We start from the raw sequence: 52201 nt of genomic DNA on the forward strand, positions 1-52201 counted from the left end.
GGCGGTGGGTGGGGATGCGGCTCCAAGAGGGGGTTTTCTCATAAAAATAGTGGTTGATTTTTGGGCTTTATCATCGTGGAGGTGACTTGGGCTGCTTCTGAGTCGGGAGAGGAAGGGGGTCCTCAGTCTGGGGTACTGATTTCTCTGCAAACTTCAACACAGTGAGTGGGGGATAGTCTCTGTGCTCCCAGGGCTGATTTCTCCCCTGAGTGACCCTCTCCCCACAGCAGGAACTTTTTCGGAGTGTCTGATATATGGGTGGGAGCTCGAGGAGGTCTTGTGAGGCGAAGGAGGGAGGGGGTCACAGGTTTGGGGACCAGAAAAACTTGACTTTGGATCTTGGCTCTGCTATTTAGAGGCTGGACAAGTCATTTTACTTCTCTGAGTTCCATTTTCCCCCATCTATATAGTAGAGAGAGATATTAATAAACATACCAACTGGATGGGAGGGTTAAAACAAGGTGATGTAACAAACTCCCCCGCACCTTGCTGGAGCGCCAAATGGGAATTCTCTTCCCCTCACCCAACCCCTCTTCCTTGCAGACCTTAGGGGTCCTTTGAGGCAGCAACAGGGCTGGGCAATTCCTCTCTGGCTTTCTTAAATCCAGAGCACATGTAAATCAAGCCTTTTCCTTGTGAAATTCCAGCACCCAGCTGGCTCGTGGGGGTGAAATGCTTGGCCCAGGCCACACAGCCCGCAAGCCCAGTTTGGACCCCAGATCCCTTCAGCTTTTTTCCAGCTGTCTCTCAAGCTCCCCCTCTGCTCCTCAAGCTCTGGCTCTTCCCAGTGGCTCACAGGAAAAAGCTGAGACCTCTCTGGTTAGCGCTGGAGAATGTGGCTGTCCTGAGGGATCCCCTCCAGCCCTGCAGAGGACACCTGGCTCTTTGATCACTTCGCACGGCCTCAGTCGACAGCCTGGCCTCCCTGGGCCCTTTCCTAGGGCCTCCGGCCAGGAGGACGAAAGCTAACGAGCCAGGTCTTCCTTCCCTTCCAGGCCACGCTCCGCTTGGGGCCCGTGGCCAGCGTGTGAGTGGCCTGCTTCCCGCTGGCACTGATCGCACAGTGGGCAGAGGGATGCCTCTCTGGGCCTCCGTTTCCCCATCTCTACAAAGAGGGGCTGGAACCGGCCCAGAGAAGCCAAGGGAGGCAGACCTGGCTCGGCCCATTCCGAGCACCAGGCTGGCAAATGGGGCCCGTGCGAGGGGCAAGGGGCGAGGGGCTGCAGGGGTGGGGAGACAGGCCAGACAGTGAGTCATTACATCAGTGCTCTGACTTGAAGTGCAGAGTCTGGGGAAAGGACAGGGCCTGAAAACCCAGGTGCTCAGTAGCCCAAGGCAGGCCAGGACACCTTGACTGTATTTTAGCTCCAGAACATCTGTCCCAGCCCAGAGCCCCTGGGTCCACCTTCCCTAGGACAGAGCTGGGCCAAGGAATAGCCCTAAGGCAGGATCTGGGCAGCGGGGGATGGTACATGAGGGAGAGCAGGGTATGGTGGCAGCAGCCCACCTGTGGCAGCTTCCTGAGTGGTATCCCGCCCACACTCTGTGCTCTCCCCACCTCTGAGCTGCTGCGGGCTTCACGGCCTACAGGTGCCCCCTCTCCGCCACTGCTGGCTCCCGGGGCCTGGGGTGAGGGTGCAGCTTCCCTAGGGAAGGCTGGAGCAGAGCGGGAGAAGTGGCCAGTGGGAGCCTCTCACACTGAGCCTGGGCAGATGCCCCAGAAGGTCGGTGGCAGCACCACTGCCCCCAGGGCTCTGAATTCTAACACCTCTCACAGGCGCTCAGCCCCGCCCAGCCCACGAGGACAGCTAACAGTTACTGAGCATTAAAGATGTGCCAGCAGCCCGTTCTCAGGACTATGTATCTATTCACCCATTTAAACCAAGGAGGTAGATGCTATTGTTATCCCTATTATTCGCAAGAGGAGGCTGAGGCACAGAGAGTCTAAGTCATTTGCCCAAGGTCATGTAGCTGGGATGAAACCGGACAGGTTGGCCCCAGTGTCTGGGCTCTCACCCAGGTGCTTCATTGCTCTTCTAGCAACAGGGCCCATCACTGGATCTTCGGGCCACGTTGGTGGAGGAGGGAGAAAAACTGTCCTTCCCACCTCCCAGAGAAGTAAGATCAGATGAGGTCCATAGAAGTCTTTTAAAGCCCAATTTACAGACAAATCTGTAAAACGGAAGACTTAATGATCTAACTGCCATGGGGGTGTTAGGGACAGGGCCCCGCCTGCCCCTCCCCCTGGCTTTCCCCCGCCCCAGTCCAAGGCGCACCAGCTCATTGTGAGGAGGGAAACAGAAGTGTTTTCTGAGGAGCTAAGAGCTTGCATTGAAGCTTATATACTTTACTCATATGAGATGCCCTATAGCGGTTAGGGCCCATGAACTCTGATTTTACCCATAATTATAACAAGCTTGGTCGTGTGGTCTTTTAACCTATAGATACAGCAAATAGTAGGGATCTACATTTGGTTAAATACTGGTGGGCCTGAACTGTTAGAGACAGTTTCACAGATAGCTGGTAGCCTGATAGCAAGAGGAGACAAAAAAATTATAAGAAGCAGACATAGTGGTTCAGAAGTGGTGGGAACATTCAGCATGGGAGCAGACCAGTACTGTCCCTCGGTAGGCCTATATTTGCAATTTTGCCAGTGTGGCCACACAGTATTTATTTATAACCTGCGTTTATCTTCAGCAGAGCATTCAGACGCAGACCGCTGTGGGAGTGAGGCAGGCGCGGGCCTAGCCACAGGGGAAGGGAAGGGATCATTTGATTTCTGTTATACACGCACAGTGATAAAGAACATCACGGCTTTGCAGGAAGTCTGTGGCTGAGCCTCAGCGCAGGGGCTGTCGGTGAGACAAGGTTGAGGACGAGAATACCAAGTGCTCGAGCTGAGGGGGCCTTAGAGCTCATATAACCTGACTCAGCACCGAGCGGCACAGAAGCCCCCAGAATGTGGGAATACCAACCCCCTTCCCCAGTACACACAGCTTTCCTTGCCAAACTGTATTGCAAGAAACACCTGTCTGCCTCCTCAGTATAGGGCTGGCGAGTGCGGTATGTGTTCAGTCAATGTTTATAGAATAAGTGAATGAACAGTAAATGCATCCACGGTCCTAATGCCTTCCTGAACCTATCTTCTCCTTCATTTTACTTTAGTTACATTCTGCAAATGTTTGTTGAGAAGGGTTCACTACCAGGTAGTCTAAGCTGGGCCTCCGATCCTCACCCTCACGTCCAATCAGATGAATGAGACTGTCTTGCCCTCAAGGAGGCCAGAATCCAGCGCTGGAGACTGAGTTTCTCTGATAACACGGCCAGGCGCGGGGCACACCTAGACGGGTGCTCCGAGCTGCGCTTTCCCCTCCTACCCCCTCATTGCCTCCCAGACCTATATGTCCAACCGCCTTTGCAAAGAAGTCACTGGATATTGCTTCAAGAGGGAAAATCTAGGTCTGGACCAGGTTTTATTAAGATCCACATCCTGTCCCACTTGGGGTTGTTAAAAGGAAAAGTAAGGGCCGCATATACTACCTCTCACTCCCTGCCCTTCCCTCCCTGCCGCCCCGGCTTTGGGCAGGAACCATCAATGGGGACAGAGAGAACAGGCCTGAACTTTTCCCTCTGACTTGAGGTCACATCTCTCCCCTTTGAGGCTGGGCTCCAGCTTCATCTGGAAACCTCTGTGCCAAGCTGGGAGGAGCTGAGCTCCCCAACAGAGGACAGAAGGAGGTACCACATCCTTGGGTGGGGGAATGACTCACCCAGGATGCACGGGGTGAGGGTGGGGAGAGGGGACTCAGGCCCCATGTGTCTGATCAGCTACTGTTGCCTCTTCCCCTTCCCAGTTCTGAGACTCTGAGGTTCCCCACTGAGGAGGAGACTGAGGTGGGGACGACCCTCTTTTCAACATAATTCTGTTTTGAATGTGTGTGGGCCTGGGTATGATTTCCTCATCTTCAAAACACCATTGTTAATGACTGCATGGTCCTCCAGCTGGTGGATTTGGTGGACATGCTGTGATTTATTTATCTAATCCCCTATTGTTGGACATTTAGGTTACTGCCAACTATTTAGTATTCTGGCCAGTGATGTACTGGGTAGACCTTTGTGTATCAAGGTTTTGCACTTGAGGACTACGTCTTTGGGTAGCTTCCCAGAAGAGGAGGCATTCCTGGGTGAGAGAGTGGGCCCAGTTCTCTAGCATTTGGCACTAGCAGTCACTTTGGGACCCCTCATAGTCCTCTGGCTGGGCAGGAGCCTTTTCGTCCAGGGAAGAGGGACCAGAGTGACCTGGAAGGGGCTGGGAGGACTGGGCCTGGAGGGGCTCTGCTGGGAACCTAAGCCCACTCAGGATTTGTGGGTGGACTTGCAGCAGGGCAGGGCCCTGTGGCCTTGAAGGCTGAGGGGGCCAGTGGCTGAGGAGGGGGGTCCTCCCGAGAAACAGGGGATTGTAGAGGCAGGAGGTGGGAGAGGGAGGCCTCTGGCTGTCCTTCCTTTGCTGCCACCTACTGCCTTCCCAATGTCTCCCTGGCCATGGCTGTCAGAAGGGATGAGGATGGACTCTCTTTCTGTGCTGGTTGCAAAGCTCTTCAAGGCATGGTGTTCTGTGTAAAAAGCATGGAGCCAAGTGATGTGTCTTGCATGCGACCTGTTGTGAAAAGTGGGGGAAATAAGCATTTATGTCGGCACAGGCTTGTATTAGCAATGAGAGTCTCTGGAAAGACACACAGAGAACTAATTAAAGTGATGACCTTGGGGGGAGTCAGAGAAAAGAGATTGATGGGTTACAGGGCTGGGTGGCAGTGAGCGTTGTCACTGTGTATCTTTTCATAGTTTTTAATTTTTGAACCATGCAAATGTATTACCTATCGAAAAATTAAATTACACAACTAAAAATGAAAAAGAGGATGTTTATTTCCTGTTCTGTGAAGATTTTTTTCTCTGAGTCCCAGCTACTTAAATCATCCCCAGAGGAGCGGCAACAGTGCCTGTTTGTTCAGTGCCTATTAGGCGCCAGGCACTGCGACAGTCATTCCATGTGTGTCCCCAAACCCACCCTGCAGGGAAGGGCTTGCCAACGTCCTCCCATCTGCAGAACGGAGGCATGGGCAGGTCAAGGGCCTAGTTCATGGTCCTATGTCCTGGACAGAGCAGGGGCACCCACCTAGCTCTGTCGGACCCCATCCCGTTCTGCCCCTGACTCCAAGGAGATTGACCAGTTCTTGGTTCAGTTGTAACTCCTGTTGGATATAAGCGTGGCTCCCTATATGTTAACACTGGTTTCCATGGTTTTGGAAGTAATGTGATTTTTCTCTCCATAATTTTCTGCGAGTGATCACAGATTACGTATTTCATTAAAAGGAAAATATTTAAAAACACAACTAAGCAATTTCTGTTTTCAAGGCCAAGATGGTGTTTTTAGGCGACATTTGTAGCTCGATAGCATGAACTCTTCCATGTACTCTGTGCACACTCTGTGGTGCGTGTGCCCCCTGGGACCTGAGAACTTGGTTCCTCAGCGCCCACTCCACAGGACGCAGTTGGCTGTCTAATGGCGATAGGTGACTGCAGAGGTCTGTGGTTGTGTTTGCCCTGCTGTTGCGATGCCTGCAAATGCTCTCCTGTAGGATTTCCTGGCGGCGGTGTCCTGGGCCAAGAACATAACCCACACCTTTGATTTTATTATTGGTGGAAAACAAGATCTGCTTCTCAAGACCCTCTTTTTGGTCCAATTCCCAGGAACTCATGGATTTTTCCTGGCTGCTCCTGGCACCTCCCCCCAGCTGGGGTTGCCAGCCCCTGGGATGGAGAGGGAGGGCCTTGCTTGGGTTTGGAAGGGTTGGTGAGGATTTGGGAGGTGGCAGGAGGGCAAAGCCTGCTCCAGGTGGAAGGAATGGCACAGGCAAAGGTGTGGAAGGGGGAGAGGGCACAGTGGGTTTGCAGGGTGGTTTTCTGGCCCAGAGGACTGCGTAAGGTGACTGGTAGGAAGGGAAGGCCCTTGCCGGCTTGTGAAAGGTCTTGACCAACCTTGAGTGAAGGCAAAGATGCTTTCTTCCTTTTTGCACCCTCTCCAGTGACGGATGTTTCCACTCATGCAAAGAGGCTTGGAGGCTGCAGGCTGTGGGTAGGATACCCGCCCACCTCGCCTAGAGCCTGGCTGACGCTGCAAACCACACGATGGAGGGAACATGTTGTGAAAACTGAAACTGCCTCACTTCCAGCTAGAGAGAGTGGTACCCTGTGCCCTGGGGGCTGCCCATGCTAGGGCTCCCTGCTGAGCTAGCTCCGGAAGGTCCCTCCCTCATGGGCTCAGTCACTCCCTGTCTTCCAGTCTCAGAAGGGGACTAGGCCTCTTTGAAGCTTCCACCCTCACTCGCTGAGGGGAACCTGGAGAACCCTTTCCCCTCTCTGAACTTCAGTTTCCTCATCTGTAGGATGTCAGAGTGATTCTCACCTAAGATAAAGGCTTTGAAGATGGAGAGGCTCAGGGGACCACATTCTTCTGCTCAGCATCGAGAGTTAGCAGACCAGGAACAGATCCCAAGGGATCCCCACTTATAATTGGATAGGCACCTACAGGGTGAGCCTCATGTGTGGATCCTCCCAGTCTCAGGATGCCTCCCCAACTCTGTTCACCATTGCATATTAAATTCCACCATTAGGGAGTCATTCCTATGGCTTCAGGCGACAAGATGCAATAGCCCCATGAGGTTGTTATTCTTATTCCTGCTTTATAGAGAAGACTGAGGCTTATAGAGGGGATGTGGGCCTGGGGATGCCACCCCGTTGGACTTTGGGGCTGCTGGGCTAGGCCTGGCTGCTACCTTCCCAGGCCAGTTCAGAAAGCCCTTGGCGTCAGTGAGAGTGTGTGGTGGTTTGACGAGACCTGGTACCCTGAGCAATGGGTGACAGAGGAGGCGGGTGAGTGACATCCCCTTCTGCTGGTGTTGACAGGCCACCCACTATTGGGCAACAGGAAGTGTCTGCTGGTGCTCCAGAGACTAGCAGCCCGGGTGGGGATGGGGCAGCCAGATGGGATCAGGGCTTCCCAACTGCAGAAATGGAAAAGCGGAAGCTGAGCTGTACTGGAGAGGAAAAGGGGGTGATGGGCTGAGTCAGGAGAATGCTTGACCTGTTCAAGGGACAAGGAGGCCTGTGTGGCTGGGGCAGAGTGATAGAGGTAGACAGTAGTTGGAGATAAGATCAGAAATGTGACAGGGATCAAAAATCCCAAGGCCCAGGCACTGCCACAGGTCAATTGCATGCAAATTTCAGGGTGGAGGAGCAGTATTTTTCAAAGTTCTCCAGTTTCCAAAGTACAGCCAAGGCTGAGAACCATTGATGTAGATAACTGTGGTGTTTCGGATGCATCGCTGTTGCTGACAATGAGCATATATCTGGCTTTTACCCTTTACGTGACCTCATCTGACTCACTTGTGAATGAGTAGAGGGTAGAGGGTTGTTTTTTTTTTTAACCTTATAACCTTATACAATTACTTTTTTTGTGGTCAGTATACGTAATGTAAAATTTACCATTTTAACCATTTTTAAGTGTGCAATTAAGTGGCATCAGTACATTCACAATGTTGTACAACCATCACCACTATCTATTTCCAGAACTTTTTCAAATTTCAAACAGAAATTCTGTACCCCTTAAATAATTCCTCCCTATATCCCTCTTCTCACCTCCTACTCTGCTTTCTGTCTCTATGAATTTGCCATGCTAGGGACCACATATGAGTAGAATCAGACAATATTTGTCCTATTTCATTTAGCATAATGTCTTTAAGGTTCATCCATGTTTTAGCATGTGTCAGAATTTCATTCCTTTTTATGGCTGAAAAATATTCCGTTCTACATATATACCTCATTTTGTTTATCCATTTATCTGTTATCGGGCACTTGGGTTGTTCCCTCATTTTGAATACTGTGAATAATGCCACTATGAACACAGGTGTACTAATACTGGTTTGAATGCCTGCTTTCAATTCTTTTGGGTATATACTTAGGAGTGGAGTTGCTGGATCATATGGTAATCCTATGTTTAACATGTTGAGTAACTGCTAAATTATTTTCCCCAGCAGCTGCTCCATTTACATTCCCATCAGCAATGCACGAAGGTTTCAAAACAAACAAAAAAACCCCCAAAAACAAAACAATGCACAAGGGTTCTGATTTCTCCACATCTTCACCAACACTTGTTATTTTCTGTGTGTTTTTTCCCCCAATCATAGCCATCCTAGTAGGCATGAAGTGGTATCTCTTTTTGGTGTTTTGGTGTTTTTTTTAAACTTTGCCTCTTTATTTTATTTTTTTAAAGTTTATTTATCTATATGGCCGTGCCACGCTGCATGCGGGATCTTAGTTCCCCTACCAGGGATTGAACCGTGCCCCTTGCAGTGGAAGCTCTGAGCCTTAACCACTGGACTGCCAGGGAAGTCCCTCATTGGTGTTTTGATTTGTATTTCCCTAATGACCAATGATGTTGAGCATATTTTTTTATATTTATTGGCCATCTGTATATCTTCTTTAGAGAAATGTTTATTCAAGTCCTTTGCCTACTTTTGAATTGGGTTATCTTTTTGTTGTTCAGTTTTAAGAGTTAGTTTTTGTATATGGTGTTGAGTCCAACTCCATTCTTTTGCATGTGCATATCCAGTTTCTCCAGCACCATTTGTTGAAAAGACTGTCTTTTCCACATTGAATGGTCTTGCCATCCTTGTTGAAAATCAGTTGACCATATATGTGAGCGCTTATTTCTGGCTCTCTGTTCCATTCCATTGGTCTGTATGTCCGTCCTTATGGCAGTACCACACTATATTAATTACTGTAGCTTTGTAGTAAGTTTTGAAATCAGGAATTGTGAGTCTTCCAACTTTGTTCTTTTTTTTTTTTTCAAAATTATCAGCTATTGAGGTCCTGAGTTGAGGTGTTTTTATTTTTTTAATTTTTAATTTTTTAAAATATAGTTGACTTACAATGTTGTATTAGTTTCAGGTATACAGCAAAGTGATTCAGTTATACATATTATATATTGATATATTCTTTTTCAGATTCTTTTCCATTATAGGTTATACAAAATATTGAGTGTAGTTCCCTGTGCTATACAGTAGGTCCTTGTTGGTTATCTATTTTATATATAGTAGTGTATATCTATCTGATAATCCCAAACTCCTAATTTATCCCTTCCCCCCTTTTCCCCTTTGGTAACCATAAGTTTGTTTTCTATGTCTGTAGATCTATTTCTGTTTTGTAAATAAGTTCATTTGTATTATTATTATTTTTTTTTAGATCCCAAATATAAGCGATATCATATGATATTTGTCTTTCTCTGTCTGGCTTACTTCACTTAGTATGATAATCTCTAGGTCCATCCATGTTGCTGCAAATGGCATTATTTCATTCTTTTTATGACTGAGTAGTATTCCATTATATATATGTACCATACCTTCTTTATCCATTCATCTGTCGATGGACAGTTAGGTTGCTTCCACATCCTGACTATTGTAAACAATGCTGCTATGAACATTGGGGTGCATGTTCTTTTTGAATTATGGTTTTCTCTGAATATATGTCCAGAAGTGGGATTGCAGGATCATATGGTAGCTCTATTTTTAGTTTTTAAGGAACCTCCATACTGTTCTCCACAGTGGCTGCAGCAATTTACATTCCCACCAACAGTGTAGGAGAGTTCCTTTTTCTCCACACTAGAGATGTTTTCATAGGTGAGGAAACTGAGGTTTGAGCCTTCCTGAGGTTGCCAACCTGGACTGGCCACCAGTCTATGACAAACCCCCTATAACTCTCCCAAACCTGGACGTACTTGGGGATGGTGGGCTCCTCCTTACAGATGCCCTACCTCTGGCCCCCTGAGAAGGCCCATGACTTCTGAGCTTCCTTGAGGCCCCACCAGCTCTCACTCTTCAAGGAGGATTGTCCCACAGGCTGGGGTCACCGACTTCTTCAGTGGATCATGAGAAGGCCCTGAGGGAATTGATGTCCACCCTGGCCTGGGCCTGCCTAGACCTGAGGGGCCTTTGAAAATCAGGACTTCTGACCCCCAACTGCCCAGATGGCAGCCACTGAAGCAGAAGGGGTCCTCTTCTTTGTCACCTCTTGAATGTTTTCCTTTCATTTGGACCAGCTCTGAGCCCACTCTCCCAGGCCTGGGGACCCCAGACTGCAGGCGGTAGGAAGGTCCAGGAGGTCAGCTGGGGTCAGTCCATGCAAGCAGGGTTGAGGTGGTAGGCAGGGGATCAACACAGAAGTCTGGATCAGTGTCTCTGGAGCTGTCGTGAATACTAACAGCTTGGGCTGTGGGGGTCTGCACAGTGTGGGGCAGCACCGTAGTAGGTGCTGTGCCGGTGTCTGCAGTTGTTCTCAGTCTGACCCAGAAGAGGATGGAAATTGACACTGGAACCAAAGGAACAGTGTGGCTAATTCCAGGGCCAGGGGAAGACCAGCGGCTGAGACTAGGTCTTGGGTCAGGGCGGGAGCTGCCATGAGCCCGCTGGAATTTTATTTTAGTCCTCAGATCACCCCCCAACCTTAGAGGGACTGCAGATTCATCGAGGGGAGGAGTTTGCACTCCAGGGTCCAAAGGTCTTGGTTTGAGTCCTACCAACGTATGAGTGCAAGTGAGGGGCTGAGTGGGAAAGGTAAGCAGTGAATGGTTCTAGAGAGCACAGGCTTCCCTCAGGCAGCCCCAGCGCCCCAGAACCCTGGAGGTGGCATCTTGCTCCACTTAGAGATGTGTTTTCCCACAGTGCTGCTCTATGCCGGATGCACACTGGTTGTGTTGGGCAGGGTGAAGCAATTTCCCAGTCTCCAACACAGAACCCTTGCTTGGAGGGCGCCGTCTTTGTCTCTCACACTGCCTTTAGAACCCAATGCCCTGCTTGGATTCCACTGCATTCACGGTGTGGCCCTGGTGAGTCCCTCCACTCTCTCAGCCTCTGGCTCCTTGTCTGTATTAAATCCATTATTGTGGTTAAAAGATAGACGTGGTGAAATGAATGTTAATGGCCTAGGGCAAGAAGCCCCGCATATAGACCCTCAGCAGGTACAGGAGCCCAGGAAGCCCCTGGGCTTGGAGGGCGTTGCAGCCAGAGCCCAGGGTCAGCTCTGAGGCCCAGAACCTACCAAGGCCGGCAGAGGAGGCTGAGGGACCTAATCCAGGGGCTGTGGGTGTCTATTCCTGCCTTTGGGGAAAGGTGTGAGGAGCGGGGATCCCCTGCAGCCCCAGGGGCCCATCTCTGTCCCTTGAGCAAGTCTCAAGCCCAGAGGAGGCTGCCAGCCCTCACCCTGAAGCCATTCACAGCTACCAAGCAAGACGCCCCACGTCAGCCCGGTGAGGGCTTGGAGTCCAGTGTGCGTTCCACTATACGCGTGAAAAAATTAAGGCTGAGAGATCGGAAGCAACCAGTCGATTGGATTCCAACCAGCTAGGATTCAAACCCAGCTCTCCTTTTTTTATTTCCTTTCTTGGTTTACTTTTACTTGATATGTACTAATCACCGTGGCCACCATTTTCCAGGAGCTCCTTAAGTGTCAGCGTGCCCTTTGTTGGGCTCCTACATATATTATATCATTTAGCCCTCAGAGCCCCAGGGAAAGTGGACAGTGTGTTCACACTCATTTTACAGAGGAGGGACTCTGTGCACAAGAGGTTAAGTAACTTGCTCAAGGTCACACCGTCTGTGTGCATGGGACTGGCCAGGACTAGGACGCAGTGCCTGGGGTCTTCCCACACCCCCTACCTGGACTTTCTCTTGTGGAGGTGTTCCCTGTGGGCCATCCTCTGGCAGGTGTAGGAGGTGTGGGAGGGGTGATAATTGGGGAAGGGGACGTGCAGAGACAGCGCCTGGGCCACAGACGCCGGTCCCCAGTTCCTGGCCGGTCACTTACAAGCTGGAGCCCGTGCAGCAAGGAGCCCTGTGCAGCTGGCCACGTGCAGGGGATGGTCAGGGCCTGTCCTTGCTGACGGGTCAGAGTCTCCTCCAGGGCTCAGCGTCTGGGGTGGCTCAGGTCCCTTCTTCCCTCCAACCACCTTCCCTACCTGCCCTCAGCCCTGGTCACTGCTGGATCCTACAAGCACCCCCACCCACCCGCGCCTAATCAGCTTGGCGGGGGGCACTACAGAGGAGCTGTGTGACCTGGGCAAGTCATTCACCTTGCTGAGCCTCCGTTGCTCACCTGTGACATGGGGCAGTAAGGGCACAGTCCTGACACTGCAGGCTTCTCTGGGAATTAGAGGCATGGAGAACACTGGCCTCTACCCGTCTACATCCCTCCCATCTTGTTCCCTTCCCCTGAACTTGGAACCTGGCCCTGGATCCTCGTTACCTCCGGGAGGGTCCCACCACTTGGTCTGCCTGACTCAGGGCTCCGCCTCAGCTGGCCTCAGGCTACCTCTTCAGACACCTGCTCCAGCCCCTCAGACCCCTCACTGCTGCTTTCTGCTGGGCTTGTAGCCGCTCACAGCTCTGAGCATCAAGCTTCCGGTCTCCTAAACCCGAGGGGCTCATCCCCACCTCCAGGCCTCTTCCGTGTTCACTCCCTGCCCCACCTGTTGTGCTAACTTCTACACGTTTTGGTTTCATAAAGCAGGAGGGAGAAGTGGGGGATCGAGCTGGGCCTTTAAGAGCAGAGGGGAAGTGAGAAGTACATCACAGAATGGGGGAGGGCAGTGCAGTAGAGGAGGCCCTTCCTGCTTGACGCTGCAAGAGGCCTATTTAAAAGAACAAAGTCTGAAGCGGCACACCCACACAATTGCTGTTTGAGCCTGGACAAGTTACGTAACCTCTCTCATCCTCGCATTCTCCCCGGTCGGTATTACTGAGATAAGAGGCCCCAGGTACGCACAGTTGGTCCCCTTCTGTTGCTTGTGTTGTTCCCCTGGTCCCCACACCCGGCTCTGTGGGATTCCTGAGAGCTCCTGAACATTCACAGGGCTCCAACAGGGCCCCCTGAAGGCTGCAGGTAACCATCAGTCCCCGGCCTCCAGATTCCCCAAATCTTGGGGCCCAGCTGGGCCCCAGGTCAAGGGCCTGGATGTCTCAGGGGCCCATCCAGCAGGGCTGCTTGAGTAAGGGGCCCTCTAAGGCCCAGGGGAGGCCTCAGACTGGGGCTCAGTGGAGAGCTAGAGCCCTCTGGAAACTAACCTCTGATCCCAAGCCCCTGTCAGCCCAGCTGAACCCCGAGTAACTCATCTAACCACACTCAATGTGCTTTTGTTCCTTAAAAGTAAGCTTTCTTGGCTCTCTCCCTTTGACACCTATCCTGGGCCATCTTAGAAAAGCTGTAAATCACCCCACATTTGTCTGCTTATGAATGGACCCCTCCAGTCTCTGAGTCAGGGGACACCTAGACCCAGAACACCTAGTTCAACACATCACCTGAGGCTCGAGTCCTCTCTGCGGGATTCCTAACCTGATTATAGACCCTGGCGATGGGGCATTCTCCATCCATCAGAGCGGCTCACCTGTGTTGCACATTTGGGGCCACTCGGGCTCTTGGAAAGCTCTTCTTTGTACTGATCTGGAGTTGGCCTCTCTGCTCCTGATGGCCCCACAAAGGTCTGCAAATGACCACATTCCCCAATGGCTCCTCAAGGGCTGAGACTAGGGAACTTCTCTTTACCCAACCCTCCTCCTGGGGTGCTCTGGGTAAGCAACCGGCTTGCTCACTAAAGTCTCTGGTCCATCCATCCATCCATCCATCCATCCATCCATCCATCCATCCAAGCCATACGTGGGTGTCTGGTCCTTTGCTTTCCCTCAGTTTAGCAGCCAATAATGGTGGAGATGCGGGGTACTAGCTGTGAGGCAGTGGAAAGAGCCCTGCTGCTACTCATTGACTTATCCTCTTTGAGCCTCAGTTTCCTTATCTGTACAATAGAGATAATAATACATTGTACAAAGTAGAGGGGACAAGTCTGTCTGGCTTATTTAAAGGTGCTGGATAACGAGTCATTGAATTGCAAACAAATGGTCTGGTGTTCTCCATGGGGCAGCTCAGGAGCTGTCATAAAGCCACGTCAGCTCGAGGGCCTCCCTAAGATGCTTCCTCAGCCTTTGTCCAGTGTATTTGCTGAGTGTTGCTGTGCAGACCTGGGCACCAGGACCCAGTAGGCAAACAGACCCACGTTCTGCCTTCAGGGGGCTGCCTTCTCCAGAGTTCAGTGCTTACTACCTCAGGTGTGCTGACAACCCCAGTGGTTTGGTTTTTCAGCCCACAGCAGACAAGCAACAGTGGACTAGTTGTTAATAAACCAGCCACGGTAGGCACCTTGGCCGCAGAAAACTGTTAAACTGCGGTGAAGGGAGAGGGCAAAGCAGCCTGGGCACCATGCGGCCTGTAACCGTGTTCAAAATCCCAGTCTGTGGCTTCTGGGGCTTCCTGAGATGAAGGGAGTAAGTCCAGTCTCCCTGTTCTGTCTCCTCTTCACTTGTAAAAGGTGATTTAAAAAAAAAAAGAAAGAAAGAAAAATGTTAGAAAAAATGTATAGGGCTACCCTGGTGGTCCAGTGGTTAAGATTTCACGCTTCCACTGGAGGGGGCGCAGGTTCAATCCCTGGTCGGGGAAGTTCTGCATGCCGTGCAGTGCAGTCAAAAAAAAAAAAAAAAAAAAAAAAAAAAATATATATATATATATATATGTATGTATAGAGAGAGAGAGAGAGAGAGAGGGAGAGCGCCTAGCAACCCAAGAGCACATCAGTTATTAGAAAGGTTTTTGACAAGCATGGCTAGCATTTTGCAGAATGGATTCTGAACTTGGTAGGGTGCAAGCAGGAAGCTTAATGTTTTTCCTTCCACCTTCCAAAGCCACTGGTAGCTCTCCCTTCCTCTACCCTGGGCACGTGTTAGAGCGTTTCTAGTCCTTTTCAGGTCTAACTCCCTCCATTTCCACCACATATCAAAATCTCACTCTTGTTCACTTGAAAGCTTCCCAGTCTCCCCACTTGGCCTGTGATTGGAAGCCGATGCTGGGGACAGAGAACAGGTCGTCTCTGCACTCGCCGTGTTCTGCCACCTCCACTGCCTGCTGCTTCTGTGTCTCCACAGATGGCGTGGGGCGCGGGCTTGGAAGCTCTAAGGGGGTGAAGTGTCTTATTTCCCTGGTGCTGTTGTAGCCGGTGCGGCGGGTAGCAAACGCACACAGGTCAGCTCTTCCTCTCCTGGCTGCCTCGGCGGGTTCTTTGGTGACCTGGCGTATCCCGCTTCATCCCCTGCAGCTGTCCACGTCTGACCCCTCCCAGCTACTCCCCACCGTCCACTCCGCGCAGCTTCTTTCGGGGGCTCTTCCCTCGCTGTCAGGCATTTCTCACTGGCAGAGGCTTACTACAGGCAGCTCTTCCCAGCCACCTTCCTGGCCTCCACTTGGTTCCCAGGAAACACATGGCGCCAGTTTCCAACTGCTCCCTCCCCAGGCCTCACTCCCCTCAGGCAGCTCCAGCCCACCCCGGACTTCAGACTTCTCTAGGTAAGATGCAGCCATGGTTGCCATGGCTTCCAAAAGCCAGCAGACAGACAGCAGCCTCTCTGCTGGAAGGGCAATTGAAGGTCACTTCCTCTCCCTAAACCTGTTCCACAGTCAGGAGGCCCCAGAGAGGGCAAGGGACTTTACTAAGACTACCCAGCTTCTTCCTGGCAGATCAGACCCGGTACCAAAACCCAGGCCTCTCCCTCTAAGGTTAGAGGTTTAGCTGTCCTCTGAGGGACTTTATATTCTGGAATTCCACGTAAGGGAACATTTGAAAAGGCTTCTGCGCCTTTTAAATGGACCCTCTGGTGGGGGAGGGTGTGTGGTAGGGAGATAACTTGTTTTTTCCAGCCTGGCGCATCTGGGTTCTGTCTGGTGGGGGGGTGAGAGGCAGGCAGGGACAGGGTAGGGCGTGGGGAGCTACCACTTGCTGAACAGCCACTGAGCCTGGAGCTTTGCAGAGAGGTGAGGGAATGAGCCAAGATCTGGTCTGGGAGAGCTGGGTTCAAATCCCTGCTGTGCCCTTCAGGGCCCCTGAGCAGATTAGGTAAACTTTCTGGGTTCCATTTTTCTCATGTGTAAAATGCGGGTAATCCCGGCTCAGGGCAACCTCTGACCTTGCGTTTACTATTCTCATCTGTGTACATTATGTCACTGGCTTCTCAGATCAAACCTAGGTGGTGGGAACAATTAGGCTTCTTTTTACAGGGAGGGAAGTAGAAGCTGAGAATGACCAGGACCACAGGGTGGGGTGTGAACCCGTATCTGGTCTGCTGAACTCTGTCCAATCTCTCAGGCCAGGCCCGGGCCCCCTCCCTGACTGGGCGGCCAATCTGCCCTGATAAGGCTGTGCCCTAGAGGGTGGGCTGTCAGGGCCAGGAGAGGTTGGCCTCTGCCCTCACTTCCTCCGTGAGGAAACCAGGTCCCGAGAAGGGAAGTGGCTTGCTTGGCACCCTGGTCTCTGTGGCCTAGCCCATGCAGCCACCAAGCATTGTATGGGTGTAAAAAGGAGGAAGTGGCAGTGTGTACAAAGGCCAGTGGGGGCATGGCAGGGCCGGGGCCAGCTGGCAGGCCTGGACCGTGGCTCACAGCCAGAGCCACCCAGAGAAGGGAGCAGGTGGGCCGCCCCTGAGCACGGCCCGGCACCCAGGCCTCCCGCACGCTGCCTTCAGGTTGAGGTAGGACTATGCTTCCTCCTGCCAGAGTTGTCCTGAGCACCTCCTCCTGCAGCCCCGATCTGACCCCTCTACGGGGAAAGGGAGGCCCAGAATGGCCACACAGTGTGGGCGGCAAGGCCTGGGGTCCCACATCTGGCTTGAGGGAGGTCTCCCAAAAGAGGGGACCGCACCTGCCTGCCACCTGGCGCCCTCCCCTGGGGTAGATCGCCCTAGTGCCACATGGTGAGGGCGGGGCCTCCGGCTGCTTGCCGGCTCTCAGCAGCTCGTCTGCCGAGCCAGCCCGGCCCTTCTCCAGGGCGGCATTCCTCTGACCCAGCCTGGGCACAGAGCTGGCCTCTGTGAATCCATGGTAACTGAATGACAGACCGAAACACAGCTTTGGTTTGAGGCAGAGAATTTGGGAAATCGTTTTCAAAAGTTTTTTTTTTTTTAATCATTTTTTGATGTTTCAAAATGTAAAAGAGTTGCTGCACTGTCTATTGAATGACTGATGTCGGTATGTGAGTTTGGGAACAAGCTGACCTGGGTTCACATCCCAGATTCTGATCTTTACCAGCTGAGGGACCTTGGGCAGTCACTTCCGTTCTTTTCCTCCTCATCACCGTCCTTACCTCCCTGGGTGTGTGGTGTTTTCAATAAGAAAACAGCTGTGATATTCTTGGTATGGTGTGTGGCAAGTAGACTCAATAAATGGCAATTTCACAGAGGGCAAGGCCACAGGCAGGTCTCAGGTGACAGAGGCTGCAGGTAGACAGAAGGAGATGGGAGGTCCTGCCTTCTGGTAGCTTCTGCACTGTGGAAATGGCAGCCTGAGCCTGTCAACAAGGGCCCTGAAAGGGAGCCCTGGACACCTAGAGGGTGGAGCTGGGTAGGTGCAGGGAGGAAAGGCCAGGATGGGCCCCCTGGAGGAGGTGACTCTGGTGCTGGACCTTAGACAGTAAGCCTGCAGGACTGATTGATTAACTGATTGAATGATTGGTTAGTTCATTTCCTCAGCAGTTTCCTGAGTCCGGCTGTGCCCAGCTCTGAGCCATGAGTCAGAAGCCCTGGAGGAAGAGGCAGTGGTGGGGTGGAGGAGGGGTACAGGCTGGCAGGGAGCAGGCCCCAGGGAGTCAGGCACTTCCTTGGAACAGTCTAGTCACTTGTGACGGTGGCTCACTTGGCCAAAGCCCCTGCCGGCACCAGCAGGGCTGGACCAGACTCTCAAGCCTGCAGTGTTTTGGGGACTTGAGCTCCTGAGGACCCAGCCTGCAGGACCCCTCTGCCTGCCACCTCCTCCAGAATGGCCAATGTAGGTTTGCTTTTGCTTCTCTTTCCACTCTGGGGGTCTCAGTAAGGACAGTGGGGTTTCCCTGGGGAGTGGGAGCTGGGAGTGGGAGCTGGGCATGGGGCTGGGAGGGAAGAGCAGAGCGTCCGCTGCAGGGCTGGGCTTGGTCAGCGTCTCCCTGCTCAGGCCCCCCTCCCAGAGGCATCGGGGAGTAACAGCAGGTGCCCTGCAAGTCCAAATCCTTGTCCTGCCTCTGCCTGTAGGACCTAAGGCAGGTCCTTCCCTTCTCTGGGCCTCAGTTTCCCCAAGGACTGAGGGGCACTGGACAAGATGCTTCCCAGTTCTGGTGGTCTATGGAATTTGGCCCTGAATACTGGTGTCCAGCTCAGAGTGACCCTCTTGAGGGGGAGGGCAGATCCATTTTCCTCCCTGGCTGCCACAGGCTTTAGTCCTGGGGGTCCGGAGGGAGGACAGAGGCTGAGGGGCAGGAAGCCGTGGTCTGCTGCCTGGTTAGTAGGCAAGTGGCCCGTGAAAGCTACAGAAATGGAAGCCTGGTGCACACCAGCCTGGACATTGCAGTGGACAGGCCTGCAGGGGTTGGGGGGTTGACCTCCTCCTGCTGGGGTTCTGAGTAGTCAGCCAAGGCCCAGGCCTGCTGCTTGTCACCCAGCAGGCAGCTGAACCTGGCTCTCAGGAATTTCTAGTGCTGCTTATGGAGGAGGGTATGAGCTTGGCATCCTAACCATCCTACAGGCCTGCAGATTCCATTATTCTGAGTTTGCTGAAGGTGGGCTGGGCCTGGCACGGGGCCATCTGGAGCAATTTGTGGCATCTTTGCCCTTCTCTACCACGTCTGATTCTCCTTAGACCTTGAAGAAAAACACCTTCTCCTCAAGTACTACCTCCCGCCCCCAACGTCCTACACCAGCAGCTCAGAACCCACTCCAGGGGTGAGAGTCAGATCAACAGCAGGACGGGTGGCAGAGAGGCGGCTGTGTCCTGAGAATTCTCCAAGATGGCCCTCTCCCCACCATCCTGGCTAAGAGGCAGACCTAGGGTGTGCTGGGTGTCCTGGGGTGCTAGGTGTGTCCTAAGTGTGTGCTACGATGTGCCCTAGCCCTGACCCTCAAGGCCCACCTCAGCAGATGGGTGCAGGAGCCCGGCGTGGCATCTGGTACACAGTGGATGATCAGGGAACAGCAATTGCTCTTGTCTCTGCAGAGACTCTAGAGTGCAGGGGTGAAGGGCACGGACCCGAATAAGACAGCCTGGGTTCAATGCCACACCTGCTGCTTTCAAGCTGTGTCACCCTGAGTACACTTCACCCATCTGTGCCTCAGTTTTCTCACTTGGACCCCTGAGATAAAGAGGGTAATTGAGAAGGTGACAGGAGTGAGCAGTGTCGGGCACCCCATAAGGCTGTCATCATGGAGCCTTTGTGGGGACCCTTCCCATGGCTGTCTTAGATTAGAGTTGCTGTGTCCTGACTATGAGCTCTGATCCACGAGGGGCTCACCTACACCTGGTACCTCCACAGATGGGGGACCTACTGTGTGCCTGTGTGAAGCTGTTACCGACCAGGGTTCTTGGCCTCCTTAATCAATAGAAATTGATCAGAGGCCAGACAAGAAGTTCAGGCAAGGCTTTATTGGGGCCCCTGCTACAGCAGGGGGAAACGAGGACAAACAACAGGTTCCCTTGTTTGCCCGCTCGCTCAAGGGGGGAGAACTTGTTCTTTATACGGGGTGAGGGTAGGGGTGTGTCCAGGGGTCGGGCTGGAGGGGTGGCTTAGGTGGTCTGCCTGCCCCTTAGCTGGTGTTGCATGCAACGAGCTTTTGCTCCTGACCCACTGCTTTTGCTCCCCCGGCTCTTCAGAAGTGGCAGTTGAGGTTTCTTGGGTCTTTTGTATCTTTTGGTCCAGAATTTGCCCCAAATGCACATGCACGCCGTTATTTTTAGTCCCATATAATTTCTTTGTATTTTGTAGCTTGAGGAGAGGTGTGTCCAGGTGCCAGCACTGCAGCACTGCAGCAAAGGGGCCCAGGTCCCAACCTGTCTCAAAGCCAGGCCTTGAATCCCAAGAGCTCGTTCTTGGATAGGGCAGAGCGGGGCAGATGGGGAGGCCAGGCTGGAGGAGGTCAGCAGGGTCCTCACCAGGCTGCAGTCTGCGTTCCCCCGACCCACGCAGCCTGGCTGCGGCCCTCACACGTCCCTCTGTCCTGTGTTCCAGTGCAGGGACTTCACGGCCCACACGGGCTACGAGGTGCTGCTGCAGCGGCTGCTGGATGGCAGGAAGACGTGCAAGGACGTGGAGGAGCTGCTGAGGCAGAGGTGAGCCCCTCCCCCCAGCCCCTGGGAAGTGGCCGAGCCCCCATCCCGGCCGAGCTGCCGGCTGGGCCCACCCCCCCGCTCTAAGAAGTCAGGAGCGCGACTCTCCTGTGTCTCCCGACCTGGGCCTCCCCAAAGTGGGCAAATAATCTGATGTTCCTCCAGATGTCCTTGAATTTAGCCAACACTTATTTAGACGAAGGGCTGGAGGCTTAACCTTCTCAAGGAGGAGCCCGCCGGCCAGCCAACCCCCAGAGCGGGTGGACCGTCAGGTCTTCCTGCCGCCGGCGGAGCCTGAGCTGCGGGCAGCGGAAGTGGAGGAGATGCAGCGCCCAGGGGTTGTCATTGCAGGGCCCAAGCAGAGGAACGGTATGGGAAGGACCTGGTGCAAATCGCCCGGAAGGCAGGCGGCCAGACAGAGATCAAGTAAGAGGGCCCCTCCTGCTTCGCCAGGCACTTTCCACGGGGTTTAGGGCTTCCCCGTGTGGGGTGGACTGGGGAGGGCCGGCGAGGGTCTGGATGGCTCCCAGGGTAGAGTGCCTGGAGGGCATCTCTCTTGGGAGTCAGGCATTCTGGGCGAGGTCAGGTTCTGCGTGTGGGAAAAAAGCCAGCAGTCTGGGCACCAGGGAGGCCCTGGGCAGGGGGTGAGGTCATCTGTCCTCAGGTGCCTGCAGCACAGCCCGCACCCTCTGGGCGGCCTCCATCCAAGTCCTGAGAGCCCTGAGGGGAGGTGACAGGACCCCACTGGCTGCCGGAGACCCCGCAGCATTGGCTCGGCTCAGGCTTCCAGGAGGGACGTGTGGCCACAGGCGGGGGTGCCAGCTCCTCACCCGTCAGCCCTGGGACCTTGGTGGGGGGGTCACGGACACTCTGTGCCTCCGTTACCTCATCAGTGAGCAGACGACAGTACAACCTTCCTCAGAGGAATATGTGAGTCCAGGGCTGGCTCAGGCGTGGCTGGGAGGGGAGGCAGTAAGGGCACTTGCTGCTGTGAAGCCGCTGGGCCTCTCTGGCCCTGGGGCCTGGGCCTCTGTGTGCGGACTGTCAGGCGGGGACGCAGATGGAGAGAGAGTGACGATTGGAGGGCAGCTAAGGAGAACTTTCTAACAGTGGAGTGGAGGGGCTGCCTCAGGACGTGTGGACTCTCCCCGCTGGGTGAGGACCGAGCCAGGCTGAGGGGCAGACAGGACCCTGGACTCCAAGTCTGGTAGGGCTCCTCCTACCCCGGAGCCGCAAGACCTCACCCAGCCTGCGGCTGCCATAGCAACCCCTGCCCCCTGCCCCTGCTCCCACAGGGGTCAGGCCCGTAAGCGTCTGGCTCTGCCCAAGGAAAGTGGCCCTGGACCCTGTCAGCTGCAAAGCCCGGAACCGGGTCCCCTCATTTGAGTGTCTGAATAAACAACACGCTCTAAGTCTCCTAAAGACATAGGCAACCCTGGCTGGTCCCTGCTTCCAACCTGGAGTCAGGGAAAACTTGGAGAGGGCTAGAGGAAAGTTGAAAAGTGGTGTGAGCCAGGGGAGATGAATGCTCAAGGCCCAAGGGTCCTGCGTTGGACCACAAAGTGTGAACAGCAGCTTCAGGAGTACGAATGCAGGAGCCCTAGTCCCCGCTTGACCTTTGTGAGCTGTGTGACTGTGGGCAAGTCACTTAACCTCTCTGAATTTGGTTCTCATCTGTCCACTCCAGTGGGCTGTTGAGCAGATAAAGATGGCAGGGCCGAGGTTGAATACCGGCTGAGTGCCGAGGAGGGCCCAGGACATGGTGAGGAACGAATGGAAGTCTGTGGGGACCTTCTTTGTCTTCCAGGCAGGGGGTGGAATCAAGGGAGCATGACCCAGGGGGAGTCCCTGCCCACCTCCTGCCCTCCCAGGCCTGCTGGAAAAGGAGAACTTTCCCAACAAGAGAGGAGACCTCCTGGGGGAAGTGGAGAGGGTGCTCCAGGCAGGGCCACGGTGGGAGGTCAGGCTGGAGGTGGACTGCGTGAGACACACTCAGGGGGCTGTGAGTCACGGGGGACTTAAAATAAGGAAGGAGAAGCCACCAATGAAGAGAATAAAGTGGGAATGGAGCCAGGTGGGCAGTGGGAAGGGTGGAGAGGTGTACAGAAGTGGCCAGGGCGAGGCTGTGGGCAGCCCTGATTCCCTGCGTGGTTATAGGAAGCCGAGTGGGTCAAGGTCTGCCCTGCCCTATATGCTGTGTGACCCTGGGATGGTCACTCCCCCTCTCTGAGCCCTGGGTCCTCAGCTGTGAAAGGGGACAATCACTCCCAAGAGTTGCTCTGGACAGTCACAATGTCAAGCAGAGAGCGCCAAGCCACAGCGACGCTCGATAAACAGCAGGCGTCTTTATGATCTCATGGGCCCCTCCATAAGTAAGATAAATTGGGGTCACCCGGTTTAGTTTAACACTGAGGAGCCTGCCTGGCCAGCCTAGACCATTTCCTCTGAGGCCCAGCCCCTCCCTGGCCCTGGCCCTGTCCCTAGAGGCACAGCTTCCATCCAAGGTGGGAGCACCAGGGTGGGGCCCCAGGCCAGGGACGGGAGGAGAGTCAGGGTCCACCTTGCTGCCTACCAAGGAGGAGCTGGTGCCTGGGCTGGGAGGGCCAGGCCCTAAGACTCAGCCTAACCAGCAGAAGGAGAGGCAGGAACAAAACCCACAGGGGCCCCGCTGCACAGCCACACGGGTTCCAGAGCAGGCTGGGAGCAGTGCATGCATACCAGCACTGCCCCGAGTTCCCCATCGAGCTGGGGTGGCCAGAGGAGCAGGGCAGAGCAGAGGGCACCTCCTGGGAGAGGTGGAGAGGAAGGGAAGGCACCTTCCTGACAGAGGACCGGCACGGGCAAAGGCTGGAGGTGGGAAAGCTCAGGGCGCATTCAGAGCCAGAGAGTCAGGAGGCAGGAGTCAGACCATCCCAGCTCACCTGCTGCTTCCCATCGGGCTGTGCCCCTTGCAGCTCCCAGCTCAGCTGACTATGCACAGTAGGTACTTAAAAATTACGGCTGTTGATCCACAAGGCGTGTACTAGGGTTGGTGACACCATTAAGTCATTCCTTTCTTTAACTGTGGGCCAAGCATCCATCATCCATCCAATCATGTATGGAGTACCTATTATGTGCCATGCCCTAGGCTGAGTTGGGAGGGATTCAGAATTTTTAAAATAAAGTAAAATAAAGGGCCTCACTGTTCTGAAGCCAGGGTCTAGCACACTGAGGGTAACTTCACTCTCGTCCCCAGTCCTTTGCATCAGAACTTCACTCCAAGGGCCCTCTCATGCTCCACCTCCTCCAGGAAGCTCTCCCAGGCACTCTGGCCTTGCCTGCCTGTCAGGGTCTTGCCTTAGACCAGGTTGCCCCATCCCACACCAACGTGGAGGGCTCTTTGTGGGTAGGGTGAGTGGCAACCATGACAACATGGGTTGCTTCCTTGTCGCCATGGAGCCGTGTGGGGTTGGCACCTGGCAAAGCTGGCCTGGCCGCTCCGTGTGGGGACCGGCAGCTCATCCTCCAGGGCCCGTCTCCTGGTCAGCGGGAGCCCCCTGCCTCCCCGTGGCCAAGGCCCCTGTGTCCCATGGGATGCTCATTCTCAGCCCCTGCAAGGGTGGGCGGAGGGCTGGGGGTGCATAGGCTGGATGGGGCGAATGAGGAGGACAAAAGCCAAGGGGTGAAGTGACCCCAGAAATAGCCCAGCGAGAGCTGAGAGGGTGGAGCAGGCCAGCCTCCCCACCGCTGCTGCCTGAAATAGAGCATTTGTGTGTCATCCCCTGACCTCAGACTGGTCAGAAGGCCAGAGACTCAGCCACATATATTAAAACGAGGTTACTCCCACCTTCAAGTGACTTTTAGCATTCTCCTCCTTCACACATTAACTCAGCAAGTATCTGCTGGGCAGTGGCAATGGAGGACACACAAATAAGACCTGGTCCCCAACTCGAGGGATCCTCACAAGCCCTTTCAATGCATCTTAAAGAAGCGCTAGGTGGGTGCAGGGGGCTTATCCATAACATCTAAACCACACATCCAGCCCTTATGGAAAGTTCACCTTGACTCTCCTTCCAACCTTGGGGCCTTTGCTCTGGCTGTTGCCCTCATTTCTCCCCTGCGAGGTCTGGCTGAAATACTGCCTCCCCCAGAAAGCTGTCACCTCCCCCCACTCTTGTTCATCCTGCGCCACGTAGGGTGCTGAGTGCCACAAGCTGCAGAAGCTGCATGGGGCAGGGGTTCAGGAAATAAAGGGGAATTGAGGCAGGGCTGGGGGCAGCTTCCTGCGAGCCCCTTTGCAGTAACCGCGAGCAACAACGGCCCCCACCTGAGTCCTCACACCCTCTCGTCCGTGCTTCACCCCCACTTGCCACAGCCTAAAACGCTGTGTTTTCCTGTCAAAAGAGAGGGGTTTTTTTTCATGATCTCTCTTCCTCTGAGCTCAGAGCATGAAGGTATCACTGAGGATATTGGAGGGACAGAGGCGGGCCCGGTTCCCATCAGGGCTCCTCTGAGGTCAGCTCACTCAGGCCCAGCCTCCAGCAAGGGGAGCAAGAGGCCCATCTCCTGTGAGCTGGGTGGCAGGAGCCTCCTGGCTGGCAGGTGCGCAGGGGGTGGGATGGCAAAGCAGGGACCACGAGATGGTGCGTGTCACATGGTGGTACAGAAGTACAGAAGGAGACATTTACACTGGAAATTCAGACTGTTTGGAACAGAATTCCAGGCTAAGTGCCCCGAGACACGGGTTGAGAAGGGCAATGGGATGAGTTACACATGAGGACACTGGTGACTGATAACAGAGGTCAGAGGCCTGCAAGGGGTCCCCATCCTTGACATGTGATGGAGACACGGTAGAGGAGAGCTCTGGGAAATCTTGGTCATGGTTTCCCTGAGTGGTTTGGCGTTGAGAAAGGCCTTGGAACTTATCACTCTGGGCTGTAATCCTAGGGACAATGGGGAGGAGAACCAGGCATTGCCGCTGTTCAGTGGCCTCACAGTTCAGTGCTGCGACAGACACTCAAGGTATCAACCCAAGATGACAATAGGAACAAGTGCTCCGAAGGGACAGAAGAGGAAGCCAGGCAAAGATGCCGCACATAGGGAACTAGCATGTGCAAAGGCCCTGCGCAAGAAGGAACATGGCATATAGAAGGAACTGGTAGGTGGCCAAAGAACAGGCATAACAGGTGAGAAGTGAAGCTGGAGGGTTGGAGGTGATGGGGCAGGGGCTAGGGTGGTGGCAGTGAGAGGTGGACCGACAGGAGATTTGGGAAGTGAAAAAGAAGGTAATGGAGGGGGAGGAGGGTGGAGCCAAGGGCGGCTCGTAGGTTTCTGGTGTGCATAACCTGGTAGACAGTGGTGCCTTTGCTGAGAAGGGAGCCCTGCAAGAGGAGCAGGTTTGTAGGGTGATGAGTCCAGTTTCGGACACTCTGAGTCTGAGGTGTCTGTGAGGTGTGAAGTCTAAAAGGAGCTGAGGACCAGGCAGTGGGTGTGCAAGCCCCAGCCTATGGGAGGGGTCTGGGCAGGGTGTGGTCATGCTGTGGGTCATGATGGGGCATGGAGAAGTGGCCATACTGGACCTAGAGAGGCTCTAACCGTGGACGGGGAGACTGAGGCAGGAGATGAGTGTGTGAGAAGGAGGTGTAACCACTGGCAAGGTGTCAATTCTGTCAGAGAAGAGTCCTGACCTCTCCACCCCCCGCCAGGGCAGGTGGGGTCACCATGGCAATCGCCCCTTCCTTCCTCTGGTAAGAAGCAGAAGGCTCCAGCTCTCACCACTTGTGTCGCCATGGTCAGTTTCTTTACCTCTCTGACCCTTGTTTTTCTCATCTGTAAAACGTGGATAATGATGGTACCCTCCCTGCCTCGCAGAGTTGTGAGGATTACGTAATTTAGGCCAGCATCTGAACGTACATCAGCAGCACCTGGAGATTTGTTAAGACACAGTGTGCTGGGCCCCTCTTCCAAGCTTCTGCTTCAGGAGGACTGGGGTGGAGCCTGAAATCTGCGTTTCTAACAAACTCCCAGGTGATGCTGCTGCTGCTGCTGGTCTGCTGCTCCTCCATGGCCTCAGTTTCCCTAACTGTCCCCATGGGAGGAGGGAGCCCCCCTGTGAAGCCTGCCTTGCAAGGATTGTGGGGAAATGCAGGCGGGTGGGCAGGGCTGTCTCACTGGGTGTCATGTGGCCATATGGCCACCAGTGGGCGGGCGCGCTGCTCCGCAGAGAGGCTGGAGGGGTTCAGCAGGATGCGGCCAGCAACAGGATCCTCGCCGCTGCCTGTGTGTGACCCCAGCAAGCCTGGCCACGCTCGGGCCTCAGTTTCCCTATCGGCCTCGACTGACTGTGGCTCCTCAGGCGTCCTGGTGAGGGGGGAGTTAAGGGGACATAAACACAGGCAGAGAATTTTACCCTTGAGGTAGACAAGCCTCACTTCAGGGCCAATCTGCAACCTCCACACACCATCTCTGTGCACTTGGAGTCTTGGTACCCACAGGGCTGCAGGGAGTGGGGGGGAAAAGGAGCCCAATCTATGGGGCTGCCTCAAGGGGACCCCCTACCTGAAGGCAAATCCAGTGGGGGTTTCTGATAAGAGGGGGCATGCAGTAAGCTCTTAGGTGGGGCATTTTGGAGGTATAGCTCAGGTCAGGTTAAGAGGCCTGGGGGACCCCCAGGTCAGGGTGTGCAGTAGTGGACTCAGGGGAGGATGACACAACAGCAACCCTTGTAAAGCCTCTGCTTTGCACCGGGTCAGAGGTGCTTTATACATATACATTCATTTAATCCTCATAACCATTCTGTTTGTGCTATTATCCCCATTTTACAGAAGGGGAAACTGAGGCCCAGAGAGGCTAGGTAACTTGCCCAAGGTCATACAGAGAGTGAGTGGCAGAGCTTGGATTGAACTCAGGCCGTCTGGCTCCAGGGTCTGCTTCTAACGCACCTAGGAGTCCAGAGCAGGAAGCCCCTACCCAGGTTCCTAGCCTGGGATTCCAAGTCACCTCCCTCCTCTGCCAGGAGGGGGAGCTCACCCCTCTGAGAGGCCCCTGCCCCTGAGAGCTGATGGGCTGGGGTGAAGCACTTTACCGTCAGTCCTGTTCTGACCCAAGGGCCACTCATGGTGCCCCTTACCCATCAGCAGCAGACAAGACTGGGCCCTGAGTGGGCTCCGACATCTTTGCTCAGATCTCAACTCTGTTTGTAGCTCTGGGAGACAGCCCCCTGGCAGGATTGCCAGATAAAATATAGAATGCCCCGTTAAATTTCAGATAGACAACAAATATTTTTAAAATTGAAGTGTGTTCCAAATATTACATGGGGCATGTTTACATTCAAAAACTATTTGTTATTTATCTGAAATTTGAACTTAACTGGGTGGTCTGTATTTTTATTTGCTCCATCTGGCAACCCTACCCTTGGGCATCACCCCCTCATACCTCCTACGCCCAGCCAGCCCCTTCCCTTCCCTTTCTCCTTGGTGCCCTCTCTGGAGTGGGCAGTGTCTGCATGTCTGCTTCAGACTGGCCACCTGGTGCCGCCTGACTCCTCCTACTGGGTTTTCTCAGGCACCCCAAGCTTAGTGCACCCGAAAGTAACTCCCCATTTTCCCTCCTGGGCCCCTCTCAGAGGTGTCACCACCATCCCCCCAGCCACCTAGCCAGGGACCAGGGAGCCCCTCAGTTTCTCGCTGTCCTCACCTGTACATCCTATTCATCCTGTCCTAAGGCCCCTACATCTCTCCCCTCCATCACCTCTGCCCTGCTTGTCCCCCTCTTCCCCCACAGCCCCCTCCAAAATGTCCTCAGGCCACCTGCCAGGTCTGAACCCCACCCTCTCCTGCTTCGAGGGAGGGCCCTGAAGATGTGCAGAAGCCAAGAGCATTCTGCCACAGTGGGAGGTTTGATTGCTTTGTAATTTCCAAAGAGAGAGCGTTGCGTTCCAGAAATCCCAGCTTGAGTTCTGAGCGGAACGTCATGGTCTGGCTAGAGGGTCCCCAGGGTCTAGGTCAGCGTGTGTGAGTGAGCCAGGGCCCTCCCACCAAAATAAGAGTCCCCGGGCCCAGCCAGGACTTCAGGTTCCCCTGCACTGTCCTCCTGCTGACCCTGGTCTTTCTGTTTCACAGCTCCCTGAGGGCCTCCTTTGACTCTCTGAAGCAGCGTAAGTCCCGCCTGCTCGCCACGCCAGGCTGCGGGGTGACAGGACCTTCTGGGAACACCAGATCCCCCATCGGTGGGGACGGATGGATGCTGGCCGGGAGTCGAGGCTGGTGGAGGACTTGGGGGTGACAGAGATGAGCTGTGGGGTTGGGGTGGGCTGGCCCAGGCAGGGGCGAATATGTGAGTGGTTGGGGCCCCCCAGGTCTGACACCGGGGACCACCGTCCTTACTCTGCCCCCAGAAATGGAGAATGTGGGCAGCTCCCACATCCAGCTGGCCCTGGCCCTGCGTGAGGAGTTGCGGAGCCTGGAGGAGTTTCGTGAGAGGCAGAAGGAGCAGAGGAGGAAGGTAAGGGGGCACGGGGATGGGCCTCGAGTGGGCGGTGGCTGTTGTCGCTGTGGAGGCAGTAGGGGACGGGCTCTCCCGATGGGCAGCACCCCAGGCTTGTGAGTGATGGCGATTTGAAGGAGGAGAGGGGGCTGTGGACAGACGCCTGGTACTGGGACCAGGGCCCAGCTCTCGGGCCTGAAAGCCCCACTGGGGGTCTTCCCCCTGAGCTGTCTCAGGCCAGGAAGAGGGAAAGACCTTGGTCTTTTTGATCATCCTACTACAACAGGCTATAGAGGGTCCATGACAGCTTGGGGGTATCCAAAGGAGGCAACCTAAGTCGGGGAGTCACCAGAAACTGGTCCTGAGCCCAAGGATCAGGGCTGTTTACCTGGGAGAAAGGAAGACTTGGGGGTCAGTCACGGCAGCCACTCTGCAGGGCTGCCTGAGGCTGAAGGGAACAGACAGAACTTGTGGGGAGTGGGGGCTGCCGAGCCTACCTCAGCATCCAAAGGTACTGTTCACCCATCTGTAGGGTGTGGCTGTCCCTAGATGGAGGGATTACATGGAGAGGAAGTGAGGTCCCCATCATGGGAAGTATACAAACAGAGGCTGGAGGCTACTTGTCAGGGAAGCTGCAGAGGTTGGATGGGAGGTGGGCTTGGTGACTCCTGTGTCCCAGGGCCCCCTCCCAAGCCTGAGACTCTCTGACTGGCTGAGCACGTGGCCCTTTGGGAAGGCAGGTACGGGCACATGATCAGCCTCTCAGGGCCTTAGTGATGAGCGTGGTTGGTGCCTTGGACAGGGTGGGAGAGGCCAGGGCACAGGAGCACTTCTTGCTTGGAGAGGAAGCATCATTGTAAACTGTCCAAAGAACTGAAAATGGAAAATTCCACACAACTGAGCTGTGAAGGGAAAGAGGGCAACAGTTCATGGCTGGGGCCAGGCTGGGACTGGGTGTCCTGGCCAAGCCACTTACCCTCTCTGTGCCTCAGTTTCCCTCTTGCAGGATGGGACACTTATGTCCACCTCCCAAGCTTTGGGGGACCCAGCCCAGAACTAGGCCCCTTGCAGTCTTCACAGGCAGGGTGCTGGCTCCGATTAGTAGCTCTGGCCACAGAAATTTAGTGTGGCTCTACTCCCTGTCTGTCTATCTGGCCAGCTGGGGCCTCAGGCTTTCAGGATTCTAAATTTGGGCTCCTGAGCAGACAATGGGTCCTCCAAGCCAGCCCCAGAAGTTGGCCCAGCCTTAAGGAGCTGCAGCAGGCGACCTCTCTGAGCTGGGACTTGCTTGCAGAGCATCTACTGTGACAGCGAGGCCCCAGGATGGCTGTTTTGAGCTTTCCTGTGGCCAGTGGGGCTGTGATGTCTGAAAAAGCTGTTCTGGACAGAGGGACAGTTCCACGGTGTGATCAGGGCCCCCACAAGCGAAGGACAGCCGTGATGTAGTGTGCGGGGAAGGCTGCCTGGGTGTGTGTGCACACGTGTGTGCATGCGTGGACGTGGGTGTGCACCCAGGAGAACGTGAGTACACCTCTGCACACCTGTGAGCATGTGCATATGTTTCAGTGTGTCTGTGTGTGACCAGGTGGCTTCTTGAGGTCTCCCCGCTGGCACCGGCCCCACTGAGACCCCAGGCACAAACCGGCTCCAGCCCCAACACGAGAGGTGTTTCATTTCCAATTTTCCTTATAGCCAATCTCTGTCCAGGCCGAGTTCCATCCTCTCCGTCTGTACAAGGAGCCTGGGAGGCGAGGTGGAGGTGCAGGGGCCCCGTGTGCACCAGCGTGTGACCATGACCAAGTCTGGGGTGTGTACACAGGGCCCACGGCTGTGTGTGGCGGACATGGGAGAGTGTGCGTATGTGTACTTGTGAGTGGTGTCTGAGGTTGCTCTGTGAAGGCCTTGTGTATGCAGGTGGGAGCGTGGGGGCCTGTTAACGTTTACTTCTGTGTGTGTGTGTGTGTAACTCTGTGTGTGTGTGTGTGCCAGCGTGTGTACACGGGGTATGATGGCTTTGAGTGGGTACAGAGGCTTGTGAGTGAAGGACAGCGTGCGTGTGTGTGCACATGTGCATGTAGGTAGGTTGGGTATTCCCGGGCTAGAGACCAAGTCCTGGCTGGGGTCTGCAGGGAGAGGATACACCATGTGTATCCATGCCCCGGGCTCCTCTAGCTTTCTGTTCTGAGCAGTAGTTGTGAAAGAGCAGGCTGAGGGAGAGGGAGGGCATCTTGTCACCACCCCCTTCAGAGCCAGGAAGGGATGCTGGGCCTCATCCCAAGGACACCCTGTCCTCTTGGCCTAAGGGAGTGTCCTGAGGCCACGGCCCCAAGCTCAGAGCCTCATGTCCCCTGCAGTATGAGGCCATCATGGACCGTGTCCAGAAGAGCAAGCTGTTGCTCCACAAGAAGGCCATGGAGGTGAGTGCCAGGGTCTTAGGCCTGGAGGGGTGGCAGGAGTCAGGGTGTGGATCCCAGGAGCCCTGGACTGGGCACCTGGGACAGGGCTTGCCTCAGGCCTCCATCCAGCAACAGGCACAGTGGCCTGTCGGGTTCTTGGTGTTGCACTTGCTCCCAGGGTGCCATGCAGATTGGCCCAGGCCCTGACCTTGGGGGGCTCCTGACTGATGGGCAAGCAGCCAGTCCCAGACAGTGGTCTACAGGGTCATCCAGGCTGTCAGCTGGGGACTCCAGGGGCAGAGGGTGAAGGGACCCCTGAGCTGTGTCTCCTAGTTCACTGAGTAAGGAGAAAAATAGCTCCACCACGTGTGCAGAGGCTGGCATCTTGATGATGCATGGCATTTTCAGGGCCCTGCTGGCGGTTTGATGTGACCACACCTCTGAAGAGGCTGGGGCTGCGGGCAGGGCTACATTGTCCCCACTGGGAAGGGGCCTGGGAACAAGACTCCCTTCTCCATCTCCATTCTGGATCCCCAAATCCTTGTCCCTGGTGAGGAGGCCCCCAACCCATCCACAGCCCCCAACAGGGAGAAGGGAGGTTGGGCTCAGGAGCCTCACTCTGGGGCCCCCAAGTCACGCCCCTCCACACCCCCCAGTCCAAGAAGACATATGAGCAGAAGTGCCGAGATGCAGACGACGCCGAGCAGGCCTTCGAGCGCATTAGCGCCAATGGTCAACAGAAGCAGGTGGAGAAGGTGCGTGGAGCCACTGAGGCCATGTGGTGTCACAGGGCTGGGGCAGGGTGGGGAGGGAGGGAAGGGGCGCCACAGACACTCCAAGGCAAGGTCTGCATCTGGGATATCCTGGCTGCTCACCTCTCTCTGAACCTTCATCCCTCCATCTGTGAGATGGGTTTCCTAGAATCTCAGGGTCTAGATAGACAGAGTCAGCTTGATCCCCTTTGCCATCTCCAGGCTGCACCCAAGGACCCATTCCTCAGAGCAGGCCCACTGCAGCCCAGGCCCAGAGCTCACAGGGCAATGAGAGCAGATGCTAACCCTCACACAACCCTTTGGAGAAGGGCTCAGTAGGCCCATGTCACAGAGAGGAAACAGGCCCAGAGATGGTAAGTGACTTGTTCAAGGTCTGAGGGCCAGGCAGAAACAGAGAAAGGACCCAAACCCAGGTTGTCCAGAACCCAAGTTCTTGACTGCTCTGGCCTCTTGGCCAGGGTGGGAGTGTCAGAGATGCGACGGCTCAAGAACACATTTTGCCCATTGCACAGACAGGAAAGCTGAGGCCCAGAGAGGGCGGGGCCTGCAGTTAAGTTGGTGGCAGCAAGTCAGGGACAGAGCCCCAGCCTCAGCCAGTGGGTTCAGCAGTGGGCGTGGGGCCCCAGGGCCCGGCCCCTGGTCTACATTTCTCCCTCTAGGTCTCAACATCTAGTTTTCACATGTACCTGCATGAAGTGCAGGTTTCTGTTTTATTCCTTTTTTACTGGAACCAGGCTGTGGGCCTTTGTAGGGTGAGGCTGGAGTTAATGATGGAACTTGCCCCCAGTTGGCTCCTGAGTGTCCCCCTGCGTGGCCAGGGAGGGGGTGACAGAGTCCCTTCAGGGTTGCCCAGGGAGGCTCGGAGCCCAAGGGCTGGGCTGGGGGGTTCCCGGGGGCGGGGCCTCAGTGCTGCTTTCCCTCTGTCTCCTCAGAGCCAGAACAAAGCCAAGCAGTGCAAGGACTCAGCCATGGAGGCAGGTACGTGGCTAGCCCACCTCCTCAGCTTAGGGGGTGGGGTGGCTTGGACATTCCTTCCCCCACAGCACACTTCCTTCACCCTGGCGACACAGTCACGCTCATCACTCTCATTTCCAAACTTATGCAAGTAAAACAAAAACATTCGTTTTCTCACATTTGCCAAGACTGTTCTTGGTGCTTTGCATGTTTTAACTAACACTCAAAACAATCCTGCGAGGTGGTCACTATTACTATCCCCTTTTTTTAACAGACCAGGAAACTGTGGCACAGAGAGGTTAATTAACTTGCCCAAGATCACACAGCCAATAAGTGGTGGTAACTGTATTTGAACGCAAGCCATCTGGCTCCAGGGCCCAGGACTTTCACAAGCACAATCAAGGGAGACAGGCCCACTCATCGCACACACCTCTCTCTCTCTTACATACACTGAAACACATCAGAGCCTTCTCTGGGCTTCTGTCTCCTCTATCCTTCTCCTGATGCCAGAAGACCCCAACACCCCTTATCTCTGCTGACACAACTCCTAGGACAGAGGGCTTACCGTTGCTCCCTTCCCCTGGGAAGGCTCTCCCTTCTGCTAGCGCTGCCTTTCCCAGGACCCAGCTGCTCCCTTGGCTGGGGGGACAGAGGTCATGGTCCAAGCCTGCTGGCTTCCCAGCCCAATAGCTCCCAATGCTCCCCTTCACCCCTCCTCCAGGGCTGCCCTCTCTGAGCCTCAGTTTCCCATCTGGAAAGTGAGACGGTGGGACCTGGGGATGGTGAGAGGCCCAGATTCTGACCTTGGGTGTATGAGGCTCTGCTCCGGCCCCAGGCAGCTGGACCACAGGGGGAGCTGAGAGTCACCCTAAGGGCAGTACCAGAGTGGGTGGCCTTATGAGCGTTCAGATGTAGCACCAGCAGCCAGGGCAGGTGTCTCTGAGGAGGAGGGCACTCCGGGCAGGCGCACTGCAGGAGCGAAGGGGTGGGCTGTGGGAGGGTGTCTAGGCCGCTGGCCTCCCTGAGCACTGGCTGTGCTTCCAGAGCGAGTGTACAGGCAGAACATCGAGCAGCTGGAGAAGGTGCGGGGCGAGTGGGAGCAGGAGCACCGGGCCACCTGTGAGGTGAGAGACACTCGAGGCGGGGAGCCTGTTTCCCCAGCTACAAAACGGGAAAGACGCCCGTCCCTGCTCCAGCCGCTTCACGGGGGCAAATGAGGCAGCGGTGGGGGAAAGGCATCATTCCTTCACTCATTCACTCATCCACTCACTCCACAGGCCCTGTGCTGAGTCCCTGCCCCCAGGGAGCTCACCACCTGGCTTTGTGCTCTGGGTCCCCTTTTGCAGGCAGGCATCCTTCACCCCTTTTGGCTGAAGCCGAAACTGAGGCTCAGACAAAACCCATAGCTTCCCTGGGCTCTGCTGATGAGCAGGGCCTGGGAGACAGGCCTCAGGATTCAGGGTCCAGGGCTCCTCTTAAGACACTCCCCAGGGGTATGGTGGGGCCTGGAGGAAGGACGGGGCAGGAAGCCCACAGGCAGTTCAACTTCCCTTCCCAGAAGCCTCAGGAGCTGGCACAGAGGTGGGGGTGGGGACCCCCAGGAAGAGACTTTCCTTTCGGCTTGGCTTCAGCAGAAGGGGTCTGGCTGGTCAGCCCCAGCTGAGCTGAGTGGGGCCTGGCCTGGCCCAGCCCTGCAGCAGCCACCCTCCTTCTCCCCCAGGCCTTTCAGCTGCAAGAGTTTGACCGGCTGACCATCCTCCGCAACGCCCTGTGGGTGCACTGCAACCAGCTCTCCATGCAGTGCGTCAAGGATGACGAGGTAGGGGCTGAGGGCAGGGAGGGGTAGGGAGTGGGAGGGGGCGTGAGGAGAGGGCAGCCTCCTAGCAACAGCGCACCCAGGTCCACCTGAGCCTGTCAGCAGATACCTAGTCCTCTGTGGTCCGAGCCCTGGCCTCAGGGGTTTCCGGCCTCAGGGGTCTCCGACCTCAGCGCTGAGCCGCTGCCCCAGGCCCCGAGGACAGGGAACTCAGTACCACAAAGGGCCACAGCCTCTCTGCCTGCAGACTGGGCTTTGTGGCTACCCTGGCATCTGCCCTCTCTGCTCACCCCTGCTCCAAGGCCTTGGCTCTGCTATCAGAGCCACAGAGCACATGCTCCCTCTGCTGGGATGGGGAAGGGAGGTGGACACAGCACCTCAGAGGTTTACAGAGAGGCTGGGGGACCCTCGGTTGCCCTGCTCCAGGCCTGGCGCTTGCAGGAGCCAAGGTCCAGTCCCTCTTCTGTCTCCAGACATCTCCAGGGTGTCCTGGTTCCCCCTTACTGAGTTCTACATGCCCGGTGGGCTGGGTGGGTCCTCCTCAGCAGAGAGGGGCCACCACCTCCCTTGCCAGGGGCCTTGCAGTCCTAGAGCTATGAGCTCCTTCTCTCATGGCAGCCCTGGCTCCCTGATGCCCGCTGCTGTTACTTGCCTAACCCCTTCTGCCCATGGGGTGAGGAGTTTTGGGGGTTTTCTCCCCAAATGACTTGAGCCCACCTGGTGACCTCCTTGTAGCGGAGGAAGGAGTGTGGGCTCTGAATCCTCTCATACCGGATCCAAAGCCCAGCACACTGAATTCCTGCTTTGTGACCTTGGGCAAGTCACTCTCCTCTGAATTTCCTCATCTGTAAAATGAGGAAGTAGTGTCCACCTCAGAGAACAGGAGTGGGGTGAATCCCTTGCAAAGGAACTTGTGCACAGTAGGTGTTCCGGAAACAGGAGAAGCTGTCAGCCAGGGCTCTAACCCCTCAGGCAGGCCTGGGGCAGTTACACCTCAAGGCCCCTGGTCAGAGTTCAGACCCAAAGTGGGGGCAGGCTTGACAATGCGGGCATGGAGGTGAGGCCTGGCCCCTCAACCTCTGCTTTTCCCTGCCGCCAGCTCTACGAAGAGGTGCGAGTGACGCTAGAAGGCTGCAGCGTGGACGCCGACATAGACAGCTTCATCCAGGCCAAGAGCACGGGCACTGAGCCCCCAGGTGAGGCCCACCTACAGGCAGCACAGCCTCTGGGTCCAGGCCCGCCTTCCCTAGGCCTGGCCCAGGTTCTCTGAGCCTCAACTGCCAGGACAGAACTGGGGTGGCTCACAGCTCCCTTCTGGGTGGAGAAGCCTTGGCCAGGCCCGGGGAAGGGGTCAGGGACAGTGCAGTCCCCTGGCTGGGTCCTTAGCCTGCCGCCTCATCCGCGATAGAGGATGAGCAGAGCTTAAGAACACTGACACTGGAGGGGGAGGTGAGGATAGGGACAGAGGCAGGAAGCCTCTCCGGAGCAGCTGCTCCAGCCTGCTTGGTACCACTAAATCTTGAGTCTAGACTATTCGGTCTTGGTGGTACCCACAGTGAGATCTCTCTAGGAAGGGAGCGGGCCCCCTCCTCAAGCACCAGGGTGGCCAGGGCAAGGATGGTAAGGCGGGGCCCCAGTCTGGGTCTCCGGATGGGGAGAGGATGGGGTGTCGAGTGGCACAGGTCCTGCCTGCCCTGCCCCTGCCACCCTGGGCCTCATGCGCTTGCTGCCTGCAGCTCCAGTGCCCTACCAGAACTACTATGATCGGGAGGTTGCCCCGTTGTCCAGCAGCCCTGGCGTTCAGCCGTCCTGTGGCATGATAAAGAGGTGAGCCGCCTGCTGGATGCCAGCCGGACGGGATACAGAGGGTGGGGCCGGGGGTGGGGAACGGGGGCTGCCAGGAAGGGAGGCCAGCCTCTCCTCCTGCAACTGGCTCTTCCACACGTATTTACTGGGCATCTATTGTGTGCCTGGTGCAGGGTTTAGGCGCTGGGCACTCTTCGGGGACAAGACAGGTTCAATCTAATCTCATGACACCCTCAGCCCGAGGGGACCTAGGCATTAAATAATCACAGCCCCCTTATTCACTAGCGACTATGCTCAGAGCTCCACGGAGACCCCAGGCTGGCTGACCCCTTGGCCTCTGCTGCTAGCCTGGTTGGAGCCTTGGACGGTCAGGCTGCAGTGGTAACCCTCTCCCACTGGCATGGGATCAGGGCATAGGAGAAGGCCCTACAGCCAGTACCCTTGGAGAATTCTCCAGGTTTTTCCAGGGCCCCTTCCCTGGCCTGGCCGCGGTAGGTGCCAGGGTCCTGGTGTCAGGCCCCAGCGTGTCACTTGCACAAGTCACACACCTCCTATAGGCCCAGGGCCTATGAGTGTTGGGGGCAGACTCAGACCTAAGGACCCTCTTGGTTCAGGCCTTGGGTGACAACGGTGACAGCCCACTGGGAGTGCCATGGCCTTCTCAGGGAGCCCCCCTGCCCAGGAGCCAGTTCCCTGAGCGCCCCATCTGTGTGCATCTAGGAGCGTCCATGGGCTTCACATGGTGCCTGCGCCCCACCCCCACCCCCACCCCCAGGCCTCCGTGACCTCCTCTCTCCCTCCAACCCAGTGCAGAGAAGGCCCTGCCTTTGAGAGGTGGGTGGGGTGGAGGTGACGGGCTCCCGGTCCTCTGAGGACAGCTCATTTCTGAGGCCTCTGGAGCCACCCTGCAGGAAGGCTCCTGGGAGGCAGAGGCTTGTGGGCACCACGGCATGCTCCTCCGGGAACGCTGAGAAAGTAAGAACCCCAGGAGGAGGGCATTCCTACCCTCGCTATCATTCCAAAATCTTAGGGGACTCAGACCTCCCTGCCCTCCCAGTGAGGACCCAGATCCCAACACAGGTGGTCACTTAAACAACGGGACAGAAGAGTTCACCTGGGGCAGTGTCAAGAAAGGACAGAAAGGGGCCTGATGAGGATGAAAGATAAAGAGGGAAAGAGGTCCCACAGGCGGAGGCCTGGCTGCTGGAGGGGACAGGCAGGGACCACCGTGTGGGGACCAGAAGCCAGGCAGGGCCATGGGGAGGGGCAGGGGCCACTGGCCAGTAAGTGAGTGGAGGGAGGAATGGAGTCGAAAGTGTAGACAACCCTGGCACACACAGCCTCGACGAGCTCTGCTTCTCCAGCCCCAGCCGTGCTGGGTTAACCCTACCTGGCAGGGGCAGGAGTGCCATAGGCACTAAGTCTGCAGGGCCCAAGTTAGCATCAGGCCTTCCCACGTGTGCCAAGTCCACGCATGCCTGTCTATGTGTTTCCATCCTGGGCCCTCAGCTCCACAAACCCTGCAAGGAGGTGGGGGTCCTGGATTCTTCCACCCTGGGAAAGGTCTCTGGCACTACAGGGCAGCCTCCTATGGGCCCAGCCCCTTACTGGGCACTCAAGACCCCTGGGGGGTCTGGCCTGGTCCCTATTTCAGTCTTATCTCCTATACACCCCAAACTGGTCCACTCCACTTCCCAAATTCCTGTCTGTACAATCTGCACCTTTGCACTCCTCTCCCATTCACCGGCAATGCCTTGCACTCCAGTCTCTACCTGAAAAAGTTGAGTCTTTGCCGACTTGGCCTGACCCCACCAGGCCAGGAAGCCTTTCCTGAGCAGGGGAAGTAGCATCAGCCTCTACTCGTTTAGCCCTTAGCACTGTCTGCTTCGGGGCACCCACATCTGGCTCCTTACTAGGTACCCCAGTGTCTGCCTCTGCCTCTGCCTCTTGCTTCTTGCCTTTTTTTTCCTCTCTTTTATTCAACAAACTTCCATGACTCCAGCTCAGTCCAGGTCTGAGCCAGGCACGAGGGAAGGGGTGAATTAGCCCAGCACTGCCTCCCAGACCTCACTTTGTGTGGTCGGGGAGCGGCTGGGCTGCCCAGGCTGGTGAAGGTCCTAGCGAGGTGTGAGTGGGCCAAGCTCTAGGGGGCAGCTCCTTTGCCCATGGGGGAGGCTGGAGCAGGGGCCTGGTGGGTGTAGGGCCTGGGCCCTGGAGCACAGAGGTCTTAGAGACCCCAGTTAGGCCCTGCAGGGAGCAGGTACTGAGAAGACGTCTACAGGGTGAGGGAGTGGGACAGTGCAGCTGGGGAAGAGCCACTGGACCACTCTTTAGGGAGCCCTCATGGTGAGGGGCACCCCATAAATCACATCTGTGCCTGGAGGCTAGGGCCAACCCCAGCCCTGGAGCCCTGTGGGCTCCCTGCCTCATCTACTCCCCCCATCCCACCCCGACTCACCTGCTTTCCTCCCTGTCCCCAGGTTCTCTGGACTGCTGCATGGAAGTCCCAAAACAACATCGTCAGCAGCTTCTGCGGGTAATTGGGGGTGACAACTGTCAACCTGGGGTGAAGGAGAGGATGCCTACTTGGCACAGATGGGCCTTCCAACAGCTGGGAGGTTGGGGGTTGGGAAGAGGCTGAGCCAAGTCTGGGGAAGCTCCACGTCGGGGGGGCCTCCAGGGACCACTGTTCTTTGTAAGGGGCGGGTGCCAGGCCTCACCCTGCTCTCAGCCTCCACAGAGACCCTGACTCCCACCTCTGATCGGAATGAGGGTGTCTATGCCGCCATCGCTGTGCAGGAGGCGCCAGGACCCCACACCCTGCCAGCCCAGGATTACAGGGCGCTCTATGACTACACAGCTCAGGTGAGGCCCCCGCCCTCCCCTCCTTGGCGGGCACCAGTATGCCCAAGGGTGTGCTCACACGTAGGCACATGCACTGTGAGTGGGCTGGGGTGGGTGCCCTTAGAACAGCACCTGGCCTTTGGGAGGGGCCCAGTGCGGACCTGCTGAGTGAAAGCTGATGAACGGCACGAGGGCCTGGGTCACAAGCGCACGCGGTATACAGGCAGGTGCGCGCACGCGCAGCCACTGGTGGAGCTGGAGCTATCTGAGGATCAGGCTCTGCACCCACGGGTGAGGGCCTTGTTCTCCGTGAGCACGGGCGCCCGGAACAAGCCATGGTCGGAACGAGGCCCTCAGCTGTGCCGGGGCTGATTTTCTGAAGCCCACAAGGGGAGGATGAGTAAAGGGGCCACAGGGTAGCTGTGCCCAGATCCCCAGAGAGTCTAATCTGCTCCCAGTTTGAGGTGAGGGAGTACAGAGCTGGACTCCAGATCCACTGGGACTGAGGCTAAGCATCTCCTCGGGGCTCGGCGGGCTGCACTGACTCCCGAAGCCTGGTCCCTGGAGAGGGAGACAGCCCAGGAGAATGATGGTGTGCCTGTATGACAAGGGCTAGCAGAGGTGAGGGCGTGGCAAACACACCTGCCCCCTGACTTGCTAGGTTGCCGCGTCTGAAGCAGGGAGGGGAAGGGAGCGGCAGGGAGGTGAAGCAGGGGAAGAAGCCCCAGGTTGTGTGTGGGAGGCCCACAATGACAAACCAGAGGGGACGAGAGGCTGAGCCCCACGAGGCGCCCCACACCCTATGTCTCCAGGGCTGCCTTAGCCCAGAGTGGCCTTGTCTTGCAGCCCCAGGAGGCCAGCATGTCTCAGCTGACAGCTCACCTGGGAGACAGGCTGGCATTTACTGCCTGGGGTGGGGGCAACGCCTGGCCAGAGGCCCTCCCAGCAGGCCCCCGTCAGCCTGATGCGTTTTCATTCTCCTGCCCAGAATTCCGACGAGCTGAACATCTCTGCAGGGGACATCCTGGAGGTCATCCAGGAAGGGGAGGATGGCTGGTGGACAGTGCAACGCAACGGGCAGCGTGGCTTTGTCCCTGGCTCCTACCTGGAGAAGCTTTAAGAAGGGGCAGTAGCCCCCGCCTGGACCTGTCCTGTCCACGGGGCCAGCAGTGCCCCCACCCCTGCCCTGGCCTCGCAGTGGCCTCAAGACAGAGCCTGCCCTCAGGAAAGGTACCGGCTGCTCCCGAGCAGTCCTTCCCACAGGGAATAAAGGAGCGCTCTTTTTCCTCCTTGCACCCGTGTCCAAGTGCTCAATTCGGAGGAGGCAAAGGAGGGGAGAAGTCCAGGAGAGCAGAGCTCCCCACCTGCAGTGTTGTCACTGAGGCCCCAGCTCGGGTCTGTCCCAGGTCTGCTGGGGATGGGGAGGTACCCTAGCCCTGGGTCCCGGGGAACTGCCAGGGAGACACGTTCACAGCGGGCAATGGGAGCAGGCCGCAGCGGTCAGGGAGGATGGGGTAGGGGCAAGGAGAAGCTCGGGTCAGCTGGGATGGGGAGACCAGGCTTCCTGGGGCAGAGCGACTAGAGCAGGGCAGCGGCAGACAGAACACAGGGAAGGCAAGAGCAGCAGGACAGGGCAGGTGTGTGAGCACAGGGAGGAGGGACACCTGGAACGTTCTGGGGATGAGCCAAGCTTAGTTGCAGGCAGGAAACAGGTGACAGGTCTGCCGAGGTGGAGGGGCTGTGGCACGGTCGCTTAGGCGGCCTGGAGTCTACGCAGGCTGACCCGGGCACAGAGGTGGCCGAGCTCCTCTTCCGCTCTTGGTGCTCCCCGGCCTTTGTCTCTTTGGCCCCAGAAATGTAACTTCTACTGCTGCCCGAGGCCTGCCACGGCCCTGCTCCAGCCACGCCAAGGGCCTGGGGAGTGACTGCGGGGGGAGAGCCAGTGGGAACCGGCCCCTCCGCAGTCCTAGGCCTCCCCGGCGCTCGCCTGTGGGAGCCCCAACACTCTGCCGGCACAGCAGGCCAGCTGCCCGCCCCGACTCAGGTCCAGACATACTGGGGGGGCCTCCTCCCTGGGCACACCTTGCGTGAGCACGTTACTATCCCCGCAGACCACCTTCCCTGGGACTTCATCACTTCGCCTGCTCATTCATAAACCTTTGTGGCCCACCCCCTGTGAGCGCAAGAGGAGGAACGCCTCAGACACTGGCTTTACTCAAGGGGCTCTTGACCTGGTGGAGGGGAACAGATAGTCCAGAAAGCTGGCGGCAGTACAGGAAACGTCCTGATGTGCCGAGCAGTCCTGAGGCTTCTGGAAACAGGTGACCGAGATAAGCCAAGGAAAAGGGGGAGCTGTTCCAGGAAAGGAAAGAGGGGGTTCCTTTCTGCTCCTGCCTGCCTGTGATGATAGCCTCACAATGGGCAGGGACAGAGAAGGGAGCGAGGGGCATCACCGAATTCTCCAGGATTTAGAACTAGAAGAGACTCTGGGGGAATCTAATCTGACCTCCTGCCTGACTGGGCACCAGGCACTCCTGTCAGCTTCAACACCTCTGTGACTGGGAGCTCGTGGCACCCACGGAAGCCTGCCGTGGACCTGTGGCTTCCCACCGGTCCTGGCTCTGCCTGGCCAGCCGTCCACCTGGCAGCCACATGGAGGAACATTCCACGTGCTCAGGCAAACATCAGATGCCACAGTAGCAAAAACGAGGCCCTTGACCAAGCTCTGCCCTAGGAAGATGACTAGGAGGGGCTGGTAAAGGGGGCTGTTCCTCTGTTTATTGCAGACGTCCATCTTTATGCCCTTATCTTCATCACTTAAGCAAAAAAGTGGGTTTGATTAAACAAACATGACACCTGGTCAAGGAGGGGGATGGCCGGACTGTGGCCTCTGACCTCAGACTCAGGTGTGAGAACACCTCGAAAGTCTACAAAGCATTTAAGGGTTGTTTCCACCCAGTATTATTCATGCTGGGGCCAGGCAGAGGTGAAAAGGCACAGGGCAGCCCCTGGGTGCAGGGTAGGGTTCTGGAAGCACGGCTCCAGCTACCCTCTGCTAGATGCCATCCCACCACTGCTTCCGTCAGAGGGTGTATGGCAGATGGGGTGGGAAAGGGCTTTGGGCCTCTGAAAAAAATCAGACTGAGGCTTAAATCCTTCCTGAAATGTAAATAAATTGTCTTTTATAAAGCATATTGTACAAGTGAACTGACCAAATGACCACACCTGTCCCTGACACATCTGAGGTTTATAAATAGGGATGTTTGGAAAGAAAAATGTAAACTTGTGCTTGGTTTTATGCTCCCTGAAGGAGAGAGAGAGAAGTCAGTGACTAAAGCCCTGCTTACACAAATGCTTGCCTGGGCCAGAAACGTTGCCCGGGACAGCCAGATATGAGAGCTGTCAGAAGTAATTCAATCAAGCAAGGTATTTTGATGACTTCTGTGTGACTGACACTGTATTTGAAAATGGGGGGGGGGGTGCTAAGATAAGGGGGTGCTGTCAAAGAGCTCACTCACCCCAGAAGTAGTACAGAGACACTATCACCCCTCTGATACAAGGTAGACAGTGAGTAGGGCAAGAGTAGGACCGGGAGACCAGGTGCAGGCTGTCCAACACAGAGATGATGGTGGCTTCTCCAGGAAGTGGCAACTGGGCTGGAGAGCAATTCTGGAAGAACGAGGGAAATAGATTAACAGGACTTGGTAACTTACAGGATGTGAGACAGGAATGGGAAGAGTGGAAAGGAAGGAGATGAGAAGCAATTTCCCTTCCCAGGTGGAGTAGGAGGTGGAGGAGGGGTAGCAGCAGGGACAAAGTCTGAGCAAAGGCCCAGAAGAGGCAGGACAGCCACGCAGAGTGACCACTGGCATTGGGTCATATATGGGCAGCCAAGAGGAAAGAAAAGAGGAGAAAGTTAGGTATCAGTGCTTTATTTATTCCTTGAAAATACCTTGTCATCTTGATTGAGCATTCCATTCAACTGCAAAGATGTTTTAAAAAACCTTTGGCCTAGATATTTATCATCATCTCTGACAGGTGCTGCAGTGTCTACAGTCCTGGAGGGTGATGGGTAATGAGTGTTAGATAACAGAGCGTGCGCTCCGGTCATTTAGGCAGCCAGAGAATAGAACTGAAAGCAACTCTTGGGTCACAATTTATACCAGGAAAAAAGAAACCCACGAATGAATCTAAGTCAGATTCATTGCCTCTGCAGCCTTCTCCATTCTCTGTGCACCAGGTCACAACCTCAGCTGGACAGACAGCCTTCCCAGCAGAGGAGATGGTGACAGATAAAGAGGTTGTTGGTGTGTGTGTAATTGGGTGTATAAATAACTGCAGCCCTCTTCTTGACAGAGGGCTGCTCAAAGCCAGAATGGAGCAGGAGGAAAAGCATGGCCTCTGAAGTCAGACTATCAGGGTCTGAATCCACGCTCATGCTTCCTTGTGTGGTCTTAGGCAAGGCACAATTTCTCTGGACCTCAGTATCATCATCAGTAAGATGGGTGCAATAAGCTCCCGTGTAAGTTGCTATCCTTATAAAGTTCAAAATTAGATATAAGTGCTAATTAAAAGCATGAGATGATCATTTTTAATAAAAAAGTCTACCACCTCCAAATCTTGGCTATAATCAACAGTAGCTTTGCGCTTGGTATAGCATCCTCACTTAATGTGCCCTCTGGAGAGTGTTGTTTATGTCGGTAATTCCTTCCCAAAGGTGACAAGGAGGAAAGGAGAAGCAATGCACTATTTGACCGAACTGGACACATGCACCACTGGGGTCTAACACTTAACTCCAACCACCCTCCCACAGCTATTCTCAGGCCTGGCATCCTCAGCACAGGGGTAGCTGTTAGGCTCCGTCTGGCTGAACCAGGATATCTGCCTATTTCCCATCCTGGCATGTGAAGCAGCAGCACAAGCCCAGAACAAGGTCACCACCAGCAAGTGGGCACCCCATCCTCAGCACCCTCACAGGATTCTCAAGACCACAGGGATGTGGCTTTCAAACTGTGCTCTACAAAGCCCTATCAGGGGCCAAAGGGAGGAGAAGGGGAGCCCCCACTCCATCTCAAGCTCTACTTGTAGAGTTTACCTATTGGACCAGCAGTGGTTCTCATCCCTGGCTGCTCAATGGAATCACCTAACAAGTGATTTTTAAATGTTGATGCTTTGGTCCCACCTTAGACGAACTGAATCCAATTCTCTGCCAGCTGAGCTTGAGCATAAATATTTCGAACATTGAGAACTTTTCTAGCTAATGGGTTCTTCAGCTGAAAAAAGAAAGTTTGAAAACCATCTTCTTATGGCACCATAGTGACATTTCAGACACTGAGTGTCCCACTATGGTGCTGGGGATACAAACATAAACAAGTCTCTTTTCTATCCTATTATAACTTCTGTATCTGTTTTACTTTCAGTGGATAAACTCAAGAGACCAGGACCTGTGTATGAGTTAATTTCCCCCACGACTAGCCATGTACTCAGCACTGTCCAAAAAGGTATTCAGTACGTAAACTCAGAAATTTTCTGCAAGGTACTGCATAGTACCCTCAGGAAATCTCAGGGACACTGCAAGAAAGAGCCACACAGAACATGCAAATTATTTTCAAGAACTGCAAGGATGCTGCATATAAGGTCAAGTACCCCAAAAGTAGGGGCTCCTACGCACCAACAATAACCAATTAGCAAATGTATCAGCAACATTACCCCATTCACAATAGCAATAGACATTGAGTTTCACAGAAAAGTTTCCCAAGTAAACTTAACTCTTAAAATCTATAAGAAAAACAAAAAACAAAAACAACCTATCAAACTGGGCAGATGATACAAACTGGAAATCCAGGAGATACAAATGGCTGAAACAGCTTTAAAAACATCCTGGGCCTAGCTAAGAGTCAAAGACATACATATTTTCATCTACTGGATGGGAAGAAAAGGTAAAGGCTGATAATATTCAAAGTGTCAAAAACAGATCAAGATGGTGGAGTAGGAGGATGGGGGACTCACCTCCCCCAGTGAACACATCACAAATACATCTACATGTGGAACAATGCGCACTGAAAACTAACTGGAGACTGGCAGAAAGACTCCTGTGCAAGCAAGGCTGTAAGAAAGATGCACAAAGAATCAGGCAGGAAGGTAAGAGAAGTGATCAGGTTGGGACCTGTGCCCTTGGGAGGGGACTCAAACGACCACGGAGATTACACGGGCAGAGATCCTTCCTGTGGAGTGAGCGGTTCCAGCCACATATTGGGTGCCCCAGGAAGATGAGATCCCTCGGTTGGCTGGAGGGCCGATGGCACTAACAGAAGGGCTGGGGGAAGCCTGGACTCGACTCAGGAGGAACAAGCACAGACTTGCTTACTCTTGAAACAGGGCAGATTGAAACTACACAGGTCTCTGACCGGTTTCCCACCACTGCCCCAGCCTGAGCCGAGCAATAGCTCTGGCCTCACTTGTTCCAAAAAGCAGCTCCACACTGGGGCAAGGGCTGTCTTGGCCAAGAGGAAAGCTTGTCTGTGAGGCACAAAGGTAGCCCAGACCCAGAGCAGTGTCTAAGTAGGGCAGGGGCAGCCATGACTGGCGCTTACACAGGCAGCCCATTCAGAAGCTGTCCGCTGACTATGGCCAGACCTCCACAGCCCAGGCCCGAGCCACACCGAGTGCCCACACACGCCCCGCTTGCTCTGAGGTGCAGCTGCACACCAGGGTGAGCATGGCAGCGGCTGAGTGAAGAGACAAAGGAGGCTCAGATGTGGAGCAGCACCTGAGTAGGGGAGAGGCAGCCATGACTGTTGCTTACACAGGCAGCACGTCAGAAGCAGCCTAGATCCCTGACTGTGGCCAAACTGCTGCAGCCTGCGCCAGCACTCACACCAAGGACTGGCACGAGTCCCTCTTCCCCCAGCACTGCTCCGCTCTGGGGTGAGTGTGCCAGCGATGGCGTCAGAGAGCACACTTTAAAGGGAACAGAGCTAGCTCAGACCTGACCCTCAGAACTTCTGCTCCAGCAACTTGAGACCCAACCTGCCCCTGATAGCATGGTGACAGCCATTGAGAATCAGGGACGTCACCTCTCACACCTGGCTCTGGCCCTAGCCCCTCTCTCTGCAGTCCCACCTTCTACCAAGGTGACAGCTGCCAGCATGCCCTGGAGAAAGATGTGACTTGTGTTCACGTCAGATCCAGCTTCCCCACCAAAGCCACCGGGCACGTGCAGACTGTGTAGGGTTGCTCCCCCACAAGGATACCCCTTTTCAAGACTGCAGTAGGTAACTGTTTCACCTAATTTCATAGAGACAGAGAAAGTTAAAATGAGAAGACAGAGGAGTTTGTTTCAATCGGAAGAGCAAGAGAAAACCTCTAAAAAAAACAACTAATGAAACAGAAATAAACAATTTACCAGATAAAGAGTTCAAAGCATTAGTAATAAGAATGCTAACTGAATTAGCGAAAAGAATACATAAACACAGTGAGAATTTTAACAAGGAACTCGAAAATATAAAAAAGAACCAGTCAGTACTGAAGCATGCAATAACAGAAATGATTAACACACTAGAAGGAATTAACAGCAGACTAGGTGATACAGAAGAATGTGAAAGTGATCTGCAAGAGAGAATAATGGAAATCACCCAATCAGAACAGTAAAAAAAAAAAAAACAGTAAAAAATGAGAACAGTTTAAGGCATCTCTGAGACAATATCAATCATACCGACATTCACATTACAGGGGTCCCTGTAACAGGGGTCCCTGAAGGAGAAGAGAGAAAGAAAAGGGTCAAAAAGGTATTTGATGAAATTATGTATGAAAACTTTCCAAACCTGAAGAAAGAAACATATCCAGATATAGGAAGCCCAGAGGGTCCCAAACAAGATGAACCCAAACAAACCCATACCAAAACATATCATGATTAAAATGGCAAAAGTTAAAGAGAAAATTCTAAAGGCAACAAGAGAAAAATAAAGAGTCATATACAAGGGAACCCCCATAAGGCTATCAGCTGATTTTTCTATAGAAAGCTTGCAGACCAGACGGGATTAAATATTCAAAGCACCAAAAAAGGGAAAAACCTGCAACCTCACATACCCAGCAAGATAATCATTTAGAATTGAAGGAGAGAGAAAGAACTTGTCAGACAAGCAGAAACTAAGAATTCATCAATACTAAACCAACCCTAAAAGAAATGTTAAATGGTCTTCCCTAAGTGGAAGGGAAGAAGCTATAACAAGAAGTATCTACAGGAAAGGAGAAATCCCACTAGTAAAAGCAAATATATAGTAAAGGCTGAGGATCAACCACTTAAATAAGCTAGTACAAAGATTAAAAAACAAAAAAAAAAATTGTAAAAACAACTATAACTACAACAATCAGTAAAGGGATAAACATGAAGATGCAAAATAGGACATCAAAAACAAAATATGGAGAAGGGGAGTAGAAAATATACACCTTTTGGAATGTGTTTGAATGTAAATGACTACCTGTTTGAAATAGGCAGATATAGTTATAGATCAGCATATATAAACCCCATGGTAACCACGAATCAAAAACCTAAAATAGGGGCTTCCCTTGTGGCGCAGTGGTTGAGAGTCTGCCTGCCAATGCAGGGGACACAGGTTCGAGCCCTGGTCTGGGAAGATCTCACATGCCACAGAGCAACTAAGCCCATGAGCCACAGCTACTGAGCCTGAGCGTCTGGAGCCCGTGCTCCGCAACGGGAGAGGCCGCAACAGTGAGAGGCCCGCGCACCGCGATGAAGAGTGGCCCCCGCTCGCCGCAACTGGAGGAAGCCCTCGCACAGAAACGCAGCCAAAGCAGCCAAAAATAAATAAATTAAAAAAAAAAATCTAAAAGAACCTAAAATAGACACACAAAAACTACAGAGAAAGGGACACAAGCATACCACTAAAGAAAGTCATCAAATCACAAGGGAAGAGACTAAAAGAACACAGAAGAGCTACAAAAACAAGTAATAAAACAGCAGTAAGTACATACCTACCAATAATCACTTTAAATGTCAATGGACTAAATGCTCCAATCAAAATACACAGAGTGGCTGAATGGACGAAAATACAAAACTCAACTATATCCTGCTTATAAGAGACTCACTTCAGAGCTAAAGACACACACAGACTGTAAGTGAGGAAATGGAAAAAGATATTTCATGCAAATGGAAATGACAAGAAAGCAGAGGTAGCAATACTCATATCAGACAAAACAGACTTTAAAACAAAGTCTGTAACAAAAGACAAAGAAGGATTCTATATAATGATAAAGGGATCAATACAAGAAGAGGATATAACACTCGTTAACATATATGCACCTATTACAGGAGCACCTAAATACATAAAGCAAATATTAACAGACATAAAAGGAGAAATTGACAATAATACAATAATAGTAGGGGACTTTAAGACCCCACTTACATCAATGGAGAGATCACCCACACAGAAAATCCGTAAGGAAAGAGTGGTCGTAACACATTAGACCAGTTGGACTTAATAGATAGCTACAGGACACTACAACCAAAAAAAGCAGAATACACATTCTTTTCAAGTACACATGGAATGTTTTCCAGAATAGATCACAAAACAAGTCTCAACAAACTTAAAAGGACAGAAATTACATCAAGCATTTTTTTCCAACCATAACAGTCTGAAACTAGAAATCAATTACAGGAAGAAAAATGGGAAAAGCACAAACACATGGAGACTAAGCAACATGCTACTAAAAAACCAATGGGTCAAAGAAGAAATCAAAGAGACAATCAGAAAATGCTTTGAGACAAATGAAAATGGAAACACAAATTTCCAAAATCCATGGGATGCAGCAAAAGCAGTTCTAAGAGGGAAGTTTATAATGATACAGGCCTTCCTCAAGAAACAAGAAAAAACTTGTTTCTAACCTAACCAACCATCCAAATAAATTAGAAAAAAAACAAAGAAAGCCCAAAGTCAGCAGCAGGAAGGGCCTAATAAAGATCAGAGAGGAAATAAATAAAATAGAGACCAAAACATAACAAACAAACATCAGAAATGATCAGTGAAAACAAGAGCCAGTTTTTTGAAAAGATAAACATAATTGAAAAACCTTTAGTCAGGCTCATCAAGAAAAAAAGAGAGAGGACTCAAATAAACAAAACAAGAAATGAAAAAGGATAAATAACCCCCAAAATCACAGAGATACAAAAAATCGTAAGAGAATACTATGAATAGTTATATGACAACAAATTGGACAAACTAGAAGAAACAGACAAATTTCTAGAAACATACAATCTTCCAATACCCAAAGTATCAACAAAGCTGTAGGAAAATGCAGAATTTCATATACTGCTAGTGGGAATATAAACTGGTATAACTTTTCTGAGGGTAACTGGATGTATCTAAAAGTACAAAGTAAACCACTACTAAGAATCTATCCTTGAGTCCATGCAAAAATGTAGAACACAGGGTAATGAAAATGCTTTGGAACTAGATAGAGGGGGTGGCTGCACAATACTGTGAACGTACTAAATGCCACTGAGTTGTTCACTTTAAAATGTTAACTTTATGCTGTGTGAATTTCACCTCAATAAAGTTTTTTAAAATTAAAAAAACATTCTAAATGCCTGACAGCATGTGTACGAAGGTGTTCACTGCAGTGAGGCTGGAATCAATGAGTGCCTGTCCACTGTACATTGGTTAATCATACCATTACTATATCTATGCAGCTAACAAAATGCAAGAACAAATTCTACAGTCTGATACAGGTAATAGTACACATTTTGCTGAGAAGAAAAAAAGAGCACCTATAGAATAGAATTCATATAATAGCAAAAAGCAAAACCACATACCATGACCAAGTCTGTTTTTGTATATGTAGAGAAAACAGTTTAGAAGGGTACACATCACTGCTAAACTTGCTTACCTGTGGGCACATTTTCCTTATAGGTGTCTGTATGGTTTACATTTTTTTAAAGCACTATTACTTTTGTTAAAAAAATCAGGAACAACCTTTAAAAGGCAGTAAGATAGCTCTGATAGAATGAGAAGCAAAGACACCCCTGTAGCAATGAGTACAGCTAGAGCCAGGGACCAGGGCTCCTTGGAGAAACAATGATTCCAGGGCTGAGGGGAGGTGGGTACAAGATGAATCTGGAACATCTCGTTATGTCAGAAATTAGAGAAGTGTTAAAAAAAATGTTGGGATGTAGGAGACAACTTGAAGGGGCTCCCACTGGTCACATCTGCAACTATTTAAGAACCAAAAACAAAACAAAAAACAAAAGGACAATAATGAATTATAGACCATTGAAAAAAAGGAGAATCCATCAGTTCACAATGAATATTAAATAAGATATATAAAAATAAATAATTGGGGAAGAGGGAGGGAGGGCAGACTGGTAAATGAGGAAGGAGCGCTGAATTGGAAAAACAGTATTTCACAATCATCATTTTAAGATGGAATCTAAAACAACAATCATCATAGGAAAGATTGAATCAGGCCAGAGTCAGCACTATTTGCTAAATCTAGGGAGAAGTTTGGTGAGGAGCAGGGTATTTACATGGTCTTACATCTCCAGAGATTGCTTGAGTTGGAAGGGGAAAAACAATAACTATACCATGGAGAAAGTGGAAAACATCCTGTCCAGGTGTGCTAGGTATGAATTTGTTGTCTCTTAGCTCCAAACTTGCCTTCCTTTCCCTTTCTTGCCACACTGAAGCTGGGACTCTGCAAACTACATTTCTCTTTGCGAGCTGGCCAACAGGGGCCTCTGAAGGGGAAAGCAGGGCTGGAAGAGACCGTTAGTGTTTCGGTCTGGCCTGGATCCCAGCAGCATCCTCCACAGCGATTGCTCTTTGCTCTCATGTCTTGGCAGGCACCTCCAGGGAGCTGATTCTGCAGCACAGGGCAGGCAGCTTGCTCCTGCTGGTCAGGCTTACAGGGCCCTCCTCTGAGGTTCTAAGTTCCTTCCTTGTCTTCTCGTCCCTTGATCCTCGGGGTGGTAGCTGTTTTAGAGCTTTAGAGCTTTAGAGCTCTCTTCTTTCCCTTTTAGTCGTTACCTACCTCTTAATTCAGTTAACGATTATTTACATTAAAGTTTTCCTATTTACTTTTTCCCCCTCGCTGGACCCTGAATGATACACCAGGTGATCAAAATTAAGATCACCACTGAGGGGCAGATGACATTGTGCTTCCTGAGAGGACATATGACATAGTGTTCCAGCCACCTGGAATGCAAAACTCAATCTAATCTAATCAAGAGGAAACAACAGATAAACCCCAAATGAGCGGCATCATTTAAAAGGAGATACAAAATTAATGCACAGAAATCTCTTGCATTCCTGTATACTAATGATGAAAAATCTGAAAGTGAAATTAAGAAAACACTCCCGTTTACCATTGCAACAAAAAGAATAAAATACCTAGGAATAAACCTACCTAAGGAGACAAAAGACCTGTATGCAGAAAATTATAGGACACTGATGAAAGAAATTAAAGATGATACAAATAGATGGAGAGATATACCATGTTCTTGGATTGGAAGAATCAACATTGTGAAAATGACTCTGCTACCCAAAGCAATCTACAGATTCAATGCAATCCCTATCAAACTACCACTGGCATTTTTCACAGAACTAGAACAAAAAATTTCACAATTTGTATGGAAACACAAAAGACCCCGAATAGCCAAAGCAATCTTGAGAACGAAAAATGGAGCTGGAGGAATCAGGCTCCCAGACTTCAGACTATATTACAAAGCTACAGTAATCAAGACAGTTTGGTACTGGCACCAAAACAGAAATATAGATCAATGGAACAGGATAGAAAGCCCAGAGATAAGCCCACGCACATATGGTCACCTTATCTTTGATAAAGGAGGCAAGCATATACAGTGGAGA

General features: G+C 53.4%; 1 protein-coding gene across 1 annotated transcript; it reads left to right on the plus strand.

Annotated features, from left to right (window-relative positions):
- Window positions 1–1472: 1472 nt before the first annotated feature.
- On the plus strand, window positions 1473–40573 carry PSTPIP1 (proline-serine-threonine phosphatase interacting protein 1). Its single transcript, XM_061181424.1, has 20 exons — window positions 1473–1724; window positions 2041–2118; window positions 6747–6930; window positions 12961–13096; window positions 15248–15495; window positions 16468–16673; window positions 20171–20271; window positions 20620–20694; window positions 28368–28402; window positions 28643–28749; window positions 31086–31148; window positions 31784–31882; window positions 32833–32878; window positions 33899–33978; window positions 34575–34673; window positions 35770–35866; window positions 36407–36497; window positions 38957–39012; window positions 39208–39341; window positions 40309–40573. Exons 1-20 carry the CDS (start codon window positions 1473–1475, stop codon window positions 40438–40440), a joined length of 2319 nt encoding a protein of 772 aa, XP_061037407.1. The 3' UTR covers window positions 40441–40573.
- Window positions 40574–52201: the final 11628 nt, after the last annotated feature.

Source organism: Eubalaena glacialis, chromosome 2, assembly GCF_028564815.1.
Source record: "Eubalaena glacialis isolate mEubGla1 chromosome 2, mEubGla1.1.hap2.+ XY, whole genome shotgun sequence".
NCBI classification, from domain to species: Eukaryota; Metazoa; Chordata; class Mammalia; order Artiodactyla; family Balaenidae; genus Eubalaena; species Eubalaena glacialis.

Bases quoted from the DNA above. Each gene is read 5' to 3' on its own strand.
- PSTPIP1 (XM_061181424.1), top strand. From the start codon at position 1,473: ATGAGGGAGAGCAGGGTATGGTGGCAGCAGCCCACCTGTGGCAGCTTC. The intron at 15,496-16,467 runs GTAAGATGCAGC...TCTGTGGCCTAG, and splicing joins CGGACTTCAGACTTCTCTAG to CCCATGCAGCCACCAAGCAT. The intron at 33,979-34,574 runs GTGAGAGACACT...CTTCTCCCCCAG, and splicing joins AGCACCGGGCCACCTGTGAG to GCCTTTCAGCTGCAAGAGTT.